We start from the raw sequence: 72,089 nt of genomic DNA, 5'->3' as shown, positions 1-72,089 counted from the left end.
CACACACACATACCTGTTTATTTTAGATTTAATGGAAGGTAGCCATTAATCCTAGGTGCTCAAGGGTGGTATCACTCACCATGGTTCACCAAGTGAAAAAAAAAATAATAAAAAAATAATAATATTTTTTTTAAATAAAAAAAATCTATATATAAATAAAATGAAAAAAATATGGTAAAAATCTAAAAGTGAGTGAACAACTAGTATAAGGACCACTTACAAGGAAACAAACATGTGAAAAAAGCCAAAATGCACCTAAAAAACAAGAAAAAAAACACCAAATGGTGAAATATGCTACGAATAGTCACACATAATGTGTGAAAGTGTGGATAAAGATATCAATTGAGCGGAAAGTGTAGAAAGAGTGAAAATAGAGTACTGAAATATGAAATATGGAGAGTGCATGGTAAGTGGAAAGACAACACAGTAGAAATCAATGTAGAAAAAGTGAAAATATACCTGGAGCAAATATATACTCTTCATATTTCACATTTCAGTACTCTATTTTTGCACAACCATCCTTTCACTCTTTCTACACTTTCCGCTCAACTGATATCTTTATCTACACTTTCACACATTATGTGTGACTATTCGTAGCATATTTCATCATTTGGTGGTTTTTTTTTCTTGGTTTTTAGGTGTGTTTTGGCTTTTTTCACATGTTTGTTTCCTTGTAAGTGGTCCTTGCACTAGTTGTTCACTCAGTTTTAGATTTTTACCATATTTTTTTCATTTTATTTATATATATATTTTTTTTTATTTAAATTATTATTATTTTTTTTTTCACTTTCTCACTGTTTCACATACCAAAACCATGGTGAGTAATACCACCCTTGAGCGCCTAGGATTAATGGCTACCTTCCCTTAAATCTAAAATAAACAGGTATGTGTGTGTGTATATATATATATATACACACACACCCAGATAGGCATGACAATATGATTATGCTTTGTAGGTATCCACTTATTGAATCTTTGAGTGGCTAATACTAACCTTATATCTGTATGGAATTTTGCTGCAGGTGCGACCTGCCCCGCCTTCCGGTCGCCAATGCCCGCACCCACTTCCTGTTTTACAGGGGGTGAGGGATAAGTGTGACCTCTTGCAAGCCACCACCACTGGGCTCTAACTTCCTCCCTCAGTACTCGGTGATACTGTGGGCCTCGGGACTCTCTGTATGTGGGGGGAATAGAGGCAGTCCTTTTAAAAGGGAACTCCACTGGGACTACTTCTTCCATCTTTTTGGATGTACATCATTGGGTAATCATATTAAGTTATTAGGTACCCATATCATAGATAAGTATTATTTGGTGTATATATTCATGATATTCTTGTTTTATAGCAGACCACTCTTCTGAAGAAGACCCCTGTAGTGGGTTGAAACGCATCAGGACTATATCTTCACTGTTGTTGTACTTGTACAGTGTTTGTAATAGTCGTGTCCGCTACTGCACATCCATTGTTTCTCACATATTCCTTGAACTATTTTGAATTGATTTTTTAATTGTTCAGTGGAGCTCATGTTTTAACTTATGTGCTACATTTCTCTACATTAATAAATATTGGAATCTTTTATACCACACTTCCATACATTTATTGTTTTGCTGCCAAAAAACCCCATTGTGGGGGAATTTGTTCTATTTTTTATGTCTGTCCGGGGTGAGCAACACTCTCCAAGCCCTTCGGGTAGTGTGTTCTTTTCTATTGTTAAAAAAAGAACCTTGAGCTTTTAGAACCACTTTAAAACTAGTTGAGGTACAGCCAAACTCTGCTACTAATAACCCCCCTGGCCGACCTATTGTATCTGGCCACGGTAGCCTCACGGATAATCTTAGCAAGTATATCGATAAACTGTTGCAGCCTTTGGTGGTAACCCTACCATCTTATGTACAGGACACTACTCATTTACTCCGGATTCTTGAGGGCCTCCATGTCGATGACTACAACATTTTGGTCACCATAGACGTGGAGGCCCTTTATAGCTCTATCCCTCATCAATTGGGCCTTATTGCTATCCATCATATTTTATCAACTTCACGGTTATACTCTGCACAGCTGTCTGACTTCATTGTTCAAGCCTTGGAGTTCATACGTACACATACACATTTTTTTCATTTAGCTGTTCCCACTACCTTCAGGTGCAGGGCGTTGCCATGGGCACCTGTTGTGCCCCGGCATACGCCAACCTGTACCTGGGGGAGTGGGAACATCTACTTTTTTGGGATCCAGATGCGGCCTGCTTTTGCCAATATGTTGCGACATGGTGTCGCTATATTGATGACATCTTGTTACTTTGGAACGGTCCAGTAGATTTATTACAACAGTGCCTTCATTTTTTGAATTCCAAAAATGCACTTAAACTTAGATTTACTATGTCATACAGTTCTTTCAGTATAACCTTTTTAGATTTAACTATCATCAAAGACAATAAGGGACAGCTTCAAAGTAAACTATTTAGGAAACCAACTGCTGGCAATACTATTCTGTCAGCAGCTAGCTTCCACCCCAAACCGTTACTTAACTCTATTCCATTTGCTCAATATTTGAGAGCCCGACGCAATTGTTCAACCAATGCCTTTTTTGATCAGGAAGCTGCTCTACTCAGAGATAGGCTCCTAGCCCATGGTTACTCTAATAAAATGCTTAAAATAGCATACAAAAAGGCCAAGGCAAGGCCAAGACGCGACCTCTTCTTTAAGAAACGTGAAATTCAACGCCCTCCTTTACGTATTATCACCACATTTTGCCAACAGCACCAGCAAATAAAAAATATATTATCTAGATATTGACATATTCTTACTACAGATAATTGCCTTGCACCGTTTGTACCCGTACAGCCACTTCTCACGTACAGAAGAGCTCCATCCATACGTGACAAATTGGTTAAAAGGGAATATTCCATAAGCACTTTCAATAGTACCTATCAGTGTGGGAGCTGCAGAAACCGTAAATATATGGATACTACTAAAAGGGTCACCTTGCCCAATGGACAATCTTTTCATCCACATCACTATGTTAATTGTCGGCGTGGTTTACCTCCTGTGATGTGAATGTGGCTGTTATTACGTGGGAAAAAACGAAGTTACCATTTTGGAAGCAGATTTACCATCATACCATCAGTATTAACACCAAAGTCCCCGATTTTCCTACTGGGCGCCATTGCCGCCTAGTTCACCTGATCACACACCAAAAATACGGTTTCTTGCTCTAGACCATATTTCACCCAGCACTAGAAGTGGTGCTTATAACAAATTATTATTGCAGAGTGAATTGAGGCGGGGTCCCGTCCCACGCCGCCGCGTCAGGGATCTTCTTAGACAGACTGGCTGCAGCCAATGGCACACCAGTCCGTCTCATTGGCTTCAGCTGGTGATGGGGCCTGTCCACAGCTTATTGCCATAACCCTTTTGGGTTATTTAAGATCTGCACTCATGGCGTTCAGCACGCTGTGGGTTGCATGCCGCTGAGGATTGCCCAAAGATACACTCCAGTTAAGGTGACGACAGTATCTGCCGCTACTCTGATACTCTCATACTGACATATTCAGGCAATTACTCCTAACCTCTGATATTTTTGTATTTTTTAACAGATACATTGTTTTTGGACATTGGCCATTGTTATACTGTTCTGGCCACTTAGGTAACCAGACAGTTGAAATCCTGCAGCTCCAGCGTTCCCAGACACTATTATTCAGTGCCTTGTTTTGCTAATGTTTGGCTTCTCAGTGGCACACAGTTATATTCCAACCCACCGCAACACTGAGATTTTTGATTCATACTACAGTACTTTTACCTCCTGCAGTTGACTATCAGTGATAGTTCCAGGCTTGTGAGCATAATTATCTTTTCTAGCATCATTTACTAAAGATGAACATGTAGAGCTATGCACCTGTTTTCCTTGTCATATTTGTACTAATTTGACTTACCGTATATTTTAGACCATGTGTACACGAGTTGTTTGTTATGCCTAGGAAAAAGGACAGATAGTCCGAAACATGTCGGTATTATTCTCAATACTACATATGTTTCAAGCCTGCTTCAAACCAGCACTGTGTAGTACTTTCGTCTCCGTTGTATACGCTTGATACTTTGTTATATACAATATACTTACCAGGTTTTTCTAATAAAAATATATATATGTTTTAACTACAGCCTGGTCCATCTTATTAAAAACATCCCTAGGGTATGTGCCATGCTCAGTGCACTAGGCCATTTTCAAACTCTGCTACTAATGTGAGGGAGGGTCTTAGCAGGTTTGGGCATTTTTAAAGTGCCTATGCTAGAGACCTTGGGTTGAGCAGACTGAGGCTCCTCTAATGCTAAACATGAGTGTTACACCTGAAATAGGGTACAAGTGGGGGTGGTTTTAATGAGATTTCAGCAGAAGGGAATGAATTCTGATCCGATTCCTCAAAAGCAATTGGAGAACCTTCCTTGTCTACCTCCTCTGGCAGTGCAGCGGCTGCAAGAGTAAAGTTAAAGACCGACTCAGGAAGAGAAACGAATGCCGCATACACATGGTCGGATGGAATCATTACATCGGATATACCGATTGTGTGTGGGCTTCAGCGGACTTTTTTTTTCTCCAAAATTCTGACGGACCTAGAAATAGAACATGTTTTAAATCTTTCCGACGGAATCAATTCCTATCAGGAAAACCGTTTGTCTGTATGCTATTCTGACGGACCAAAAACGATGCAAGGACAGCTATTGGCTACTGGCTATTGAACTTCCTTTTCTAGTCCCGTCGTATGTCATTGCGTTCTAAACTAATAGACTTTGGTGCGATCATGTGTAGGCAAGTCCGTTTCAGCGGGACTCTGTCTGAGCTCCGTTGGAAAGACCGTCAGAGTTTATTCTGAAGGAAAGTCCGGTCGTATGTACGTGCCATAAAGTGGCTGATTTGCAACTCCTGCACTCTACAACTTCTAATAGAATAGAGATCCTGCCTTGTGACCTCCACTGCTGTGTAGAGGCAAGGGTGAAGCCTTAGATGCTTCCTGGGGTCAAGTACTGTTGAAGTACTGCACTGTGCAACAAGCCACCAGGGGATTGGAGCAACAGCACACTGAGGATGAGGGAAAGGCAACTCGAAACTAACAGATATCTTCATCAGTTGGAGCAGGATGTTAGAGATAAGTCTAATCCTGGCTTCTACCTTCATGATGGACATACCCCTAAGAGGATCTTCAAAGACATGGACCATGGCCCTGGACCTGTTGAGCACTCTGCAGGCAACTCGGGGCAATGCACTACATGCCAAGGTGTGTGCCCATGCAGGATTTAGTGCCTGAAGCCCAGTCCTACATCTTCTTCCAGAGGAGGTCTGGGTACAGTCCCCGAAGGCTCAGCCGATGTCTCTTTAGATCTGGACATCTGCATAAAGGATGCTTTCAAGCAGCTAGGCTAGAAGAGTCTTGAGAAAAGAAAATTTTTTAAAAATGTAAGCTTCTCTCAGTAGAGGAGATGCACATGCCCTTAGGACACTTGGAAAAAAAAAAAAACGGCTTGCTGGGAGGGGGGGGGGGGGGGGGGGGTGCGCTTATATAGGAGATGTCACTACAGTTTTTTCTTGCCAGTGTCCAGTCACCTGAAAGTAGCTGCACATAACCAATGGTTAAGACTAAGATCCTATCTACTGTACTGTCCGATTAAAGCTGAACTCCAGGTATGATCTTAATTGAATAGTATAATAAGTTCATCCTGGGCCAATGTAAGTATTCATATCTCATACCTAAGGGATTGTTGTGGAAACTGGAGATCACAATAATAGGTGGCACTACTATGGTGATCACTGCTATCTTCCAGGTCCCGTACACCTGCCCCACTGCATACCAATGGGGGTTATTCCCTTGGCACCGCCGCCATTTTCCAGTGCACCTATTTTCTTCAAGAGAACAAGGCATTCCCTGACTTGACAAGGTGGCAGGAAGGGGCAGTAATGTCAATAATGTAACTATGCTGGGCGATTGTAACTATATGGGCCTGACCAGCACGGAAACCGGAAGTGACGTTGTGCACTCTACCACCCTCTGCCTTCTACCCGGAAGTGTAATACAGTGTCTGCAAGGAACAGCACACTTCCAGCGGACGGCTGGAGATGGTGATAGCACCCTCTATTGTATTTCTTTATGCTTGTTGATTACATTTTAAATGTAATCAGCTAGGATTAAGGAGGGTTTGGGCTGTATGGGTATGTTGCATTATAATAAACAGGATTACGCTATTTACATCTATCCTTGTGTTTAATGATACAATCAGAGTACCTATACCAGTGGGCCTTCTGGATAAGTGGAGTGTCAGCACAGAGCAGTGTTTGTACACTGATACAAGGCTTTATTTCAAACGGCGTCTGGTGAGTTTGTACCCCAGAGGGGTGTATGCTTCACGAGGTGGATAATTGCATTCTTACTCTGGTGGAAGGTGCACGCTAAGAGAAAAGTGACTGTGAATTATCTGAACTGTCCACATATCCATCTGCTACATAAAGACTGTTGGCCGTGCTGTTTGCCATTGTCCTATTTTTATTTTTGTTTTAGCGCTGTTTTAGTATTTATCTGATGCAAGGAGGACTTTAGCTCTGGTTATACTACTGTAATACTTTATTTATATTTATTTAAACAGCTGCTTAGTCTTATTTTATGTTTTGATTTCATCTCTTTTTTATATTGGTAATTTTGTATGTTTATTTATCTATAATTTTTTATTTATTTATTTATTTTTATTTTAATGTCTGAGACATCGACATATGATATCGAATAGTTCAACACATCTACCTGCTGCTGGCACTGTAGGATTGATGTGGCGCTGAGTGGGTGACCCATAGGCCATAGTTATACCTCATTTATACCTGAATGTAACTATATATTTAAGTTCATACCAGGAGTTTAGCCTTCAGAAAAATCTTTTTTCTACCTAATCGGTTTTGCAAAAATAACTCCATTAATCCTTATGCCTCATACACATGATTTTCCATCGTAAAAAGCTTAGATGGAATTCTGCTCAAGCTTGGCTTGCATACACACAGTCACACAAAAGTTCTCTGAACTTTCGACGGTACAACACTACGTCAAGCCGAAAAAAAGAAGTTCAATGATTCCGAACATGCATCGAATTGTTTATGAGCATGCGTAGGAATTTTGCGCATCGGAATTTGTACAGATGATCGGAATTTCCAACCAGAACTTTTTCCGACCGAAAAATTGAGAACATGCTCTAAATCTTTTGGTGGCTGAAATTCCACCGGCAAAAGTCTGATGGATTCATTTACACGATCGCATTTTCTGACCAAAAGCTCTCATTGGACTTTTGCTGGCGGAATTTCCGATCGTGTGTACGGCCATTAGGCTTCAACTCAAGACTCCAGAACAGTGATTGATAGCTCCGTTCTTCCCTGCAAATATTGGTACCATTTTTAGCTTTTTCAACACAATATTTAGAAATTTTGGTTTCATTTATTTAGGGCTAAGAAGGAAGCATGTATTGTAATTATTATAACAATCACCTAGTCATATGAACCCGTTTTCACATTCTATAGCATTCTATAGCATTCTCACATCAAAGAAACCTCTTTTACTACTGGAATGAAGAAATACCACCAGATCTTGTTTACTTTTCCAGACTTGAAACTGAGATAGGAGTGAAGGTGCCACATTCCCGGAAAGAAGACCTATCAGATTTAACAGGGCTGGTAAACTTAACAGATGATAAGGCATTCCATATCAACATTGTGCAGGACTGATTGAGGTTTATTTGCTGCTATTCAGACAATAGAAGAAGTTTATGAATAGCCAAAACTTTACACAAATATCAGTGGTGTAACAATAGACATAGAAACCCACAAGGCTGCTATGGGACGTGTGAGTGGAAAAGAACCTCATTAGAGGGCTTTTGAGGCTATTTAAATACAGAAAATCTGTGTTCATGTGAAGATAACACAGATGCAGTATTGTATCATTAAGGCAGAACTTTACACTAAAAGGGAGGCTTTATGCCATCCTACCCTACTATTTTTGTCACTTTTTTTGGGGGGGGGGTCGGGTATCTGATTTTGACAGGTACCCACATGTACTTTGATAAAATGCCTGCGGAGTCTTCCAGCAGAAAAACCTGTGCATGTTTAGCATTAGAATTCTCATATTGACATCTATATATAGAAACCAAAAGATTTTTATATGGATAATGCTGCATACACACGATCGGATTTTCCAATGGGAAATGTTGGATGTGAGCTTGTTGGTGGTAAGTCCGACCGTGTGTATGCTCCATCGGACGTTTGTTGGTGGGCTTTCCACCAACAAATGTTGGCTAGCATGTTCTCAAATTTTCCACCAAAAAATGTTTGTTGTCAGACTTTCTGATCGTGTGTACACAAGTCCGTCGGACAAAATTCCAAAGTACAAACACGCATGCTCAGAATCAAGGACGAGCTGGAAGCGCTCAGTCTTGTAAAACAATCATTCATAATGGAGATATCACGTACGTCTTGTACTTCATTACATTCGTAATTGTTGGCAAACTATGTGTGACCATGGGTATGCAAGACGAGTTGGAGCCTACACTCCTTGAACCAAAATCCACGGTTTTGTTGACGCAAAGTCCGATCGTGTGTACGCAGCATTACTCTTGCGCGTGGTAAACCCAATTTCTGTTGAAATCACCCTCAGGCAATCAGGATTCACATCACACAGTACAGCATAGAAAAGCTCCATGACAAAACCTTAACCCCATAACAAAATAACCAGATAAATGTATACAGACCATAATTCCAGCCCTAAACATGTTCATGGTTATAATCCAATCACTTTGGTACAGATATGCAATATACCTCCTGCGGACATCTAGAACACCTTTCAAATATACATGTCATGACATAAATACTGGGAGAAATAGATAGCTGCAAAGAAACAGATGGACATGATGATTGTAAGAAAAAACTGTCAGAGACATATATACAAAAACGTTCTTACTGATCTATTGGAAAAGCCGTTTGTCTACCTGTCCCATCCTAAATTTGTGTAGCAAAATTACTTATTAGATGTTATGTGTAACCTAACCCCAACTATTGGATGTCTCTTAGTCAGATGTTATTGGCTGACAACAAAATATTCACCGACATAGCGGCTAATATAGATTATCTGAAGCCTCCATATTTACATCTCGGTGCAATATGAGTTTGGGAAGTACACACATTATTATTTATAAAAATGGGAAACGTCCCATTCATGATTCAACCCCCCGGTTTCCTGGTGTTAAAAAAAGAAGATCCAGTACACCTCTCTTTTTACATAGTATTCTAAATTTGTCCCCTGCTCTAACTGGAAAAAACATCTTCTCGATGACCTGGATCACTAAACTTGAAGTGTTTTTCTGATGTACCAAATTCCAATCATTGGCTACATTAGTGTTACAACCTTCTAGCTGCCAATGTCCTAACAATCAATGACCTTCTCCATCAGCATTGGGGTCATATTAGAGTTAGGGAGAGAAACTGAAGGAGAATAGAAACATTGGAATACTAGTCAGTTTCAGTGTGCAAAGGTGTATTTGCTATGGAAAAATAAAGCACCTTTAATGTTGGGTGTCTTATGTCTGTGGATGTTGCCACGTTATGTAAAACTACCGTGTTTCCCCGATAGTAAGACACCCCCGATTGTAAGACGTATCGGGAGTTTCAGAGGGGTCGGCTAATATAAGCCGTACCCCGAAAGTAAGACATATGTCTTACTTTCGGGGAAACACGGGGGTATTGCCGCCTCCAGTGGCGTACTAAGAGTGGGGCGGGGGTGCGGGCCGCACCGGGTGCCACACCCTGGGGGGGTGCCACACCCTGGGGGGGTGCCAGGCCAGCGCCCTCCCCCTCCGACTGAAGAGACAGCGCCGTTCTGATCAGTCTCGGCCGCCTCTCCCTCCTCCTCCTTCTCCTCCTCCATACACAGCACTGTGTAGCCATACAAGAGGAGGGGGAGGTGGCTTCACTCTGCTCGGCTGTGAGTGACAGCCGCTGCCCGAGACTGATCAGAACGGCGCGACGCAACCACAGAGAAGGGGATTATTGCGCCAGGTCCCGGATCACTGCCGACAGGTGTCACTGGCTCTGTGTCCTCCCGGTACAGGTCAGTGCTGGTCATACAGAGAGAGACCAAGGAGGGGGAGGGGGAGGGGGGGTGTGAAGAGATTCTCTGCAGCTCTTATTATGTAACCGCAAGATGCAGCTGAGGAGGACTACAAGTCCCAACATACCGGGCTGTGTGGGCTTACAGTTCTCCTCTGCTGAGCATAGCAGCTTTGTATGCTTGGACTTGTAGTCCTCCATAGTGCAGCCTTGCATGCTAGGACTTGTAGGCCTCCTCTGTAGTACAGTGCAGCCTTGCATGCTGGGACTTGTAGTCCTCTGTAATGCAGTGCAGCCTTGCTTGCTGGGACTTGTAGTCCTCTTCTGTAGCGCAGTGCAGCTCTGCATGCTGGGATTTTTTTCCAATATAAGACATACCCCGAAAGTAAGACATAGTGGGGCTTTTGGGGATAAAAAGAAAGTAAGACACTGTCTTACTTTCGGGGAAACACGGTATTAGTCCAGTTTTTACATGTTAGAATGGGGTGCCTCGAGACTGTGATACATTTTAAAGGGGCGCCCGACTGAAAAAAGGTTTCCCCAGATGTAAACAGTGCCATTTTTAAGTAGTGAAAGCATCTGATCACACCAAACTTAGTAATCAGAAAGGGGCAAAGAAAGGAAGGGGGAAAGAAAAAGAGGGGGAAGAAAGAAAGGAGAGAAACAAAGAAAGGGGGGAAGAAATAAAGGGGGAGAAAGAAAGTGGGGAAAAAATAAAGTGGAGGAAGAATTAAAGGGGAGGACGAAAGAAAGGGGGGAAAAAAGAAATGTGAGAAAAAAAGGGGAGAAAGAAATGAAGGGGGGAAGAAAGAAAGGGGAGAAAGAACAGGGGGAAAGAAAGAAAGGGGCTGAAGAAATAAAGGGGGTGAGAAAGAAAAGGGGGAGAAAGAAAAGGGAGGAAGAAAGAAAAGGGAGAAAAGGGAGGAAGAAAGAAAGGGGAGAAGGAAAGAAAGGAAGAAAGAAATAAATAAAGAAAGAAAGAAAGAAAGAAAGAAAGAAAGCGGGAGAAAGAAGGAAAGGGGGAAGAAAGAAAGGGGGAAAGAAAGAAAGGAAGGGGGAGAAGGAAAGAAAGGAAGGAAGGAAGAAAGAAAGAAAGAAAGGAAGGGGGGAAGAAAGAAAGAAAGGAAGGGGGGAAGAAAGAAAGAAAGGGGGAAGAAAGACAAGAATAGAAAGGGGGAAAGAAGGTGGGAACAAAAGAAATGGGGAAAAAAGAAAGAAAGAGGGAAAGAAAGAAGGCGGAAGACAGGAAAGAAAGAAAAAGAATGAAGGGAAAGGAAAGGAAAGGGGGGAGGAGGAAAGAAAGAAAGAAGGAGAAAGAAGGAAAGGGGGGAAGAAAGAAAAGGGGGAGAAAGAAAGAAAGAAGGAAGGAAAGAAAGAAAGAAAGAAAGAAAGAAAGAAAGAAAGAAAAGGGGGAAGAAAGAAAGAGGGGGGGGCGTGGCCTGGTGCGCTGAAGAAATGGTCGCTTAGAGAGGAGCTCCTGGAGACTCACGACCTGTTTGCAGCTTTCCTGGCCGAATAAGTAGCTGACAATGAGCAAACAGGCTCGGCATAACCTGGGGACCAGATCGCGGCGACAATCCGCTTCGTCCCAGACCCGCAACATACAAGAATTGTTCCTAATGCAAGCCCGCTCCAACCGCTCCACTCCGCGCAAGATGACGCAGCCACGAGGAGACGAGGAGGAGATGAGCGACGGCTCCCAATGCACCGCGGACGATTTGGTAAGCGGGAACGGCAACCCTGACCACCCCCTTACACTGGGCGACATGACTGCTATAGCCTCAGACATTAAGAATACTCTCTTCACTGCTATTACCGACCTTAAAGATGACCTCCTTTCACTGAATGAAAAAATGGTCACCATGGAGAGAGCAGAGGATAGGAGAGACAAGGCGGTGCATAGATTGGAAGCTACAACAGCCTCACACACTGCGCATTTGATTTCTATTAACAGGCACTTAGAAGACCTCGACAATAGGGGTCGGCGGTGCAACATCAGAGTGAGAGGGGTACCAGAGACAATTGCCCCTGATCAAATACCCTCCGCCCTGCGCTCCATATTTAACAACTTACTGGAGAACCCGGCCGACACCCCTATTGAGTTTGTGCGAGCGCACAGGGCCCTCCGAGCAAGGCCAGCAGAAGCCGCCCCACCGAGGGACATCATATGCTGCATCCAGAACTTCCCTCTGAAGGAGGAGATTCTCAGTCAAGCACGGAAGAATGACCGAATCCAGTTAAATGATAGTGAGCTGTCACTTTTTCAAGACTTGTCCCCCATCACCCTGCAGAACAGGAGGGCCCTACGTCCTCTCTTGGAGGTGTTAAGGGAGAGAGGCATTATTTACAAATGGCGTTTCCCTTTTGCTCTGCAGGTTACTTTTAATGGGAGACAACTTCTACTAAGGCTTCCGGAGGAACTTCCAGATTTCTGCACAGCACTGAACATCCCCTGCATTAACCTCCCCGACTGGTACGCGGAATTCAGGTCCCCCCCGCAGGTCGTCAGCCCCGGACAGCTCTCCCCACTCTTCACCTGCCAAACTCCCAACGAAGAAGAGCAGAGGCGGCAGGCTGAGCGCTGGCGCAGGGGGTCGTCTTCAATTTCCTGCCTGGCAGTCCAGGAGCCGGGATCTTACTTGAGAGACTGATGGGTCGCGATCCACTTCGGTATAGTTCAAATTACTTAGACGTTTATGCTTACCATTGCCCGGGTGCTTTTTTTTTTTTATGGGCACATTTTTGCCATTGAGGACATTATTACAGTGATCATTTGGCACCCTTATGCTGGACTTTCCCCCTCCCCCCCCCCCCTTTTTTTTCCCTTTTTTTTTTCCCCAAAAGTCAGGTGTCAGTGTACTACCCCTTTCAGTATGGCACCCGGTTCTTTTTCTTTTTCTTTTTGTTGGTTGATGATTCGAGTCAACAGTTTTAGGTTGTCTGCAAAGCCACTCAGTGGCTGATATTTCCCGGCCAGGGAATACACATTTGCCATGTTATACTTTAGGTTAGGGTCTGTGAGTCTCCCTTATGATGATTCTGTGTTTTTGTATTAATGTTGGTTTTTTTTTTTGGTTAAGGGTTTATCTTCTAGGATTATTTGTGTTTACTGTTACATTTATGACCATCTTCACGGCAATACTGTGAACACTTACCCCTTCAGTGGTGTTCCTCCCACGTACCCCACAAAAGGGCAAAGCAGTACCGCTGGGATTTTGCTGCGTGTACCGCTCACTGCTCTTTTATCAGCTTGCAGCTCGGAGATCTGCAGGCGGAAGCCAATCCCAATTGATACGCCCTGAGTTTAGGACGTTCCCCTACCCCACCCTACCCCCACCCTTGCCCTTGTACCTCTCTTCTTTCCTCCTGATTTCTCCCTACTTCCCCTCTTTCTTTTTTTTTTTTCTCTGCTCTCTCACTCTCACACTTTATTTCCACAGAGCGAAACACCTTCAGAGGGTGCCGATATCTCAACCATGGCATATTCATTGTTAGGCCACTGCCCGACTTTGATATCCCATAATGTCCGAGGTTTGAATACACCTGAAAAACGCATCTCCATTCTCCGGGAGTTGAATAAGGTAAAACCTATGTTTGTATATCTGCAAGAGACACCCTTCCGATCCAGTCAAGTTCCCAGGTTATTTAACAAAAATTTCCCACGGGTGTTCCATGCGACGAACCCACAGGCTAAAATGAAAGGAGTCTCGATACTCCTCCACAGGTCAGCGGGTTTTGAAGTAACTCAGCAGCTGTCAGACCCTGACGGCAGATATTTGTTCCTGAAGGGCATGTGGGGCTCTACGCCCTTAACGTTAGCCAACGTTTATTTTCCCAATAGTGCCCACGTATCCTTTTGTAAGCGAGTAGTAGAGGAGTTAAAGAGCTTTGCTACGGGCTGCATCTTACTGGGGGGGGATTTTAATGTTCCGCTTAACCCAATCCAGGACACCTCCACAGGTAAATCGAGCCTAACTTATCGTACTCTGAAACAAATAAAACAGCTGCTGAACTCTCTGACTTTGATAGACACTTGGCGCACTTTAAACCCAAATGGTAGGGATTTTACCTGCTATTCGGCACCTCATGATAAGTACACTCGCATTGACTACACTTTCATCACGCAGCGGGACCTGTTGGAGGTTAAGGGATCTCATATTGGACTCCAGACCCTCTCAGACCATGCAACGGTCTCGGTTTCTTTGACACGCCTAGACCTGAGGCCTAAGTCCTGCATGTGGAGACTGAACCCCTCTCTATTGACTGATATTGAACTTCTCCCGACACTAACGGAGGCCCTTCGTAACTACTTCCGAGAAAATGTCTCGGATGAGCTCTCACCCCTGACCATTTGGGAAGCCCACAAGTGTGTAATGAGGGGGGAGTTTATCAGAGCAGGGGCGTCTCGTAAACAGAAGGCGGAATCTCAGATTGCTACCCTGACCTCGAGAATTGCCCTGCTTGAATCCCTACATAAGCAGTCCCTAGTTGCCTCAGCCTCCCAGGAATTGCTTGAGGCGAGGTCAGAGCTGAAAAGTATTATGGAGACCAAAAGTAAATGCACCCTTTTTTTTAAAACAAAAAATGTATTATGAACACGGTGATAAGGGGGGTAGGTTATTGGCCAGGGCAGTAAAAGATGCTGCCCTCGCAAATAACATTCTGGCGATCAAGACGGACGATGGTTCCCTGACGAACCGTGTAGATCAAATAGCCTACAGGTTTCACCGGTTTTATAGCAATCTCTACAACATTCCACCTCAACATAAACCAGGGGGGTTGCTCGGTGAGAGAGGCCATATTATACGGGATTACCTTTCCCAGAGTGGTATGCCTACGCTCTCCCCTAATGATGCAGATTCCTTGGAGGGTCTGGTCACCTCGGAGGAATTATTGGGGACGATAAAGAGCCTTAAACCAGGTAAGAGCCCTGGTCCCGACGGGCTGACAGCGCACTACTACAAGGCTTTTTCAGATCTGTTGGAAAAACCACTTTTGAGAACTCTTAATTCACTTAGAGAGCCCCATCAACTCCCTGCTTCCTTTCTGGGGGCTTACATAACAGTGCTCCCCAAGCCGGGGAAGGACCCCATGGCTTGTGCTAGCTACCGTCCCATTTCCTTACTCAATTTAGACTTAAAAATCCTGTCTAAAATTATTGCAAACCGATTGAGACACTTCTTGCCTCAATTAATTGGCCCAGATCAGGCAGGGTTTATGCCAGGGAGGGAATTCAGGGACAATGTAACAAAGGCTTTGAATCTAATCCACCACTGCCAGAGTGCTCAGTTCGGGGGCCTTCTCCTGTCCACGGACGTGGAGAAGGCCTTTGATAGAGTTGCCTGGGATTTTTTATTTGCCACATGTACTCATGTAGGCTTGCGCCCCCACATGCTTTCCTGGATTTCCTCCCTATATCAAAACCCGACTGCTCAATTGAAGATTAATAGGACCCTGTCTGCACCAGTGCGGATTAGGAACGGGACGAGGCAGGGGTGCCCTCTCTCCCCACTCCTGTTTATCCTCACCTTAGAACCATTCATCCGCACGATTAACAAGACGCCCTCTATCACAGGTTTCTCCGTGGGGGCAGAGAATTTGCAAAATCGCTGCGTATGCGGATGATTTGTTATTTTTTCTGACCCACCCACACACCTCGATTCCAAATTTGTTGCAGGCTTTCTCGTTATACGGTTACATCTCAAACCTCAAGATTAATTATTCTAAGTCGGAAGCATTGAACTTAACGCTCCCCCCAGACGCGTTGACGCAGGCGCAATAGAATAACTCATTTAAATGGGTGACGGACTCCTTGACATATCTGGGCATCAAACTTACCCCGCAGTTAAGCAATATCTTCCCTTTTAATTTTAAGCCTATGTTGAGACAGATTGAACTGGACCTGACGAAGTGGTCCTGGGGCCTCTTTTCATGGTTTAGAAGGGCAGCCCTCATTAAAATGATAACACTTCCACGACTTCTTTATCTTTTTCACACCTTACCTATTGAGCTCCCAGTCACCTTTTTTAAACAATTACAATCCTCACTTTGGAAATTTCTATGGGCTCAAAAACGACCGCGCATTAGTTTACATCTGTTGACAAAACCAAAGGCAGCGGGAGGGATGGGGTTCCCGAATTTCAAACTGTATTACTATGCCACCCACCTAGCCAGAATAGTTGACTGGAACTGCCATGCAGATAGAAAAGACTGGGTTTCAATAGAAGAATGTGTGTCAAAGACACCATTGCAATTCTCCCCTTGGATCCCTTGGACCAGCTGTCCTAAGGAACTATCACAACACCCTCTCATTGGGGCTTCGCTGAGGATTTTTAATAAGCTGACCTCACACCACAACTTTACTTCCTCCCCTGGCCCTCTTACACCTCTCAGGGATAATCCGGATTTTCCGCCGGGAATGCCCACAAATAACTCACGAACCGTAAACTCCCCGCTATTGGCCTCACACCTGGTACGACATGGAAAGATTCTCCCCTTTGACGACCTTATAGATGCCCTCTCTCCTGCAACATTGTCATTTTGGAATTATAGGCAGGCGTGTCATTATCTCCTGGCGCCTATGAGGAAAGAGGCGGTGCTTAGGGACCCTACACCCTTCGAGACGATCTGCCTCCAAGGTGCCCCCTTAGAAAAAACGACCTCCTTTATGTACGCATATCTCCAGCAGTTGACCCACACGGAGTCGGACAGATTTAGGGACAGATATGTGGGAGAAGGCCCTCCATACCCGCTTTACGGACGCACAATGGCATAATGCATGCATCCTTGCCCACAAAGGTACTATAAGCACCAGGCTACAAGAAAATGCATACAAATTACTCTCACATTGGTACGCTACCCCGACCAAAGTTAAGAGGTGGTACCCGACGTCCTCGGACATCTGCTGGTGCTGCGGGGAGGCAGCAGGAGATATGCTGCATATTTGGTGGAGTTGCTCCCGGATAGCTAGTTTCTGGGGCGAGATCTGCAAATTAATTTTAAATATTACCAACACCACACTAAATCTTTCACCGGAGTGTTGTCTCTTGCATATATCGGACATGCCGCTGGGCAGATATAATAGATCTTTGTCTAATTACCTGCTGATAGCGGCCAAATCCCTGATTCCCAGATACTGGAAACTCACTACGGTACCCTCGGTCAGGGAATGGGTACACTCAGTTAACCATATTTTCTCCTTGGAAGAGATGCTTGCTACTGCTAAAGACACGGCTGATAAATTCCACAAGACATGGTCCCCATGGGTCCAGTTTAAGTATTCTGATGCTTTTCAGGGTCTGTACATAGATGAATGCTTGGCGGTTGAGATTGAGACATGTCCTACGACTTGGGACTTGGTCCCTGGCAGGCCTAGCTTGGAGGTGGCTTGTGGTGCCGCAGGGTGGAGTAAACTCTGTCCACTTTTACTACGCCTCTTTCTGCTCACCCACCTTTTACTTTTCCCTTCTCTATCTCCTTTCGTTTCTTCTTGGTTTTTCTCCCACCAATTCCCTCCCCCCCAACCCCCACCTATCCCCCCAATTTTTTCTTTTTGAAAAAAAAAAAATAATAATAAAAAAAAAAAGTCTATACAAGGTATGTGATACTATTGCATCAGCTCAGTTGTGCAGGTCTTAGCAGTGTACCACGCACTAGGCCCGTTTATTGAGCTTTAGTTTGTCTTAGCCTTTGAGTTCTGTTACTGATAACTCCGTGCACTGTCTTGGCTAATTATTGCTCTGTATACTGAATTCACCCTTGTATTTTCTGAACAATAAAATTCTATTGTAAAAAAAATAAAAAATAAAAAAAAATAAGAAAGAGGGAAGAAGGAAAGAAAGAAAGAAAGGAAGGGGGAAGAAAGAAAGAAAGGGGGGGAGAAAGGGGAGGACGAAAGAAAGGGGGGGAAGAAAGAAATGGGAGAAAGAAAGGGAGAAGAAAGAAATTGGAGAAAAAAAAGGGGAGAAAGAAAGGAAGGGGGGAAGAAAGAAAAGGGAGAAAGAACATGGGGAAAGAAAGAAAGGAGAGGAAGAAAGAAAGAAAGGGGGAAGAAATAAAGGGGGTGAGAAAGAAAAGGGTGAGAAAGAAAAGGAAGGAAGAAAGAAAGGGGGGAAGAAAGAAAAGGAAAGAAAGAAAGAAAGAAAGAAAGAAAGAAAAGGAAGGAAAAAAAGAAAGAAAGAAAGAAAGAAAGAAAGAAAGAAAGAAAGAAAGAAAGCGGGAGAAAGAAGGAAAGGGGGGAAGAAAGAAAAGGGGGAAGAAAGAAAGGGGGGGAGAAAGAAAGGGGGAAAGGAAGAAAGGAAGGGGGGAAGAAAGAAAGGGGGAAGAAGGAAAGAAAGAAAGAAAGAAAGAAAGAAAGGGGGGGAAAGGGGGAAGAAATAAAAAGGGGGAAGAAAGACAAGAAAAGAAAGGGGGAAAGAAGGGGGAACAAAAGAAATGGGGGGGGGGACAAATATGGAAAGAAAGAAGGGGGAAGACAGGAAAGAAAGAAAGAGAAAGAATGGAAAAAAGATAGGAGAAGAAAGAATGTAAGAAAGGGAAGGTTGAGTTGCTTTCTCCATGAAAACATGAGATAAATATACCATAGCAGGTCACATTTTCAGATTTTACTATTTATAAACAACTGGGAAATGAGCAGCAAATTTGAAGTTTCCTACAGTTAGTGCCCAGTGAGGTTTCCCAAAAAAAAAAAAAAAAAACAAGCTAAAAGCTGATTGGCCAGCCAACAGCTCTACTTCTGTTCTAATTCTGCCAGGTTTTCCTTTTCATAAACAGCCCTTTATAGGTCGGAGGGGGAGCTGGTAGGTGTGGTGCCTGGCTGTATTCGAGAGTGTAGCGCTAGAGGGCGCTGCACCAAGCGGTTGATAGGCTGCGGAGGCTGAGTACAGGAGAGTACGGCACACCCTGTACGGAGTTATTTGCTGTCTGTCCAACAAGTTCTTCACTCTTCTTCACTCTTCTCCGCCGCCTGAGCTCTGTCACCATGCCTGTCAAAGGAGGGACCAAGTGCATCAAGTATCTGCTCTTCGGCTTCAACTTCATCTTCTGGGTGAGTGTGCGACCCCGGGGACGGAGGAGGTGTGAGCACAGGCATGAGGGGGACACCGGACTACAGGACTGAGCGGGGGCTGGGGGGGAGTACTCTCACCATAGAGGAGAGTGGAGACTCCGTGCTGGTCACATGGAGGAGAGGAGGACTCAGTGTTGTGTGTCCCCCCCCCCCCCCATGGAGGAAAGGGAAGGGGGACTCGGTGTTGTGTCGTCGTCCCCCAATGGAGGAAAGGGGGACTCAGTGTTTTGTTCCCCCCCCCCCATGGAGGAAAGGGGGACTCAGTGTTGTTCCCCCCCCCCCCCCATGGAGGAAAACGGGACTCAGTGTTGTGTCCCCCCCCCACATGGAGGAAAGGGGGACTCAGTGTCGTGTCCCCCCCCCCCCCCCACATGGAGGAAAGGGGGACTCAGTGTTGTTCCCCCCCCCCATGGAGGAAAGGGGGACTCAGTGTTGTTCCCCCCCCATGGAAGAAAGGGGGACTCAGTGTTGTTCCCCCCCCCCATGGAGGAAAACGGGACTCAGTGTTGTGTCCCCCCCCCATGGAGGAAAGGGGGACTCAGTGTCGTGTCCCCCCCCCCCCCCCCCCACATGGAGGAAAGGGGGACTCAGTGTTGTGCCCCCCCCCCATGGAGGAAAGGGGGACTCAGTGTTGTTCCCCCCCCATGGAAGAAAGGGGGACTCAGTGTTGTTCCCCCCCCCCCCCCCATGGAGAAAGGGGGACTCAGTGTTGTGCCCCCCCCCCATGGAGGAAAGGGGGACTCAGTGTTGTGCCCCCCCCCATGGAGGAAAGGGGGACTCAGTGTTGTGTCCCCCCCCCCCATGGAGGAAAGGGGGACTCAGTGTTGTGTCCCCCCCCCCCATGGAGGAAAGGGGGACTCAGTGTTGTGTCCCCCCCCCCCATGGAGGAAAGGGGGACTCAGTGTTGTGTCCCCCCCCCCCCCATGGAGGAAAGGGGGACTCAGTGTTGTGTCCCCCCCCCCCCCCCATGGAGGAAAGGGGGACTCAGTGTTGTGTCCCCCCCCCCCCCCCATGGAGGAAAGGGGGACTCAGTGTTGTGTCCCCCCCCCCCCTAATGGAGGAAAGGGGGACTCAGTGTTGTGTCCCCCCCCCCCCCCCCATGGAGGAAAGGGGGACTCAGTGTTGTGTCCCCCCCCCCCCATGGAGGAAAGGGGGACTCAGTGTTGTGTCCCCCCCCCCATGGAGGAAAGGGGGACTCAGTGTTGTGTCCCCCCCCCCCTGGAGGAAAGGGGGACTCAGTGTTGTGTCCCCCCCCCATGGAGGAAAGGGGGACTCAGTGTTGCGCCCCCCCCCCCATAGTGGAGAGGGGGTACTCAGTGCTGCGCGTCCCCCCCCCCCATAGTGGAGAGGGGGGTACTCAGTGCTGCGCCCCCCATAGAAGGGGGGGCTCAGTGCTACCCCCCTAGAGGAGAGGTGGGGGGTGCCCCCATAGATCTGATCTTTATCATATTGGATTTTGGTAGCAGTTTGATTTCTGTTGGTAAATAAAACCCAATTGTGTAAGCTGTAGGTTTAGGGTCATGACAAGTTGGGGTTCAGTGAGAGCAATTAATTTCTCTGTGTAGAGGGAAGAGCCCTGTACTACAGATGAGAAGAGGGTGGGAGTTACTGCAGTGTGGTAGATGGTTGGAAGTATGTGGACATTACTGGTGGAAAAGATTGGACCGTATGATGGTAATAAAGGCTGGTCCTACCATTGGGGAAAGTTGGCTGTGTTTCCTGTTTCAATGGCGATTGCTAAGAACCCCAAACCTGACTCTCGACATACCAGCAACATTGAGTCCTGTGTGTCATCTGGGGACTCCAAAGATTTAATTCCAGCTTGTCACTTTGTTTCATATTCCTTCTAGTGTTTGTGAGGAAGGGGGCCATTTGCGTTCCCCAAGTTGCCCTGGGTCAGAGATGGGTGAGAGGACTCTGATTTTGTTGTGTGTGTGTGTGTGTGTGTGTGTGTGTCTCTTCTTAGGTCTCCCATTGATGAGTGATATTTTCCTTGTACACTTTGCACGGGGTTGCTTTGAGATTTTGCATATTTTTAAAGGGTGTGGCCACTGAAGAATTGAGACATGCTGGTCTACTGTATATACATTATCTATTATTACTGTTTACTTTGTTTGTGTGTGGGTGTTTTTTTGTTTTGTTTTGTTTTTCTCTTTCAGCCTATCATTAGAAAACTAAAAATATAAGACCTTACCATTTAATAACATGGACCTGTACTACAGTTGAAACATTTTTGAAAGTAGAAGTCTTAGCTAAGTTCGGACACCATGAGTATGATTGGCTTTATTACTGGGGCCTCATTTTCACTGACTTTAGGGCCAAGAACCACCCTACCACTTTAAGTTTAGGGGGAAAAGACTTGTCCCTTTCACCGTTAAGGCTCCGTTCACACTTGTGTGACTTTTGACACCTAAAGTCGCATGACTAGTTACAGCCCATTGTTTTCAATGGCACCTGTTTGAATCTTTGTGACTTTGAAAAGGTTCCTGCACTACTTTGCTGCCTTACAGGTATCAGTGTTTGGTGATTTTAATTTTTTTTTTCTCCTTCATTGATGTTGCAGTGATGGGCAGCACTGCTGGGTGGTACTGATTGGCACCACTGGTGGGTATTGATAGGTGGCACTGGCAAGAGGTACTAAATGGCACAGAGGAGGCAGATGTGCCTCCTTCCTCTTCGGGACTGGTGTTCGTCTTATTTTTATTTTATTTATTTTTTTCCTTGCGCTGTTAGCGTGAGGAGGAAAAAAAAACTATCACCAATTTTATTTTTATTTTTTTAACATCATGTGATCAGCTGTCATTGGCTGACAGCTGATCACATGGTAAGGGACCGGCGACTTACTAGGATTGGTGATCAGCCGAGACTCGGTGATCACAGCGCCCTCGCCATGTGAACAGGGGAGGACGTCCTTTGATGGCCTCCCGGAAATTGAGGTCCGCGCTGTAGCCATCAGTTGGCTATGGCCCAGGCCTCAAGTGGTTAAAACTATTTTGTTGATCCAACCATATCAGTAGGACTGATTCACACTGCTGTGGTGTGAATTACATCTGTCTTTGGGTGCAATTTTGTTGCAAATTTACAGTGCGATATATGTGTTAAGTGCAATTTTGATGTGAATTTGTGAGGGGATTGGTCACAGCTGCGATTTATTTTTTATTTTATTTTTTATTTTTTGTCTGACAAATCGAACCGAAAAAAAAGCTAGATTTGTGGTGTATGTAGCAATTGAGGATGATCGTTTCAGCAGTCCCATTTGACAGAAGTCAGTTGTTAGAATGCATTTTGTCAAGCAGGAGCGGCTGAATTGGGCTGATCTGCGATCCATCTATGGACTGTGCAGTTTGAGGTTCTGCACATGTGTGACTAGAGCCAGAATTTTCTGGCTAGAGGTGGACACTACTGTCAGATGGGTAAGTACACACCTGGGTTCGGTGGTTTCTGGTTGGATTAGGTTGGTTGGAATTTTTTTTTTTTTTTCTATGTACATTTACTTAAACTTTCTTGTTTTTTTCCTTGGTTGAGGGTTTTTATTTATTTTTCCATTGCAGCGTTGCCAAATTGCGTAACAGCAAGTTTAAAAAAAATAAAAATCTAAAATAGCATTGGGGTTTTTTTTGTTTATGTGCCCAGGTTAGACGCAGATGGTCGTTGGCGTAGTGCAGTAATGTGATAGTGGGATATTTGGGGAAAATCCTGTTCGCTGGAACACAGAATCCTCACACTGAGAGCTAAGAGCTGAATCAAAACACGTCTGTTGTGCTGGGAAGAAGCAGTGTATCGCACACAACTGCAGAGAAATCCCCGGTGTCTGTGCTCAGCCATGGGATTGGCTCTATTTCTGTCTATTTCACATAATTAGGAGCATTGGTGCTTGGCAGTAATTTGCCAGGGCGTGTTGCTGTTTTGCAGGCCCTCCCACAGGTCTGTTCATTGTTTCGCAAACATTGGCACAAGCGTAACCTCATAAAGGCTGGATTGTGCAGGCAGAACCGGCTGCCTTTTGTGTCTTAAAGGGCAAGGGCGGCTGTAAAGAAACCGTCCTAATGGTGGGGAGGTTACCCCTAGTAACCCGATTGCTCCTTTTTTAAGCAGAGCCAGGATTCTGTGGGAGGAATCGAAGACCACTAAAGCTTCTGCGTACATGTGTTTTTCATGCCTTGTTTATGCATTTGTGCTCCTATTTAGGTATATGGGGCAGGAAATGCACCAAAGTTGTGTGTTGCGTGGGTGTGAATGGACCTCGTAGATCATAATGGGGATTTCCCTTGTGTGACACAGCGCACATGTATGAACAGGTACTTGGTGATCATTTGCTTTTTCAGCAAACGTGAACAAACACCCTCCCTGTTCTCTCTGCACTTCTGTGAGTGGTACAGTTCACTGTCTAAGCAGTTCTGCAGTCTCCCCAAAAGAAAGCTGTGTGGGGTGTCCCGCCCCTCCTCCCCCTTTTAGGACTGTTGGGAAGGATCAGATCAGGGCTGGCACATGATCCCACTGGCCAATCATAACTGCTCTTATCTGTCCCAGTGTCCAAAAGGAAGACGTGCAGTTTTCAAATGACAGGACCGCTGCAATGGGCTATGGCAGTGATGGTGAACCTTGGCACCCCAGATGTTTTGGAACTACATTTCCCATGATGCTCATGTACTCTACAGTGCTGATGAGCATCATGGGAAATGTAGTTCCAAAACATCTGGAGTGCCAAGGTTCGCTATGGCTTGGTGAAGCTGCATCACCCATGGAGGTAAGTGCAGCAGGGCTGGGAGGTGTAAGATGGGTGTTCACCAACTATCAATTTAAGTTGGTGACAAACAAATAGATTTTTCGAATGACCATTTGTATGAATAGTCACAGAAAATTCTCTGTATATACAGTTACTCGACCAATGTTGTTCAAAAGTACTTCAAAATTTATTTGAAGGAGGTTGAAGCTCCCCTAACCGTATCCTTTGTGTACATGGACAGAAAAGTCTCTATCCTGCTCTTTCAAATTTTCTTGTCCCAGTGATTAGATGAGAAACATACGTTTGTTTTTTTTTTTTTCTGGCACATGTGCAGCGTGCGGATTGGATTGGCATCATGGATGAGAGGGGGGCTTGTGATAATGGGGGCACACTCAGTGTTCTATCTATCCTAGTTTACTTTAAGGATGGTCCACATCATTCAATACGTGTGGGTTTTTTTTTTTTTTTTTCCAACCAACTCCCTTAAAGTAGAACTCTAGTCAACTTTAGAATAAACCAATTCAATAACACATCCTGAAAGTGTGTATGTGTTATTTTTTTTTATTTTTTTATTTTTTTCACTGCTTCTAATGGAAGTGCCTAAGGCCTCATGCACACGAGACGCAGTTAAACGCGCGTTCAGATGCAGTTGGACAGTTTTTTCAACTGCACCTGAACTCATTCAATGTTATCCTATGTGTCCATGCACACAGTCTCGTTTTTTTCCGTTTATATGCAGTTGCGTTTAATCTCGTTTTTCCAGAAGCAAAAAAATGCGTTCAGAAACAAAAATTTCTGCGTTTCAGACGCAAAACGCGGCTAAACGCGGCACCCGCGTTTAGCCGCGTTTGCATTTATATGCGTTTTTAAAGGTGACCTTTTTTTTTACATTAAAAATCTCAAAAATGATTGCAAATGATGAAAAACCATTAGAAAAATATTTTAAACAATTGCAATGGCAAGTGGACAATCCACAACTTGTGGCAAGTGTCGTGGCAAGTGGACAATCCACAACTTGTGGCAAGTGACATGGCAGGTGGCAAGTGATGTGGCAAGTGGACAATCCACAACTTGTGGCAAGTGACGTGGCAGGTGAAGTGGCAAGTGACGTGGAAAGTGAACAATCCACAACTTGTGGCAGGTGACGTGGCAAGTGACCTGGCAGGTGACGCAGCAAGTGACTTGGCAGGTGACGTGGCAAGTGGAAAATCAACAACTTGTGGCAGGTGACTGGCATGTGACGTGGCAAGTGGACAATCCATAACTTGTGGCAGGGGACGTGGCAAGTGACGTGGCAAGTGGACAATCCACTTGTGGCAGGGGACGTGGCAAGTGACGTGGCAAGTGGACAATCCACTTGTGGCAGGTGATGTGGCAAGTGACGTGGCGAGTGGACAATCCAGAACTTGTGGCAGGTGACGTGGCAAGTGGACAATCCACAACTTGTGGCAGGTGATGGGGCAAGTGATGTGGCAAGTGGACAATCCACTTGTGGCAGGGGATGTGGCAACTTGTGTCAGGTGACGTGGCAAGTGGACAATCCACAACTTGTGGCAGGTGATGTGGCTGGTGACGTGGCAAGTGGACAATCCACAACTTGTGGCTGGTGATGTGGCAAGTGGACAATCCACAGCTTGTGGCAGGTGGCATGGCAGATGACGTGGCAGCTGACGTGGCAAGTGACGTGGCAAGTGGACAATCCAAAACTTGTGGCAGGTGACGTGGCAAGTGATGTGGCAAGTGGACAATCCACAGCTTGTGGCAAGTGACGTGGCAAGTGGACAATCCACAACTTGCGGCAGGTGACGTGGCAGGTGACATGGCAAGTGAACAATCCACAACTTGTGGCAGGTGACGTGGCAAGTGATGTGGCAAGTGGACAATCCACAACTTGTGGCAAGTGACGTGGCAAGTGAACAATCCATAACTTGTGGCAGGTGACGTGGCAGGTGATGTGGCAAGTGACGCGGCAAGTAGACAATCCACAACTTGTGGCAGGTGATGTGGCAAGTGACGTGGCAGGTGATGTGGCAAGTCACGTGGCAAGTGGACAATCCACAACTTGTGGCAGGTGATGTGGCTGGTGACGTGGCAAGTGGACAATCCACAGCTTGTGGCAGGTGGCATGGCAGATGACATGGAAAGTGGACAATCCACATCTTATGGCAGGTGACGTGGCAGGTGATGTGGCAAGTGACGTGGCAAGTGGACAATCCACAATTTGTGGCAGGTGATGTGGCAAGTGGACAATCCCCAACTTGTGGCAAGTGACGTGGCAAGTGGACAATCCACAACTTGTGGCAGGTGCCGTGGCAAGTGACACGGCAAATGCAAGTGTACAACTGCTCTCTATGCTGCTGCTGCTCACTCTGATCAAAATAGCAGAAATAGTTAAAAAAAATGCTTTGAGAGCTTGGGGAGGGTCTACATGATGTTATCTTTATAAACGCGTCTAAACGCGGCATGCAAACGCGGCAAAACGCGCGTTTCAGCTTTTTTTAACAGAGGTTTCATCTGCGTCTCGTGTGCATGAGGCCTAAATCTGTCTGCATATGAGCCTCTTGTAACCGCCTGTACAGCAGACTGGCTCCCATTGCTGCCCTTCCCTCTACTAATCAGCATTTCTACATGACGGGAGAAAGCCGAAGAAATTACTTTTCCTCATCTGTCTGCTTCTCACTTCACTGTCCACTTATAGGGGAAGCAGGGAGGGGTGACCAGGCTGTAGAGAAAATCTGAGTCACCAATCTGGCTTCAGTCTGTTGGGGCTACAAGCAGGAATTCTTGTATTCTGACAGCGGGAGGTTTCCCAACCATCAGAACACAATGGCTCAGCAGGAAGGATTCCCCCCATCAACACTCGCTGTGATTTGGGGGGGGGGGGTGTTGGAAGAATCAAGACCCCCTTTCTTTCTTTTTTTTTTAAACTGTGGCTGAAGGACCGTACATCCGATCAGAAAAAAATCTGCTTTTGAAGCGATCGTACAATAATCTGATTGTTTGTTCTCTGCTTTTGAGAGCCGATTATGACAATTCATGCAAAATCATTCAATGGGATAAGCATGAAAATGTTTCTTGTACGATGCCAGATTGGCTGATATCCACCGGTTCACAAAAAAATGGCCGACAGAAGTCAGCTTCTGTCGGATGTGCATGCTGGAAAACCAGCACCCCGACTCCCATTTGGCCCTCTCAGCCAATGGCAGCAAGCACTGATCAGTGTTCTGGAGGTGGTGTTCCCCTATCGGAAAACACAACAGCTCAGTAGGGGAGATCGCTGAACTAACCTTGTGTGGCTAGGGCTAGTACAGCAAGCCCCCCCTTTTTATTTATTGAATGAAAAAAAAAAAAAAATCTGCGGGGTTGAACGTTAAAAAATCGTGTCGTGTGCATCCGGCTTTAGTCGGCACTGGCCCTCTTACAGACAACTTCTCAGATAAAGGTGTGAACTCCCAGCTAAGGTTTACTTTAAAAGTAAATATTGGTATAGTCTGACTTTTCGTGGTCGCTGCCCTTCCTTCAGAATACGTGCATGCTTCTTCTTTTTTTTTTTTTTTTTTTTTCTTCAAAAGACCATTGTAGTTCAGTAATTACTGGGAGAGGAGACGTCACAGGATTACCGCACCTTAAACAGCCCGAGTGCGTTTATGCAGTTTACACATTTTCTCGAGGAATGGAGTTAGCACATGATTTAAGTTGGCCATAGATGAATTGAAACTTGACCAGACAAATTTTACATCTGTGTGGCTGTCCCTGTTCAAAAGAACTTTGTCAGGAAAATGTTTCTCGATCGGCGGCTGCTGATCTGTATTGTGACAGCAGAGTCCCAGTGTCCGAATACGATGTCCCAGTGAGGAAGATGCATTCCTCCACATTATTTTAGTGGATGAAGGAATCTGTCATTTTTTTTTATTTATTTTCTTCGTTCAGCCCATTGGCTGACTTGGAGATAACTTTACATTTTAGGCAAATTGTCATTTGTATATACACAAGCAGATGTTTTACATACAGTACAGAAGAATCCATTGATGGGACCTGGTCTGTGAGCAGTCACACTTATCTTGGATCTTTAATAGGAATCTGTCCCTTCCTTTTTTTTTTTTTTTAATCATTCAGGGCAAAGTGACCATATATACCCTTTAGACTTGTGTATATTTACCAACAACCCAATCTCCCTGCCTTCCTGCACTATTGAACCCCCCACCCCCACTCCAGAGTGGCCATTTGTTCTCCTAACCATTAGGAAATGAACCATTTTGAACAACCAAGACAGCCCCAAACACTAATATGGGTGGGGGGAGGTGTAATGGCATTATCCCCCAGGCAAAGCTCTGTCAATGGAGTTTATACAGGTGGCTATGCAGTGACGAGGGGTTGTCATTGGGTAAAGCTGGCCATACACTGAGATTTCTCGAATTCATCTGTTGATTTCCTCCATTGATATCTCCTCCGCTGGTTATTGAATTGGCAGACAGATGACTACTCCGGCTATCACAATACTTAAACAGTAACTGCATCTGGATGCAGTCGCTGCTTGGCTGACAATTTTCCACTCTTCCTTTTGATTTGTAGACAAAAGTATGTTGGCCGACAAGACTGCCCACGGCTTGACTTTCAACCAGTCCTGATGAAACAGCCAAAAATTACAAATAAATCTCCTACTCCTTATTTAAAAAAAAAAAAAAAAGTGATTTTTTTTTTTTTTTTTGTTTGGCCAATTGCTAATCTTGCCATTTGTTCTCAGAAATTTAAGCAAGCTCTTTGTATGTTCTAAGATGTCTTCGGCCCCAAGTAATATAAACAGGCAGTGGTACATGCTGCACATGTCCTTTTAGGCACCTACCTCACCACCAGCAATGCACATTTTATTGGTATTCTGTTTAGGAGAACTTGCAGGGTTCATAGCAACTGTATGGGCTCATATTGGAGCTTGTGGTTGCATCTACTTGCATTGAGTCTGCCATCTACAGCCTCCCATGAGACATTCCTTTGCTTTGACAATGGCTAAAGAGAGGACTAGTGCTAGCGTACTGTCAGTCTTTTAGCACTTTTTGTGTGCGTATGGTTTTATCATGGTCAGATCTTCCACTGATTGGCCCACTTCTATGCTCATCTCTATGCCTCTCTTAACCCCCCACCTTGTTGTGGCTGCAACTAGGGTTTCTGGTTTTCACCAATTAGCCGCCATACTTTCCATTGTAACTAATTAGGTTAATGGGCCAGTCATCGGCTCTCTTAACAGGTCATGGGCCTCCAGGAAGCGATTCAGTGTGTGATCTCGGCTTGGATCACACAGGTTTGTTTTAACAAACTGTTCATAAGAAAAAAAATGTGGGTAGCTTTTGCTGACCTAACTATTTCAGATGGAGAGGTTAGCAGCCTACATGGTTTTTCTCATAATGTGTGTACCCTGAGGGAATTTAAAGTAAACTCATCTGCTGAGTGGCTCTTATTTTTATCCAAGCATCTCATCTCCCCAACCACTAAGTCCCAGCGGCTGCTGGTGTTCATTTCTGAAAGGGAAAAGTTCTGCATCCATAGCTGCTGAAATGTATACTCTGGTTCCTGCAGGGACCTCTGCTTCATACTGGGGGAGGCTGCTCCAATGGGTGCCCCCCCCCCCCCTTACTGTCCTACTGACATTCTTTATCAGACAGGAGGTGAGTGGAACTCCAACGACAACACAGAACAAAACGTGTTTGGTTAGTACTGGGGTAGGCAGAGGTTGAGATCTACCAGGACAACCTGGTGGAAATATAATCGCAGCATGAAGAAGACCTAGTGTCACGGGTAGCGTCCTGTGCCCCCCAACGAAGTGTGTCCTCTCTTCCCTTCACATATTTTCTTCCCCGCCCCCACATACACAGCGCTGTGTGGGTAGCACTCCCCTACAAGACTGCCTGTGTACTGGAGGGTGGGAGCAGCACGGTGCTGGATGGAGAGCAGGAGCCGATGGAATTAACTTTTCATGATTTAAAAGTAAGCTGTGTTGTAAAAAATTATGTCATATGATCTAACTCTGTTAATGGAGACTATAGGGCCCCCAATGCACTATACAATACTTGCTGTACCATTTTACTATAACAGGATGACATTGTAACCATACGTCCAAACCATAAGAGCATGAATCGGTTATTAGGATGATGAAAACCCCTATTGAAAAAGTCCACACTAAAGTGCTTAGAATGAATAAAAGTTCAACAATTAAGCAACACTTCTGGCATAAATTCATAAAAGAACTAATCCTCAGTTCACTGATCATAGGTGGCTTAAAATGATATACACCCAAGGAATGGTGATGGATTAGGATAGAAAGATTCCTCCACCTGAGAAACAACTGCCGCTTACCAGCTCAATTGATCTCTTTTTTTAGGGAGATCAAGTTCGCCTATGGCTTAGAACCCAGCCAGGGTCTCTCTGCTTGCCAGCAAGATATCCCCGCTCCTCCGTTCGTAATGCCCTTGGAGTTACTCGCGGTCAGTGGTTCCCCATGTTAAGAATGAAAGAAGGCTTCCATAGTTTAATTCAGCAAATTTTAATAAAATGTAAACAGCAGAGTTGCACTTGCATATATTCAAGAATAAAATCGCATGTGTCATGAATCCAGTCGAGCTGGGCGGCTCTCGATTAACGGGCTGTTTAAAAAACAAAACAAAAAAAAGAAGCCTCATCTGCAATCCCAATGTGAAAGCCCAAGTGCTTTAAGGGCCCTTTCACACTGCCAGCGCCTGAAAAACGCTCGTAGCCAGCGTTTTTTGAGCGCTTTTAACCCTTACTAGTGGCCAAATAAAGGGTTAAAATCACCCACAAAGCGCTGCTGCCAAAAGCGCTTTGCAGGCATTTTGCAGGCGCTTCCCATTGATTTCAATGGGAAGGGGCGCTTTAGGAGCGGTGTATTCTCTGCTCCAAAAGCACTGCAAAGAAGCTGCTTGCAGGACTTTTTTTTTTTATTTTTATTTTTTTACACCCTGCCAGAGTAGTGCCTCAGTGTGAAAGCACTCGGGCTTTCACATTGGGATTGCAGTTGCGGCTTCTTTCAGGTGCTTTACAGGCTCTTATTTTAACGCTAAAGCACCTGAAAAACACCATACACGAGCTGCAGCAAGAGTTATACGCCCTGTCACCATGTATGCAGTTGTTGGGACTCTTGCAGAGCATCCCCAGCGCCTCCAGCAAGTAAAGGGGGTAGGGATTGGGGGCACAGGGTTTTACTAATCACTCCCCCCCCCCCCCCCAAATTTACGTCTGAACATTCCCTAAGAGTGCTGCTGCGGAATGCAACTAAAGGTTCATTCACATGTGCAGCAGACACTCCTGCTCTGCTGCAAAAAGCAATCTGTGTTTCACAGGTGGTGAGGAGGTGATCTGTTGCTGCCTCACCACCTGATGTAAACCCATAATTGCCATGCAACGCATGCTATTGCGAGGTAGTACAGCAATTAGAGGCTTAAATCAGGTGTGAGGAGGCAACTCTGTGCCCGGTGATCTTTGATTTCTCCCTTTAAGGTTGCTTACCCCTGCTATAGACGGAGTACTACATTCTCCCTCCCCTCTTATGCAGCAACCCTAAAGGAAGGGGTGGAGGCTGGACCTTGAAATGTGTTTTTTATTAAAAAAAAAAAAAAAAACTTTTTGGATTCTAGACTTTGGTGTGACGCCTCCTTTACCCTCTTTTTCCTAAATGTCATCTGAGCAGGCCATTGGAGTTTGAAGGGATGCAATGATTGTAACCCCATTTTGGAGATAGCACAGATCAGCACCCCACATCATTTATTGCTGTCTCTTATCTCTATTAAAACACTTTTACACTTCCTGTACTGGTGACAATGGTGTGGCAAGGACACATTGGGTGAAATCTGTCTGATGGGGCAGACACGGTAGCAAGGTCAAATTTAAAAAAATTTTTTTTATTTTTTTTTTTTTATTTTTTATTTTTTTCCCTCTGTGAGAACGAGATTAAAAACTCAAAAGTCCTGTTTCATGCATAGCTAAGGCTTCATGTAAACGGGATGTTTTTACAACCTCTCCTGAATGATTTAACTTGACAGATAGTAAAATGTCCGTTTTGCCACGTTTGTGTTTAGAAACGTTAACGCTAGAAACGGCATGCTCAGTGTGCCTGCGCACAGTTGTCTACGACGCATGCGCCATAAACAACATCGGTGCCTGTCTTTTGCAAATATCTCTTGATATTTCTTGTACCTACAGGTAAGCCTTAAGGCGGTAGTAAACCCGCTGAAATGTGTTTTTTACCTGCAAGGGAAAAGGCATAATGAGCTAGTATGTAGCTCATACTAGCTCGTTATGAAATACCTTCGAACGAGGCCCCGATATCTCTGATCCATGCCGAGGGAGCTGACATGTTCCCTCTGCGTGTCTTCCGGGTATCGCGGCTCTGGCACTGTGAGCGGCTGGAGCCGTGATAGCGTCACTCCCACGCATGCGCGCGGGAGACTTCTTTCTGGCAAAGTCCGGCGTCTACCGTACTTTAGCCCAGAATCCCTTGTGTGTATGTGCCACTGCAATCAGAGGTGCATTGCGAGGGGAAGCAATGGGATGCTTACCTGTAGGTAAAAGTGGAAAAAAATAATAATTGTAAACCCTTACAAACCACTTTGATCTACAGGTAAGCCTAGATTAAGGCTTACCTGTAGGTCCAAGAAATATCTCCTAAACCTACACACTACCTACACTGATAGCGATATGCTGTTAGTGGCGGCTCCCATGTGCATGCACGGGAGTGACGTCATCGCTGCTCTGGCGCTGTGAGCGGCAGGAGCAGCGATACCCGGAAGAAGATGGATGCTCCGTGCTACAGGGGACAGTGGTGACATCGCTGGCTCCTGTGTCAGGTAAGGTCTGCATAATGGGCTACCATGCGATGCATAGTAGCCCATTGTGCTTTACCTTTGCAGGGAGACAGAGGAAGTAAACCCATCAGGGTTTACTTCCTCTTTAATCTAGGGTTACCTGTAGGTAAAAGTGGTCTGTAATCCTACCTCTCCCTTGCTCTCGGCAATATGTTCAATATGTGCTCCCCTTTTCCTCCCTCCCCTTTATGTATCCCACTTCTATGTTGTATGACATGTCCATGCCCATGTTGGGCATTGTTTGAAAATTAATAAAATTTATATTTGAAAAGTGGTCTGTAAGGGTTTACAACCACTTTAAGGGGAAGCTGCTATAAATCCATCTGGTGTGGAGGCGGGCTTAAGTGAAAATGCAAAACTGAAACTAGAATGTATGCGATGACTTTGTAAACAAACCTTGAACCAACCAGGTTATGTACACAGTGAAAGCCATATCTAGGTCAGTGGTGTGTTTTTTTGTGTCCAAAGTTCCGATTTGTATCTTTGTTCCTGTTTAGATATAAAACGTGTATTACTTTTACAGTGGTCTTTAGGGTGTTGTAATGCAGGTGCATCTCCAAACTAGAATATCATCAAAAAGTTAATCTCATATTCAAAAAGTGAAACTCGTAGCGTATATAGATACATTGCGCACAGTGATATATTTCGAGCATTTCTTTATTTTAATTTTGGATTATGGCTTACAATGCTGGCATGTATACAGTCTTTCAGCTGCTTGTGACGTTTTAGGAGAGTGGGGGGGTTAAAGCTGCAGCACCCTGTTTTTACTGCCCTGGCCACCTGTGTGAAAGAGGCCTAGCTGTTTTTACTATACAGTTAGACATTTCCCCTTTGCTTGCTAGGGGTTCGCTGACACTATTCATTGGCCTCTTTATTAAATGACACCTATCTAGAATCGGGTAAAACCCCGCTGTTGTCTAAGGGATCTCCAAACGATGGCCCTCCAGCTGTTGTGGAACTACACCTCCCATTAGGCACATTCACAGACATGATGGGAATTGTAGTTCCTGAACAACTGGAGGGCCATAGTTTGGAGACTGTTTTGTGGCATGCTTTCGGCAAGGTGTTGGAAACCAACTTGGAGTTTTAGGCCTGGTTCACACCTATTCATTTTGCTATTTATTTTTTATTTATTTTTTTTTTTTTTTCAATGCACATTTTTGAATCATTGAAGTCGATGGAACCAGAAAGTCCCTGGCCCTTTCCATATAATGCACATATGTTAACATTTACCATAGGAAACCATGGTAAATGGACTGTAGTGTTTTTCTTCAAAACTGAAAATGCTCTTAGAAAATGCATAGGTGTGAACCAGGCTTTAAGCTTGTTCTAGCTGGATAACGTAACTGGGTATACGCTGTGTATACAGATTCTGATCATCCATCTTGTCTTCCAGCAGAGCCTCACCTTCTTTCTCTAAGCTGGCAGGAGAGAAACCCAGTGTGGTCTTCTGCTACTGTAGATGGTCCTTGTCAAGGTTCATTGCTTCCAGAGAAGGCCTTCTACATACTTCCTCTAAGGCCTCATGCGCACTGAGTCTCTGGAGGCCTTTTTTTTCCTGGTAGGGGAAAAAAGAAACTTAGTCGCATATTGCACACACATATGCTGCATTCTACTGGCCAGTTTTAACTTATTCTGGTCATTAGAATGCACTAAGGCACATTCATTTTTTACACTCTAAATGCTCCTCTTCCAGTACAACTATAAGTGTGTGTCCCCGCATAGGCTAACCTACAGGTCTGCTTACAGGCTGAAAAGTGTGTGTGTGTGTGTGTGTGTGTGTGTGTGTGTGTGTGTTGTTTTTGTTTTGTTTTTTCTTCTTTTCCCCCCACAACCTGTTTTGTATGAAACCTACAGAACAGCTGTAGATGTCTGTTAACTTAAAATAGTCTGGTGACTCTTCTCTAACCAGATGTTTTGGTCTTTGTCTGTAAGCTCTTGAGATGGCAGGAGGGTAATGCTCTGAGCTTCTGGTCCCATCAATCCATTCTATTGTCAAGGTTTCTTAGATGGGACATCTTTACCCATTCTGAGTGTTGAATAACAACTGAACCAGTTAGACATATTGCATGCTTTATGCAATGTTTTGCAGCCTCAGAATTTTTTGTTTCCTGTTTTTTAGTGAGCAGTCATGCAGAACAAATGCAGCCTCTGAGTATATATGCAACCTTTGAAAGTTACACTTCTGGGGTATCGAATGCCACTATCGGTGTACTTCCATGCATGTTCCCATTCTAATGTGTTGTAAATCTTGAAGGACAATTGTACTTTTCCCAGGAGTTACTTTACCAGTAGGGAGGAGCCCGAACGTAAGTGTGACTCAAACATCAGGTGTTCACAGAATAACGAACAATATGCGGCATTCGCGGCAAATTCGAAAAGCCGCGGAGCGCCATTAAAGTCTATGACACACTAACGTGAAAAAACAAAGTGTTAATTTTAAAGGCTTATGCAAGTTATTGCCATAAAAAGTGTGTGGCGACCCGGGTCCAGCCCCAGAGTACATGTATTGATGCAAAAAAAAATTTTTTGCCAATGGGGTTGTCCTTTTTGGTATGCCTGTAAAGTAGTGCATCTTTCCCGTGTTTAGAACAGTACCACAGCAAACTGACATTTCTAAAAGAGAAAATTTCATTTTTAAAACTGCTTGTGGCTCTAAAAAAAAAAACAAAAAAAAAAAACCCTATAGTATGGCCTTATGTCTGTGGTAGCAATAGGGGTTAAAGCTATTTGTTTTAACCCCTATTGTAGTACCTATATAACTAAAGCAAAGTTTGTGTTTGGAGAGATTTCCCTTTTTAATTCCTGTTCTATACAGACAGCAGAAAGTGAGGAAAGTCCCATCTTAGACTGGATCAATGGAACGGGTGTCCTTATTGGAAGATTTCCACTTTTTTTTTTTTTTTTTTTTTTTCTATGTTGTTGGCTCATAATTCTGGTTTTTCTCAACTTTATTCCTAGTGATGGGCGTCTCCAAGAAAAATAGAATGAAATCCTCTAAAAACGTGACAGGCATTAACCCTTCTGTCTAATGCACACTAGAAAGTTGCTTCCTGGATACAAATTCTCAGTTGTCCTTGGAGTGAACTGGTTTCCTATGTGTCATGGTTGCCATAATCGATCTGCTGTGTTTATAAATGGCACTTAGAGACCGTGCAAATCATTTCTACAGCAAACAGGTGTGGCTGTGAAACCTCCACACCCTAAATAGACTATTCTCCATAGCAGGCCATTTTTATGAGTTCCTTCAGTTGTCTGGGGCCAGAAAGTGATTTATGGAGACTCTTTAAGGAGAATTGATGTGTTTTCAAGGCCAGCCAACAGCTGTCTTGTGTTTGTGAGCAGATAGTGTTGCAGAGGGGCAGACAAGTAGGATGGAGTGACTTGGAGCAATCCTACCTCAAGAGCTGTTCAGGTGCCTTGTCCTTCTGTGGAGGAACAAAAGGGCTATTGAGAATTAAGCTTCCTATACACTAGCAGAGTTTTGAATGTTTGTATGAAAATTCTCAGTACTTTTGATGACTGGACAAATGTTGAAAGTACTCTAAAGCCTTGTTTTTAAAAATTTAGATTTTGGGATGATCTGGCTTTCCAAAGGCTGCATTCAAACTTGAGCATTTTCAGCTCGTAAAACGCCTGAAAATCGCCCAACAAGCAAAATCCCATTCATTTCAATGGCACCTGTTTGCATCTGAGTGTTTCATCACCTGAGGCTCAAAGTACATGAGCTTCTTTTCGTGCAGATTACAGGCGTGTGTGTTTTTTTTTTTTTTTTTTTCTGCTTTTTACATTTTGTGACCTTTTTGACCTGTACAAAATTGTGGTAAAAAAATGAAACATTCAGGTGTGACTGCAGCTTAAGGTCCGGTTTAAAGCGCGACTGCCTCAGGCGACCTGGATACGACCACTGCGGCAACTTGCAAAACGACTTCTGTATAGAAGTCAATGCAAGTCGCCCCCAAAGTTGTACAGGAACCTTTTTTTTTCTAAGTCGGCGCGACTTGTGTCACTCCGATTAGAACGGTTCCATTGTACAGAACAGGACGCTACTTGTCAGGCAGCTGAGTCACCTGACAAGTCGGCCCAGTGTCAACCAACCATAAGGGCCGGTTCACACAGCGATGCGCGGCGAGGCGTCTCCGACTTGCCTCGCCGCGACCTGCACGGACCTCAGCGGCGACTTGCAGAGGACTTCTGCATAGAAGTCAATGCAAGTCGCCCCCGAAGTCGCCCCGAAGTAGTACAGGAACCTTTTTTCTGAGTCGGAGCGACTCGAGTCGCTCCTCTCAGAACGGTTCCATAGCACTGAATGGGGGCGACTTGCGGGAGCGAGGCGAGGCGAGCCGTGTCGCCTCGCCTCGCGTCGCAGTGTGAACCGGCCCTTAGTGAAAAACAGACCCTGTTAGAAATTCATTCATTTGAAAATTTTAATTTTATCATCACTGTGGTTGAAAACAAACATCTGTATGCTGTGCTGGGACAAACGAAACTACCTTTCGCAATATTGGTCACATGCACAATACCTGCTTTTATCTGTCGGGAGATGAAGCTGCACAGAAAAGCAGCGGAGGGGGTCATTAAAGATGGCACTACATTCAGGAACTGATGACTTAGCATATCTAAAGTGTTTGTTTTTTGGGGTTTTTTAATGCTAATTTGAACTAAATCCAGAGATTGTTTTATAGGTTGCTTAATAAAATAGGTTGGCTAATAAGTTTATAGTGCTAAGCAATATGAAAAAATAAAAAACAAAGACACTACGCACCAAAATGAGTAAACTGCAAATTTATTGAGCACTGGGCTCAAGATCAACAGCATAAATACCCTAATATTCCTCATAATATCCTATTTCTGATGTTGATAAATTTGCAGTTTACTAATTTTGGTCTGTAGTGTCAATTTTTTTTATTTATTTTTCATATTCCTTTAGACAACACCACCCTCATTTATAGGGTGAGTACTACCTTCTATTAGTGGGATTCTTTCTTAAAAAAAAAAGAGGCGGGGGGGGGGTTTAACTCTGCAAAACTCATTCTACAGCTAGGAGAGAAGGCAGAAACCAGAGGAAGGCAGGTGCAGCTGACGGGAGTGGAGCCCAGTGCTAAAAGTTGGCAGTGTGACCACTGCCACCCTGGAAGTTCTGCCACTGGTTGGTGCTGAATTGCTGCCCTGCACCTGCATGTCCGGGCGCTGAGTGGTGGGAGTTGCTCGCGCCTGGTGCCAGCAGTGGATGGGCAGGCAGGACCCTGGGTACTGGGATGTGATTTTGCTGCTGTGACCTGGAGCCTGGGACTTGACGAGCCCTGGCACCAGCATACAGTATGGGGGGCAGGATCTAGGAGTACAAGATGGAGAGAATCCTAGAGTTCATGGCTAAAGTGGAGCCTACTTTAAACCCTACGATACTTGCCTCCCCTTTAGTCATGCAACATCTTATTCCTGGCTTCTTTGGGATCTACGGCTATCTTTATTGGCCAGTCCGGAATGAAGTAACTACATTGTAAAGCATCCTATGGTGAGAAAGGCGAGAATCCATTATTGCAGAGGATACATACTGGGGAATTTATAAAGTATTTCTACAGCAGATGTTGGCATTCCTGAGCTGGTAGCTTTCCAGCACATACATGCTCCACTCTGATGGGCTTTAGATTCAGAGCTGAGTTCTGTTTTAACATCAAGCTTTGCTATAGATGCACTGCACAGAAGTATACATACAAACCTCTAATGCCGCGTACACATGGTCGAACTGTATGACGTACTTAGTCTGGCGTACTTTCCGCCAGACTGTCCGTCGGACTTTCCGAACGGGCTACTTGCCCACACACAGCACTTTTTCAGCGGACTAATACGGCGTACTAAGTCCGCCGTACTATCCGCCCTACTTTTGAAATGAACGGACTCGCCCACACACGCGGAGGAAAGTCCGCTCATTTTGAGCGCATCTCCAGGTAGGCGGGGCCAGCGAAGGAGACGTTGCTGGCCCCGCCGCCTGGTATGGACTTAAAGGGGAACCCCAACGCCGAAAAAAATCGGCGTGGGGGTCCCCCCCCCCCAAGTCCACAACAGACCCTTGTCCGAGCACGCTACCCGGCCGGCCAGGAAAGGGGGGCGAGCGAGCGCCCCCCCTCCTGAGCCGTACCAGGCCGCGTGCCCTCAACATGGGGGGTGCCTTGGGGAAGGGGGGGGCCGCGCGGCCCCCCCACCCCAAAGCACCTTGTCCCCATGTTGATGAGGATAAGGGCCTCTTCCCGACAACCCTGGCCGTTGGTTGTCGGTCTGCGGGCGGGGGGCTTATCGGAATCCGGGAGCCCCCTTTCATAAGGGGGCCCCCGGATACCGGCCCCCCACCCTATGTGAATGAGTATGGGGTACAATGTACCCCTACCCATTCACCTGTAAAATAAAAGTACGAGATAAAATACTTTATTGCACAGCTCCGGGGGTCTTCTCGCCGGACTCCTCCGCTATCTTCTTGTAGCTCTTTTGCTAGCGGAGGAGTCCGGCTTTCTTCCTCGCCGCCGGCCTCTTCTCCCGACTTCGGGGGTCTTGTCCCCCTCTTTGGTTCTTCTGCCGGGCCACCGCGCCTTCTTATAGCTCTTTTTACAGGCGGTGGCCCGGTCTCCTCCTTCCTCCTTCCTCCTCCTCTTTTTTTTTTTTTTTTTTTTTTTTCGGCGTTGGGGTTCCCCTTTAAGTCCATACCAGGCGGCGGGGCCAGTGACGTCTCCTTCGCGGGCCCCGCCTACCTGGATACCCGCTCGAAATGAGCGGACTTTTCTCCGGGCTGGAAAAGTCCGCTCATTTCAAAAGTACGGCGGACTGGCACACACACGGCCGGATTGTCCGCCGAAATGCGAGTACGACGGACTGCACGCTGAAAAAGTCCGCTGAAGCCCACACACGAGCGGACTGTCCGCTGAAATGTGTTTCGGCGGACTAAGTACGCCATACAGTCCGCTCGTGTGTACGCGGCATAACAAAAAATACACACCACTCTGTTAACTCGGTGATAAAAATGAATCGGACGAAAAAAAATGGTTTCTCAAACTCCGTTTTTTAATAGCCTTTTGTGATCAGTATAGAAGGGCCCCCTTACGCTGGATGTCAAGTCTAAAATCAATTCATTGCTCACAGCTAGGAAACCTTTAGCAACCTGCGTTAGAACCCTTGCACAGCCCTGCTGCAGGCTTCAGCTGGTGGGAGCTGAACGCTGTTCTGCATGGTACCTTTTTTTTGGTAGGGCCCTTTTTGTTAGGTCTTCTGTGTTCCAGAAGCTCATCCCTGAAAGGACAGGGCCCTAAAAGTCAGTACTGTGTGGTACAGCGTTCAGCCACAGTCTACCATAGGTGTTGACGGGCTGCCTGCAGCAGGTCTGAAAGTTGCACCTGGGCGCACTGAAGCTGGACAGTCCCATGTGCAACTGATCTTTGGCAACTCCATGCGTGAATAATGCTGGTTGAACGAAAAAAATAAATGAACTGAATTGCCTATTCAATGTGGATGAGGAAATCCTTGCCGTTGAGTTATTGCATTCTGACAACGTGGAGACTTCCCTGCTGTCAGAATACACTGATTAGTGCTGCCAGCCTATAGCTGGTGGGACTGATCGATTGGGAAAAACCCAATAGGGTGGTTGTACAGAAGTCAGTTGCTTTTTCTGTGCAACCAGCCTGCCCACACATGCATTTGAGTGTGAGAGGTCCATGATCCAGTTGAATTTTGATCCATGTATGGCCAACTGAAAAAAAAAAAATAGCTGTGATGACAATGGATTTAATAGTGTTTCACTGAAACCTGGGTGAGAGGCCAAACTAGAAGTGGAACACCCCTTTAAGTTATGAAATTTGGAGTTCTGCCCATTGCAATCAGATAAAAGCACGCATGTTCTAATATTCTCTGCAATCTGTGATTAGAAGTGCGTGCAGAAAGATGTGAAGTTTCCAAACTGCCTTTTTTGTGAGTTTCGGCTCCCTATTAAACATTTTCCCATAAACAGATCAGATGTGTGTTTTTATCCAATTTACGAGCTTGGCAATAATAAAAGGCTGTGCTGATGGTAATAATACAGCTGCTCTTGTATACTCTAATGGGCCTTGCGTAAACTGTGGCAGAATGTTCCAAGGCTTGTTCAGGCTAGATGGTGCTGATCTAAAGTCTCTTTTCAAACCCTTTTCCCAACTCTAGTACAGGTCATGTATTTTGTAGTATTCCCTCATTGGTAGGACAAAATTTTTACTTTGATTTAAAAAAAAAAAAAAAAAAAATATAGCGGCGGTGGGTCACCTGACCTTTATATCACATTGTTGTGTGGCCTTTTGTGTGTTGGCTGCCATTTTAGGCACAATGAGGGGATTTTCTAGAACTGGAGAAGTTGCAGTCTGGAGCAGCTATGCAAGGTAACTAATCAGCTTTTAGCTTCAGCTTGTTCGAGCTTTAAAAATGAATTGTAGAAGCTGACTGGTTGTCGTGCACAGCTGCACCAGATTCCAGCCATATGACCTTGGGCTATAAAGTGATTCCATGATCCCAGGAGGGGATAAAGGAGTGGAACCAGGAAAAGAGGGGGGGGTGGACAAGATGCAATGGAAACCATAGGGGATTATGGAAGTAGACACCTAAAACAACCAGTTGAGTCCCAGATCAAATACCCCAGGTGTCTGTCTATGCCAACCAAATTTTACATTTCCTGGAGCAATTGTGACTTTCATAGGCAAGTTTATATAGTTGCAGTTAAGTTGAATAAAGACACCAGTCCATCCAGTTCAACCTGAGTGAGTGTGGGTGCATGTCTACAATTTATCCCAATTTATTTAAGGTACCCTTATAGCGCCTTCAATTTATGTAGCGCGCCATGTATACATCACACACTCACACATTGGTCCCTACCCTCAAGGAGCCCACAGTCCAAGTTCCCCAACTCACATTCATATACTAGGGCCAATTTTGGACAGAAGCCAATTAACCTACCAGCGTGTCTTTGGAGTGTGGGAGGAAGCCGGAGTACCCAGAGGAAATCCACGCAGGCACAGGGAGAACATGCAAACTCCAGGCAAGTAGTGTAGTGGTTGGGATTCGAACCAGCGACCCTTTTTACTGCTAGGCGAGAGTGCTACTACACCACTGTGCTGCCCCAAATGGTAACCCTGCATCAATGGCTGTACACCAAAGTTATGATAGGGGATATCAGTGATTTTTCACTTAAGGAAGATCTCCCTCCAAGCATAGGAGGAAAAAGAGCTTGACATAACAGCCTAGCTCTGCACCATCCAACACCCCAAGTAACAACATCCTGCGGTCTTGACCAAGGGGACCGGTCGCATGTATGACTACTTCTACAGCAGAGCCCCAAAACTCCTGGATTTGAGGGCAAGCCCACACCATGTGATAGGTGCCTGCAGTTGACTGACATCTATTACATAGGGGACTTATTAGGTTATATGCCAGCCAGACGAGCAGGAGTGTAATAAGCCCTATGCAAAAAAACATTTTTGGGGTCAACCTGTCTTTGGCTGAGATCATAGTGGCTGACGCAATTTTCCCAGTCCTCTTCAGTGAGGTTTGACAGGTCTACCTGCCATTTTTTAGCCTGTCCAATTTAGCAGATTGAGCAATGGCAAGTCGCAGTTGAATTGAGGACAGAGGTCTCACCAGCTCCCTGGAGGTAAAAAAAAAAAAAAAAAACACTCCAGAGGGTCATATTTGAGGGTGACATGGTGTAGAGAATTGTGAGAGCACTGCATGCCGAAGCTGTAGATGCCTAACAGCAGCCTCTAGGGTGACCACAGGGTAGTCTTTCGAGTGGGAAAACCCCAAAGCACCCTACACATGTTGAGGGCATGTGGCCTGGTCCGTTTCAGGAGGGGGGGGCGGGTGCGCTCTCTTGGGGGGGGGCCCTTTTGTCCTGCAGCCTGCCAGGTTGAATGCTCGGATAACGGTCTGGTATGGATTTTGAGGGGGGGGGGGGGGGGCCTACACTTTTTTTTTTTGCGCAGGGTTCCCCTTAATTTTCACACCAGATCCAAAGAGCCTCCTAATGGACTGGTGCGGGGGGAACCCGTGTGTGTGTGTGTGTGTGTGTGTGTGTGTGTGTGTGTTTCTCCCCCCCCCCTTTTATTTATTTTATTTATTTATTTATTTTTTAAATGTAATTTTTGCTGTGGTACTGTTCTAAACATGGGGAAAAAAATGTGCCACTTAGGCATACTATAGACACCCCCCCTCCCCCCCCCCCCCCCGACACAATATTTAAAGGAATATTTCATTTTTATTTCTGCATTAAAAAAAAAATTGCATTGATACATGTCCCCTGGGGCAGGACCCGGGTCCCCAAACACTTTTTTTTTTTTATGACAATTGCAATTTGCATATAAGCCTTTAAAATTAGCACTTTTGGTTTATTCATGTTCGTGTGCTCTGAATTTTTGGCCTGTTTTTTTGCATTTTCTGCTGCGAACTGAACCGGAGGGTGTTCGGCTCATTCCTAGTCCTGATGTTCATGTTGGCTGGTTGGGTGCTGCTACCACCATTGCTAGTAAGGGAACACTGCAGTGTAGCCTTTTCGGCTTCATGGCTAGGTCCCTGCTGCGCTCACTGGTCCGGCAGAAGGAGGAGGGGGGCCGAGCTGCTGACCTACTTTGCTGTGACTCCCAGAAGTGGTAAAGGGGACCTGTCAAACTGGGTATTAGTAACAGGTGGAGAGGACCAAGTTCCAAGTGAAGAGTGACAGTCTTGCATATGTCCCCTTGTACAAGTGTCCCATTATCACTGTGCTCTTTTATATTGTCAAATATTCAGATTAATCTATAAAGATTCAGTAAATTATGCTATCCATTAACCATATCATTCAGTGAGAGACACTCGCTGACATGTTTCGCACAGTTATGCTTCCTCCGGAGATATGTACTAAGGCTGCTTTCACACTGGGGCGGTATTCAAAATAGCGCCTGAAAAAAACCGGCCCCTTTCACTCCAGTGTGAAAGCCGGAGGGCTTTCACACTGGGGCGGTGCGCTGGCAGGACAGTGAAAAAAGTCCTGCTAGCCGCATCTTTGGAGCGGTGTATTCACCGCTCCTAAACCGCTCCTACCCATTGAAATCAATGGGACAGCGCGGCAATACCGGGGTGGTTTTAACCCCCGCTAGCGGGCGAAAAAGGGTTAAAACCGCCCGCAGCGGCGCTTTGCGGGCGATTTTAACCCTTTTTCGGCCGCTAGCGGGGGTTAAAACCACCCCGCTAGCGCCCGCAGACCGCCGCTAAAACGACGGTAAAGCGCCGCTAAAAATAGCGGCGCTTTACCGCCGACGCCCGCACCGCCCCAGTGTGAAAGCAGCCTAAATGTCAGGCGTAGGGCTACTTTCACACTGAGGCACCACTTCAGTGTGTAAGTAGCCTAATGGAGCAGATGTTTGAGAGAAAAAAGCTGCATCACATTCTATTCATTCAGGTGAAAAACCCTTAAAGTGGTTGTAAACCCTTACAAACCACTTTGACCTACAGGTAAGCCTAGATTAAGGCTTACCTGTAGGTCCAAGAAATATCTCCTAAACCTATATGGTTTAGGAGATATTTGCCCGAAGACAGGCGCCGTAGACAGCTGCGCGCAGGCGCACTGAGTGCGGCATTTCCAACAATGGAGCTGCCGCGCGTGTCGGCTCCAGTGCGCATGCGCGGGAGTGACGTCATCGCGGCTCCGCCGAATGACAGCGGCGGAGCTGCGAGACCCCACCGAAAAGATGGATGCGCCGGACTACAGGGGACAGCGGTGACATCGCTGGCTCCTGTGTCAGGTAAGTGACACATAATGGGCTACTATGTGATGCATAGTAGTCCATTATGCTTTGCCTTTGCAGGGAATGAAAGAGGAAGTAAACCCATTAGGGTTTACTTCCTCTTTAAGGCTTTACAACCACTTTAAGGTTTGCTGCTGGTTAATTTATTATTATTTATTTATTTTATGTCCAGTGACTGGGTGGGGAGGAGACTTGTAGTTCACTATAGCAGAGACGGTGCAGGTCCCCTTCCCCTAGAAGACTGGACCGTGCTGTATGGCAGAGTTGTGTAATTCTCAAGACTGAGCAGGAATATAAATCCTTTGGCAGGTAAAACTGGCATATGAAACGCGTTTCGACCGGAGCTCAGCTGTAATGCTTGTTTTACCCCACTGACTCTAATGAGCTTAGTGTGGGATCATTGGTAAGCATAGTCAGAGGGGCCCCCTGTTTAGATATGAATACTTCTATATCTATATATTCAGAGGTTGCTGCAATTAAAAATCGTTCTTTTATTTATCAAATTCTCCAAGAAAGGCTACATCACAAAAGTCATTTCCAAGCATGACAAAAATATTTCAAGTGTTGTTCAGTTTCATGGTTTGATTACCTTCGGCTTCAATTAAGTTAATTGAAACTGAAAGTAATCAAACCATGTAATTGATTCCATATGTGATGACGTGTAAAGGGTGTGTGGGTGTTTGTTTGTTTTTTTTTCTCTCTTCTTTTTCTAGGAAAAGGGTAGACACATGGGCTGCACTTTTTCAGCTATTGGATTAACATGACATTCACGCAATCCTAAACTTTCAGAATTGAAGGTTGGCAGAGGGCAGATTATTTCCTCGGAATGGGTCGCTTTAAGCCAGTGGTCATCAACCCTGTCCTCGGGGCCCACTAACAGGCCAAGTTTTATGTATTACCTTGGGGAGATGCAGACTAGAATACTGCAATCACTGAGCAGAAAGTTATATCACCTGTGATGTATTTCAGTTATCTTGTAAACCTGGCCTGTTACTGGGCCCTGAGGACAGGGTTAATGACCACTGCTTTACGCCCACGGGGTGTATTGGAATCTGTCAGGCATTGGTGGTATGTTTAGTAACAATTGTAAAGGAGATCTGTTTCCCACAGGCTCAGTATGAACCTGTTGAATGAAAGCGAGTAGAACCAGTTTGTACAGTGATCTGTCCTTCCTCGTAAGAGGAATACGAGAGAGACATGGCTCCCTTTGTTAAACTGGAGAGTGATGAGTCATCTGGATGGAAAATCTGGGTGGAGAACAGCGATTTGACTCATTAGAAGCTCTCAAGCTGGCTCTCTAGTCCTCCCATCCAGTAATCTGAATCATTTCAGTTCACTAGTTGGGTGAATGCAGCAAGATTCCTCCAGAGCCCAACATAAAAATATTCCAAAAGCCAGTAGTATGACTATGAGAGCATGTTTGTATTTAAACCCTAATCGCATATACTTTTACCAGCCTTCCTTGGCACTCTTCTTCCTATCGTAGGGGGTTGTGTCTGCATAGTGGGCAGGCAGAGTATAACCTTGCACAAGGTGGGGAATTACATTCCCGTTCTGCGTCCGCTGCAGTTTTGAAAATTATGCTCTTGCCGGGAGCTGCTGTCAATCAACACAGAAGGGCTGGACAAACTGCAAAACTGACTATGGGAGATACTGGTGCCCTGTAACGTTTAGGCTTCATGCACGCTGGACGTTTTTACAGTAGCTGTAGATGTGGTGGGGTGTGTTTTTTTTTTTTTTTTTTTTTTTTTTTTATTTTTTTTTTTTTTTTTTTTTTTTTTTCCCCCCCTCTCTCCCCCCTACAGTCATTACTCTCCGTCCATGCACACATAGGCTGTTAAGCAGTTTTAGGCAGTGGCGTTTTTTGAGCAGTAAAAAAAAAATCCCCAAACTAGTGGGTCTGTTTTTCAGCTGTAAACTCTTTAATGCTGATAAATGTCACTCACCAGCATTTTAATGTTTTTGATCCATTAAAAAAAATTTTTTGCAGGCGTGGCAATGTATGATGGTCCGTATCAATATACGGTAGCCTATTATGTTTTATTCGTGTGACCAATTGGCTCCTTTTTGAGATTTTACTTTCTATTCTTACTATTCTTACTTACGGCCACAGATTGTTTGCATAAAAGTTTAGATGGCGTTTAGGAAATTCACACTGAAATTCAGGCTGAAAATAATGGGAACTTTTATTCATTTATTTTTTTTTTTTTTTTTTTTTTTTTTTTCTGGTTTGTCTTAGTAAAGTACAGGTTTAGTGGCCTTCCTTTTTTGTTTGTCATTGTGTGTTTTTGTATTTATTTTGGCAATGAAGTATCAAATCTGATCAAATTTTGTCTTCTCTTTTTTTTTATTTTATTTTTTTCCCCCCACAGCTGGCAGGCACAGCAGTCCTGGCAATAGGACTATGGCTCCGATTCGATAAGCAGACCAGGCCCATTTTTGAAACAGATTCCAGCGCCAGTTCATTTTATACTGGTAAGACTAAATCCTGGATTTTCTAGCGCACATTACTTGGCTCAACACTTTCTAGTCTTATCTAAGAAAGCATGACCTGGAGCTTTTAGTCCATAGCAAACTCATAATGTCAATACCTGTATAGTGCATGCATCCTGTTCTTGAGATTTAAGCTTTTCTGATACTTGAACTAACTGAAAGATTCTGAAAGCTGACCACATTCGCTAAGTCGGCTTGTACAGTCTCCTTTGATCTACCAACAACCATGTAGTAAAGGTGTAGCAAAGGGTCTGGCCAAATGTATAGCCAGTCAGGCTGGCTCTCCACCACATAATTATTGGTGGCTCTAAGGCTCCATTCACACTTGTACGACTCAAATTTTGTTAACTTTGGCTTTGACCAGTGATAATGGACAATTGTTGCATTTGTATAACAGTCAGGTACGACTTTCATGCAACTTTTGAGGGCTCACATTGACATCTATGGCCCTCGGGTTACATGAAAGTCAGACCAAAGTAATGCATGAACTACTTTGACATTGCTGCAACTTTAAGTCGCACATATATAAATGGTTATCATTGGTAAACATGGAACAACTTGTCATGCAACTTTGATGTCCAAAGTGACAAATCGCACAAGTGTGAATGGAGCCTAAAGGAGATTATACAGTCAGATTAAATTCTACATTGCCAGAACTAGGGGTGGTATAAATAGGTAGGCAGCTGTAGATGGATGGAAATAGACTTGACTGGGGAGATTTACCTAAACTGGTGCACAGAATCTGCTGCATATGTGCATAGTAACCAATAAGTTTATTCAATTAAGCTTTGACAAAATCTAGAAACTGGTTATTAGGCACAGCTTCACTAGTTTTAGTAACCCCCATAGTGTTCTCACCTCCACTGTGTTCTATCTAGCTCGGTTATCATTAAAATGTTGGCATGCGATCCACGTCCGGCCCGAGCTGCTGCTCTTTTTGGACCACTGTGATCGCGCCATTTAGTCGCCGCTTTTGTCCCCAGCCACCTTTGCTATCATTAGAGTAGAGAGGAGCAGGAGGTGGGACAATTCTAGACTGGGGGTGGGACCAGCACTGCGTGGAGAGAGGTAGCTGCCTGTCGCATTAATTGGGAGGTGATTGGCTGCTAGGAGGCAGTCTTAGCAGCTAATTGCCAGTTTGCTGAAAAGTCAACCCGGCGGCTCCTGAGCCCCGCCCATTGCTGTTGTGCCTTCAGTTTAGGATTGTCCCGCCTCCTGCTCTCCACTCTGTGAAAGGTAGGAGAGTGAAGGGAGGAAAATATATGGAACTGTAGAATGGGGAAGGGGGAGGCAGTGCTGTGTGGCGGGGATATGTGAAGGGGGCAATACTGTGTGGGGGGAGATGTGAAGGCAACACAAAATGAGGTGCTGCACAGAAAACGTGTAGGAGTACCATTGACTCTTAACCCTTTCCCGCCGAGTGTACGCAGATATGCGTACTCGGCTTCCGGGGGTTATACCGGGATGATGCCCGCACCTGCAGGCATCATCCCGGTACCGTTTTTTGCAGCAGGCGATTGGCTATCCAGGCATAACAACCGATGCGGCTAAAAGCCGCTCGGCTGTTATGCCGGAGGAGCGGGAGGGGACGTCCCCCCCCTCCCGCCGCCTCTCGCCGCTGTTACCGGTGCTCCCGCTCGATCGGGAGCACCGATCAGAGATCCGACGCCTCTGGCTGTTGCGGAGGAACTGGAACGAAGCTGTAATCGGCTTCGTTCCAGTCTCCTCATCGTAAACACGGAAGCGACGTCATGACTTCCCATTTACTCGGCTGCCAATGGCGCCGGTTTTAAAAAAATATCCGGTATTCAGAATCGCCGTTTTCAGCGATCTGAATACATTGAAGTGTAAAGGAGGGGTGGGGGGTCTTTTAGACCCCCGATCCCTCCATAAAGAGGACCTGTCACCACCTATTACTGTCACAAGGGATGTTTACATTCCTTGTGACAGCAATAAAAGTGATCAATTTTTTTTTTTTTTTAAACAATTTAGTCATTTTAAAATAAATAAAATAAATAAAAAAAAATAAAAAATTTTTAAAGCGCCCGCCGTCCCCGCGAGCTCGCGAAGCAAAGAAAACGCATACGGAAGTCGCGCCCGCGTATGTAAACGGTGTTCAAATTACACATGTGAGGTATCGCCGCGATCGTCAGGGCGAGAGCAATAATTCTAGCACTAGACCTCCTCTGTAACACTAACCTGGTAACCGTAAAAAAAAATTAAAGCGTCGCCTATTGAGATTTTTAGGTACGGTACCGTACTTTGTCGTCAATCTACAAGTGCGCGCAATTATAAAGTGTGACATGTTTGGTATCTATTTACTTGGCGTAAAACATTATCTTTCACATTACGCAAAAAATTGGGCTAATTTTACTGTTGTTTTTTTTTTTATTCATGAAAGTGTCCCTTTTCCCAAAAGTTGCGTTTAAAACACCACTGCGCAAATACCGCATGACATAAAATATTGCAACAATCGCCGTTTTTATTCTCTAGAGTCTCTGCTAAAAAAATATATATAATGTTTGGGGGTTCCAAGTAATTTTCTAGCAAAAAATATGGATTTTAACTTGTAAACACCAAATTCCAAAAATAGGCTTAGTCATGAAAGGGTTAAAGAGGAAGTAAACCCTGATGGGTTTACTTCCTCTTTGAATCCCTGCAAAGGTAAAGCATAATGGATTACTATGCATCGCATAGTAGTCCATTATGTGTCACTTACCTGACACAGGAGTCAGCGAAGTCACAGCTGTCCCCTGTAGTTCCGAGTGTCCATCTTCTTGGTGGGTCTCACTGCTCCGGCGCTGTGATTCGCTGGAGCAGCGATGACGTCACTCATGCGCACAGGAGCCGACACTCTTGGCTTACCCAGTGCGCCTGCGTGCTGCTGTCTACGGTGCATGCGCGGGTAGACAGCGGTGCCTGTCTTCAGGTAAATATCTCCTAAAACTATAGGTTTAGGAGATATTTCTTGGACCTACAGGTAAGCCTTAATCTAGGCTTACCTGTAGGTCAAAGTGGTTTGTAAGGGTTTACAACCACTTTAAACACACTGAAATGCAAGGTGCAATTTCCTGCACATGGAAATGGCATGGTACAAACTTGCCGTGCAGTTTCCATGCGGCTGAATTGTTAAAAAGTTGGCAGGACCTTTTCCCAGCAGAAAAAGCAGGCACAGCAGCCCATTCAAATGGACTGTCGTGCCTGCACACCTGGTCTGTGATGTAAAGATTCTGAGACCTTGCACAAAACTGCTGTTCGGACCTCGGCTGGAAGAAAATTTTACTAACCGGACCTCCCATGAATTTTAATTCGATACCCCTGATCTAACTGTTTGGCCTACATTGCTTCAGGGCACTAGGTGAGAAGGCAAGGGTGTCGCAGTTTGACGTTTAACAACAATTTGAAAAATCTGTGCCATGGTTGGAAGTGCTTGTCATTTACTTGGGTGGCCCTATACAGTATATAGCTCTCGCCTTTAGTTTCTTGACCCATCATATCAGAAGGGGAGGTGAATCGGCCCATGAATAGACTAGAATCTTGGACGTATTGGGTCTCGTTCTGTAGTGGAATCCTCTGCTGCTTGCAGTCTGCCTTAATAATTTCACAGTAAATTGGGGCTTTTATCCCCAGTAGGACACAATCCATGTTGTATGCTCGTGGTAACTTTTTATTTATTTATTTTTTCTTGCAGGGGTCTACATCCTAATTGGTGCTGGGGCTCTCATGATGTTGGTTGGTTTTCTCGGTTGCTGTGGTGCAATTCAGGAGTCTGAGTGCATGCTGGGATTGGTAATATTTTTGTTATAAGCAGTGTTATTATGGCTTTACAGATTCCTTATATAAATAACCTTAAAGTGTTACTAAATTCACTCTAAAATCAGTTTATGTGCAGTAAAGCCTAAGGGGCTAATCCTCTGCATTGTATAAAAAGGCTGTTTGATCCTGTCTCTGATCCTCCCCTTCTTACACAGTCCCCCAATCCATCTGCTGATAGTACAGAGCCTTGGGGGCACTGTACATAGGCTCAGTTTGGTGCATGTTGCTAGAGTTTTTTTTTTTTTTTTTTTTTTTTTTTTTTTTTTCTCTCCCGGAGGATGCATGTGATCATCACAGGTAGGGGTCATGCAGCCTCATGGGACAGTCAGAGGAGAATGAAAACTCCTACAAGCTTTAACCAGTGCTCAGCCGGACACTGATAGAAGTTAAAACTGCTATATACTGCTGATGAGAGGAGGTATTTAGCAGTTTGTATTTGCTAAAATAATTCAATTTCCATGTTCTGTGTACTGTGGTAGACCAGATATAGTAAATGCACGGGACTGGGACACTTCTTCTTCCCCTTTTTTTTTTTTTTTTTTTTTAAAGATGGTTACCAGCAAATGTTCGTGTAATGCCTACCAAAAGTGGTGTGTGTGTGTGGAGTTTTTTATTTTATTTTTTCCTGCTTTTATGTCACAGAGGCAGGAAATGCTTAGCAGGCATGTACAGTATGTCTTTTTCAGTTTCTCAAGATCCCCTGATGCCAGGCTAGAAGGAACTTTTGTGTCAGAGCTGATTGTAAAGCAGATTTACCTGCCCAATACAAGAAAAGCTGCCTCTTAAGGAGGACTTTAGGTTACCATGAAAAAAAACATCTATGTCAGAACTTTAGAGAGCTCATGTCCGACTTCTAATAATACCCAAACAATGAAAAAGCTGTCATATTTTTCCTTCCACAGTTCTTTACTTTCCTCCTGGTTATTTTCGCGATTGAGATTGCTGCTGGAATTTGGGGGTTTTGCCAATAAGGACAAGGTATGTGGTTGCAATTTTAATTAATATTTGTAATTACGTGGAATGTTTAAAAATTGCTCATTAACGTTGCCTTTCATTGCTGTAATAAAAGGGTAGCTATAGAGGTAGGCAATATGACCTGCATATGCCTCCCTTAGTTTCTCCTAGATATAACACTGAGGTAGAACTGCCATTTAAAATTGACGTAAATAAGGGCACAAATTATTATTAAATAAAAACCTGAGACTGTTTCTTCCTCATGTGATCTAAAGCCTAGGCAAAGATCACAATGTTATTGTCATCCAGGAGCAGTGTGGCTGTTTCAAATGATAAGATACTTCAGAGTCTTTTTGTCTTTAAATCAGACAGACCCTTTCTGCTAAAATAGGTAGGATTTGCTTCCCAATTGTGGCCTATTCCTCCCATGTATGTAACAAGCAGATATGACTGCCTCATGATGAAATTGTTTTACATAACGGCGAAACAGCGCTTTGGATAGGGAAATGCTAGAACCTTTGTCTATGGCGAGAGATTTTCCTCCCTGTCTAGTGAAATTGCAGGAAACCGAAAATCTCCAATAAGCACAGGCAGCAGTAAATATGAGGTTGTAACATTAGCCAAACTGTCCAAATCGAAAAATTTTTGCAGGAGTTCACATTTATACATGTATGAATCTAATAAAATAAAAAATAACCTAATGCAGTCTTTTTTTATTAACATACATTGAGGGCATTCTCATTTGATTACTAGGGGCTCGTTCAGATTACGCTGATATGTTGTTACAATATCGTGTAGTATTTTGCACTTTATTTTCCCAGTGCAGCGCACCAGATGTGCATTATGTGAATGTGTTTTTAATAGTGCATTGTGTAGCCACCCTGGGGTGTCATTCAAATGGACCCCACAATGCATGATACACTAAAACACATGGTAAATGCACATTTTACAGTGCATCAATACGAATAGTTCATGAAGAATTACCCCATATCAGATATTCCAGTGTTAATGGCTGTTGAAAGTGGGGGATGATCTTGACCATGTTTTTATTTTATTTTTTCCACAATGCTTGTTCACTTTTTTTGTCTTGGTTTTTTATCTCCAGATTGTACAAGAAATGAAGACTTTTTATACAGATACTTATATGAAGTACAAAGCAAATCCAGAGCCAGCTTTAAAGGAGACTATGAGGGCCATCCAGCATGGTGTAAGAATTTAGTTTTTTGATTTTCTAGAGAACACAAATGATAGAACACACACTCTTCATACAGCAATACAATGCATACATTTTAACTAGTGTGTCTGATCTGGGCACGAATAATGGCCAACTAGGCCTGGAAAAGTGCTTACAAGAATTACAAAGGAGTTTGGGACATAGCACCTAGTCACAATTTGTATGTATGTGGGTTTTTATCCCTGTTTTGTAACCTTCCACTTGGGGATGTATTCCTTCACTTCTGGACCCCCAAAAATGGGGAGAGGGGCAGATGGAGACTTATTGCTGTGTGTAATTTCCTGTTCAAGTGACAGGCTTTTAAATTTTCTTTCTTTCCTTCCTTCCTTCCTTCCTTCCGTGTGTGGTCTGTATAAAATCAATTACTTTTTTCCTTATTTTTTTTTTACAGTTGGACTGTTGTGGACTCACTGGGGCGTTGGAAGCTCTTCTTTCAGAAACATGCCCTTCTGCCAGCTTGACAATCCAGGTAATATACGCTCATTGCCAGCAAGCAGTAACTTGTATCTGGATGCCAGCTCCAGTATTTGTACATTTAAAAAAAAAAAAAAAAAAAAAAAACTCCAGGGAGTCTTATTTAATGTAAAATAAACCTGTCCCAAATCAAATCAGTTTAAATGTAGTATAAGCAAAGGATCAGTGAGTTTATTCAGTTATTTTGAGCATTTTTCATGCACTGGCCAGAGACAGGAAACCCCACTCAGGCATTACCCCTCGTAGCTCAGCTAAGTCTTATATATATTTATTTTTTGATAGCTTCCTTAGGTGATTAATATGCCTACTGCTGTGTCTCTCAAGACTTCCTGGGCACTCTTGTTTAAGTAGAGGGGCTCATCCGGATCACTATGGCCTGTAGAGGCTGTACCCACTTGTCAAGCAAGAGCGGGGTCAACCTGTAATGTTGCCAGTCAGTTTTGGTTCCTGCAGGCAGCGATGTTCTGGGTACATTGTATCTGGTAACCGTGCTAGCGATGTGCTATACAGGCCCAGGGAGGTGATCCTGTAGGGTCTCTGAAGGTGCTCTGGGATGTGCACACCTTGATTGGTGAAGATTGGGCCTTCTAGTTCTACAGCTATCGAATGGGGAGTGACTGATATTGGTGGAATATGTAGCAATCCTCTCTGGCAGTATTCCCTTTGTGGGGGGGGGGGGGGGGGGGCAGTTGCAAAGCTTGAAAGGGACAAGTCCAGCACAGCACACTTGCGCAATGTCAGTACAAACACAATTTTTACAGGTCTCAGGCTCACTAATGAGTGCATTCAGAGCTCCTGGTATTTTTGCACTGCATAGCAGAACAACTTGCCAATCCAGTGAAGAAAAAGCACAGGCGCCAAACTAAATATAGTGTGTAAGGTAATTTTTATTACAAATGTGGATACTACAGGTATTTACAAGGATAAAAGGTCACAGGGCATGAAGCACAAAAGTGCAATAGTGTCCATGAAGCTTGTATGTCAGGATGGCTTCTGCGGTGTGGCACTCAGGACCTCGCCGGTGGTTGCAAACCCATCCTGGAATGCACAGGAAGCTGATGTCCTTTCCAGAATGCAGTGAGGGAACAGGTGATGCATGTGCTTCTTCAGGCCTAGCTAATGCCATTTTGGATGAGGGCTTGTAATCTTCATAGCTGCTGCTGCTTAAAGTTCTGTGGCCTTAGAAACGCATCAATTGCTATGGAGGTGGAACTTATCTATATCGTGGTAGATATTATCTGGCACTGTATAAACAGATTCTAAACTGTATAGTTATCTGGCAAAATATGCATTAAGGGGGATAAAATACAACAAATCCAGTGGCATACTATAATTTTTTATATATAAGGTATATTTGCAAATAAAAGTCCATTTAACAAGCGATTGCAAAATGAAGTGACTTCAAAAGAAATGCTTGGTATAGACATTTTGCCAGTAGATAATCCACCACCGATGGGTAAAAGGCTTACCGGAAAAGTTTAACCCAAATAGGCATACACCAGTGAGTCAGTAAAGCTTGTGGTGTAACACCCAGGGGAACCATACATCGGCACACACATCTTCCAGTTAGGGATATAGACACCAAGGATCTGTCACAGTACTATTTCCAATGGATGTCCACCAGAAAAGTGGTGACCAGAGGAGGGATCAGAAAACTTTCTCCCAATGATGCATTTTATAAGGGGAAGAAGAAATGGGCCACAGTGCAAGTCCATTTCGATGCAAGACGTTTATTTGTATACAAAAAATGAACACTCACATTTTAGGAAGATAAAAGGTGCTTATGATAAAATATGGATAGTGATGCAGTGGGATCAGCAGAGCCTGTGTATTTGTAAAGTATAATGTCCCCGTTAATGAGCATCAGCTCCTCGTGGCCGAGATGCAATTTACCTCACTTGCGGTCATGGAAAATGGTGCTGTGGCGTGCAGTGCACGCCTTGCTTTGAACTGCATTGCCATTACCAATGTTATGCGATCCACACCTCATTTTGAAAAGGGGCATGGAGGTTTGTGAAAAATGCAAATCTAGCCTTACCAAAAGATCAGGCTGTATAATCACATGTGGAGCAGCAATAAGACTTTTCCACATAGCTGGATAATATGCAGCGATTGTCATATGCACTTATGAATGCACATATACCCCTTTTTATATAATTTAAAAAAAAAACCGGAGTTAGACTTACCGGTAACTCTTTTTCTAGGAGTCTTCCAGGACAGCCTTTGAGATATAGGGCTCCTCCCTCCGGGACAGGAAACACGTCAAGCCAATTAAATAAAAGGTGTGGTCCTCCAGGCCCTCCTCAGTTTTACTCCAAGAACCGCCGGGAGGCTCTGAAAGACATAACACACTAACAATCATGTTAATACACATCCTCACCACTTAGTCCAATTTAAACAACTTTGGGTGGGAAGCCAGGCTGTCCTGGAAGACTCCTAGAAAAAGAGTTACCGGTAAGTCTAACTCCGGTTTTCTCATATCGTCTTCCAGGACAGCCTTTGAGATGATAAGCAAGGAGCTCACCTTGTCAGGGCGGGACCACTGCCTGGAGGACCTTACGTCCAAAAGTCTGCTCTTTATCAGACCATAAATCCAGACGGTAATGTCTTGCGAACGTTGAGTAGCTGGACCATGTTGCTGCTTTGCAGATCTCCTCCGGAGAGGCTCCAGCCCTCTCTGCCCATGATGCGGAAACCGCCCTTGTAGAGTGTGCCTTAACTAAGGGTGCCTGCTTCCCCTCTAACTCGTAGGCTTTAACTATCGCCATTCGTATCCACCTGGCGATAGACGCTTTGGACGCCTTGCAGCCCTTGCGGGCGCCCGAAAAATTAACAAAAAGTGAGTCTGACTTCCTGAAGACCTTAGTGGCTTCTAAAAAAATCAATAGACTTCTCCTGACGTCTAACAAACTTAAAGATCTCGCCTCATCCTTGTCTGAGGTTGAGAAAAAAGTTGGCAAAATAATATCCTGTGTCCTATGAAAAGTGGACACGACTTTAGGAAGAAAACTAGGATCAGTCTTAAGTACTACCCTGTCCTCTAAGATTAACAGAAATGGCTCTCTGACCGAGAGCGCTTGTAGATCACTGACCCTTCTAGCTGACGTGATCGCTATCAAAAATACAGTCTTTAGTACAACCCACTTAAGTGAAGCTCCCTCTAATGGTTCAAATGGATCTTGGGTCAGAGCTCTAAGAACCAAGGCCAAATCCCAAGTAGGACAGGACTTCATTCTCACAGGCCTGGATCTAGATAGAGCCTTGAAGAAGTTCCTGACAAATGGATTCTGCTGAAGGGAGGACTGAAGGAAAACACTTAAGGCCGCCACCTGTACCTTTAGAGTGCTGATAGATAGGCCCAGTTCTACCCCTGCTTGTAGAAAATCTAGGACTGCCTGGACCCCGGGACTTGCAATCCCCTGTTCTCGCAACCAGGAATTAAACCTCTTTCCTACCTTGGCGTAAATTGCCCTAGTAACAGGTTTACGGCATTCTAACAAGGTCTTAATCACTCTCTCTGAGAAACCCTGTGACCTTAAGATTTGTTCCTCAGATACCAGGCCGCAAGCTTGAGCCTCTCTATCTGAGGGCACAGGATCGGCCCCTGGGAAAGTAAGTCCTCCCTGACTGGTAGAAACAGCGGAGGATGTACGGCCAATCTCTTTATGCTGGCAAACCAGGGTCTCCTTGGCCAAAAAGGAGCTACTAAAATGAGGTCCGTAGTTTCCGAACGGAACTTCTGCAGAACCTCCGCCACCATCCTTACGGGAGGAAAGGCGTAACACAGGCCAAACATCCATGGATTGGCAAGGGCGTCTATCCCCCTGGCCCGATCCTGTGGGTAAACCGAAAAAAATTGTGTCACCTTCCTGTTGCCTTCTGTTGCAAATAGGTCTATTTCTGGCCTTCCCCAGCATGACACTATCTCCTCGAACACTTCCTTGTTGAGGGCCCACTCGTCCTGACCTATTTTCTGGCGACTGAGAAAGTCGGCCAGGAAATTCTGGGTTCCCTTTAGGTGAATGGCTGATATTGAGGACAAATTCTTCTCTGCCCAGCAGAAGATTTTGTCCGCAATTACCTGCAGTGCAGGGCTTCTGGTTCCCCCTTGCTTGTTCAGGTAGGCTACTGCTGTCACATTGTCTGAGCGAACTTGTAGATCCCTGCCATGTAACCGGGACTGGAATGTTTCTATAGCTTTCCAGACTGCCAGAAGTTCCTTCTGGTTTGAGGAACGACCTGTCTCTAGGTTCGACCAGGAACCCTGGGCTAAGGTTCCCTCTAGGTGGGCACCCCAACCCAGCGCACTGGCATCGGTCGTGACCACCACCGTAGCTTGTGGGGACCAGGGAAGACCCCTGTCTAGGTTGACCTTGGCCCGCCACCACCAAAAAGACCTCCTGACTGCCGAGGATAGGGGCATAACCTGATCCAGGCTCTCCTGCCTGCCATCCCAATAATGGAGCATGAGTCTTTGTAAAGGACGCTGATGATGTCTTGCCCAGGCCACCGCTGGAAAGCATGATGTCATCAACCCTAGGACTCTCATCACCTCCCTGATCTGGGCTTCCCGACCAGATTGAAGCTGGGCTACCGCCTGCTCTAGCTTGCCGATCTTCTCCTCCGGAAGAAATACTCTCATTTCCACTGAAGAAATCCTGTATCCTAGATACAGGACCTCCTGTGAGGGGGTCAGCTGGGATTTTTCCTGGTTTATCAGCCACCCCAGTGAGCGCAGGAAAACCAAGGCCTCCTGTATGTCCCTCTGCAGCTGTTGGGCCGACTGGGCTATGAACAGTAGATCGTCCAGATATGGGATCACTGTTATAGCCTTGAGCCTTAATGGGGCCAGTGCCTCTGCCAGAACTTTTGTAAAGACTCTTGGTGAGGCTGAAAGCCCGAAGGGGAGAGCTCGAAACTGGAGGTGTAACACCCCCGTGTTCAACCTCACCGCCAACCTGAGAAATCTCTGAGATTCCGGATGAATCGGGATATGTAAATATGCATCCCTGAGATCCACTGTGGCCATGTGGCAGCCCTGAAACAGGAATTTGGTTACCGAGAAGATTGACTCCATCCGGAACCGCTTGTATTTTATAAATCTGTTCAGGGGACGGAGATTCAGTATTAACCTGAACTTCCCCGAAGGTTTCTTTACCACAAATACGTGGGAGTAAACCCCCAAGCCTCGCTCCTCCTGAGGTACCTGCACCATTACTTCTTGGTCCACCAGATCCCCCAGAAGAAGAGCCAAAGCCTCTGCTTTCTCTTGGTCCCTTGGTAACCTTGTTACTTGAAAGTTCGGGAGGGGAACTGAACCAAACTCCAACCTGTAGCCGTTCCTTACAAGATCTCGAATGAACGGACTTTCGGTTGAAGCTTCCCACTGTGGGAGGAACTTCCCCAGTCTTCCTCCCACCGGGACGCAGGAGTCACTGGGTTTTAGGGGAGGGTTGAGGAGGATTGAATAAGATACCTCCTCTGCCTCTTCCCTTGTGACCCGTCCAATGCTTTTTGGGGCGAACCTCCCTTTCCTGCAGGTTTTGCTGCCTGGGGCTTCGAAAAAGGCGTTTCCCTTCAGGTCTCTTTTTCCTTTCTGGGAAAGCTTTCTTCTTATCCTGCGTGCGCTCTAACGCCTCTTGTAGGCCGGGCCCAAACAAATGGTCCCCTGAAAAGGGTAATCCACACAACTTTAGTTTTGAAGCTGTGTCTCCTGACCAGGTTTTAAGCCAAACGGCCCTTCTGGCAGCGTTCACTAGTGCTGCTGATCTAGCAGCCAGTTTGACTGATTCTGCAGAGGCATCCGCTAAAAAGCCCACCGCTTTAAACAGTAGCGGAAAGGACTTCAACAGCTGTTGCCTAGAAGTACCTGCAGAAATATGTGATTGTAACTGTGTAAGCCAACACTCCAAGTTTCTGGCCACACAGGTAGCTGCTAGGGCCGGTTTAAGCCCAATGGAAGAGGCATCCCAGGCTCTCTTGAGCAGCAGATCTCCCCTCTTATCCATAGGGTCCCTGAGTGAACCCATATCATCAAAGGCCAAATCTGTCTTCTTAGAGACCTTAGCCAAGGGAGCGTCTAATTTGGGAACCTTGTTCCAGGGATGCACCGCATCCGATTCAAAAGGGAACCTCCTTCTAAGGCTACCTGAAAAAAATGGCCTTTTTTCCGGTTGTTCCCACTCCAGCAGAATCGCCTCCACTAGCGACTTATGGACGGGGAATACCCTGTCTTTCATTACACTCGACCCTTGATACATCATGTCGTGTTTTGAAAGCTGGACCTGTTCTTCTCTGATCTCTAAGGTGTCATATATAGCCTTGAGGAGGTCACCCACATCATCCAAAGACAGCTTGTATCTGGCTGATCTAATGGCCTCTTCCTCCCCCTCAGATTCTGAAGTAGACTCTGTCCTAGAGGAGGCTAATGACCTGGATAACCTCTCCCTATCCACCTCCTCCTCCTGACTTGGTTCGGATAAGGAAGGCATACTCACGGCTCTGGGTAAAGAGACAGAAGGACCCTGCATCCTATCCATCATGTTTTTAAAAGATTGGAAGGTGGATGCAATCTCATCCTTTACGGATGTTAAAACATTGTGACAAGCTGTCACCGAGTCCTCTTTTACCAGGCTACTGACACAATCTGGGCAAAGCGGCTTCTCCCAACCGGTGCCTAACTTAGCCCCACACACGGCACATTTCCTTCTGGGTAAAGGTATCTGGGCTCTGTCCTGTTTAACCTAAAAACAAAGAAAAACAGGGTCCCATTAAAATACCACCCCTGACCACACCACTGTGCTTCTAGGGTCTGTTTAGGAAGTGCCCCCCTTCACCAGCAGGTTCTCCACCCCGGGAAGGTGCTACGGGTCAGAGTGACCCCCCACCCCCCAGTGTAAGTCCTGGTCTGCCCTCACCAAGCTTACCTGAGAGGTACTGGAGCCTGTTGAACCGGAGTCCACCTGCACAACCGCACTCTCCATGGTTCCTGTGTATCACTCAGTCTCTCTGAGCCTTCACACTGCTCCAGGCAACCCTGTAGTCACACCGCCGCGCCCAAAGGACTGGAACGGGTCCTGCGGCGCCCCCTGATGACGCGAATCCGGCGGAAGTGCGTCTCTCGCACTTCCGTACGCCAGAGCGCAAAAACTCCGCCCCGACGCCGTGCGTTCTTACGAACGTACCGCTCACAGTACCCGAACGCCGGTCGGTAGAGCGAACGTCTCCCGCCGCCTCCGACCGACAGGTACGAGCGGTTAGCGCTCCGAGGGGGAGATTGCCGCGTATCGGGGTCCCGTTCTCTCCGAACGTTTAAATGGCAGCGGGGACTGAAAGCTACCCTCTCCTCCCTTCGTTTGGACCGAGGGGTGCTAAGGGCCAGGTCCATCAGGCGCTCTCCCCAGGTAAAAACCCCTGAGAAGGAGCTCCCCTTACCAGTTCCAAGACGTGCTCCTTCCCGTCCGGCAGGAAACACAAAAACTGAGGAGGGCCTGGAGGACCACACCTTTTATTTAATTGGCTTGACGTGTTTCCTGTCCCGGAGGGAGGAGCCCTATATCTCAAAGGCTGTCCAGGAAGACGGTATGAGAAAAAAAATTTTACTCATTTTTGTCCAGGTAATTGTCCTTTTTTATATTAAGTTAGCAGCTGCAGTACTCTTTGGGGAGAGGGCGAGGTGCTCCTCTTTTCAGACCGGCCATACACCGTTCGAATCTCGGCCGATTCTCAAGTGTTAATGGGCAGGCATAATGTACCAAGTTGATCAACTTGGGCACAACCAGCCTGCTAGATTCTCTTACAATTATTGCTAGCAGCTGCTATAGCCACTAGTGGTGATCACTGTCTTCTCCCAGCAAGGATGGCTTCCCCACCCACTGGGAGCAGACAGTAGCTTAACAGGAGGGATTCCCCTGTCAACACTGATGGGGTGGGGAGAAGGGGTTGGTTGGTAGGCTGTGTATGGCCAGCCTAAGTGGGATGAATTATCTAGGCTGAAATTTTGTTTGCTTTGAGATTAAATTTTGCACATTTACTTTGGTATTGGGTGTTGAACACATGGTTTTAACTAGCACAATTAACAGAGCATTATTAATATGCTATTTGATATAGATCACAGGGGGAAAACGCCTTCTATGACATCTGCCTCATTGGGAAAATCGCTCACCATTCATCTGAGAAGAGTGACCTATTTGCAGAATCACCCTTCAAGTGATGGGAGTAATTATCACCCATCTATTGCTTATTCACCTGAGAGGAGTGACTCTCCGTAGAGTATCACTCTTCAGGTGATGGGCAGCGCCACCCACCCCTACATATACACAATTTTATTTATCCTTTTAACTGTCCAGGTCCTTTAGTGATATTCCCACAGCAGGCACTTGGCAAGGATGCTGCCTATGGTAAGATGTGATGACAAACATGTAAAATTATCATGAAAAATTTGGCACACTGTTTGCATAAAGAAATACTGTATGCAGGAAATAGGTTTTTAAATTCATTCTCTGTTTTTGTACCAGTCTTGTCCAAGTGCAATCGAAACGGTCTTCAACAGCAAACTCCACATCATTGGAGCTGTTGGAATTGGAATTGCTGCGATCATGGTAAGTAATAAAGTTGACCAAGCTTTTTAAAAGAGAGGGGGGGGGGAGGAGGGAGTTACATTCTAAGTGTATAAGTCAGGCATTTTATCTTTGTAAAGTAACTGAAGTGTAGTAAAATGTTACCTGTGTTATGTCTTGGGGCAATGCATCATATTTCATCTGATGCGTGTGATGTTGGGCATCTACTTTTTTTCCACAGCTGGGCTGCAGGCGAAAAATGGGAGAATTCCTAGTGTAATAAACCCAAATCATAGAACATAAAGAATTGTACTCACAAAATTGGTGTGAAAGATGCCCATCATGATGAGAAATCATTCATCAGGGACCATGTCTAGGGCCAGTTCCATATGGTCACATTCACCTGGTTGCCATGGAAAACATCTTTGTTGCTCACGAATTGGAACACTTGGAGTTGCTTCTGCATACCCTGGCCGAATTTATGATTTCTTGGGCATTTTTCAGATTATACGAATAATAACACAAACTTTTTACTCACGCTTGGTGTTTGGCTGAATCTGTTTATTATCAATCCACTGTGTTTACTCTTTTTAAATCATAATGGCAACAAACTATCCAAATGACCCTGAAAGTTTACATATCCTGGTGTAAACTTTTGACCAGGGTTATTTGGGTAGTTTCTGTTGTCATTATGATTTAAAGAGTAAACAGTTGTTTGTTAATAAATGGTTTCAGCTTAACACGAAGCATGAGTGAAAAGTGTGTGTGTGTGTGTGTGTGTGTGTGTGTGTGTGTGTGTATGTTAGAGAGAGAGAGACACTAGTGGTGGACTTTTAAGGCATGTACAGTAAATATCAGATTTTAAGGATACAAAAGTTTTTTTCACAAAAAATATTAACAGAATGCATAAATATACTGGTTACTTGAAATGCCCTATGCGTTTCGGAGAGACTCGATCTCCTTCAGGGGTATGTACAAGTGTAAAAGATAATCTATTAAAACAGAAAATGAAATGCACATTAGAAAAAATTCTTATCTATCTTCAAAAAGACATGCATACGTAATATATTGTATATACTTCACTATTGTGATGATCACTTACATATTCAGAATAGTGTGTTGAATAGACATTCCATCACTTTGGAATTAAAAACACGACAGAGAACGAGGGTGGATGTTGCCGATGGTTATTTTACCCCCTTGAAGTCTTCCAATGTGGTCGCCCCGTCGGGAAGGGCCGAAAGACCAGCAAGATGTACAGGAGAGACCAACACCCTAATACTGATGGGCAGTTGGAGCTAAAGGCTCCCAACCCGGGAGAAACACTGGGGCAAAGCAAACGGTCCTAAGTGAAAAAATGTAAATAGGATAAGGTATATTTTCAAACCCATCATGGGGAGAACAGGGAAAGTCCCCTCCTTCCCCGTGATGTAGAGAGAAAATCCTTCATTATATAAGAGTAACTAAATGTATAGGTATATACGTAGAAAAAAGTATATCGTACCTGAGATGCAATAGATAATTTACAGATGATGTTGGCAAGCAAGACAGCTCCTAAAAAGATTTATATTTATAACAGTGTTTGAGTGTATATTCATTCATAGCTAATATATAGCAAGTAGGTCAGGAACTTTCTGGCCAGACAGCCCGCTATGGCCGTCAGGTTAAATATTATATAAATATATGGACCTAATCCTATAATAGGACATTTGTTAAAATATTAGAGGTCAAGCTAGTATATTGATTTTACTAATTATAATGTCTAGTAAAATCAATATACTAGCTTGACATCTATAATAATATTTAAACAAACCTGCACCTAATGGTCCATTCCTATATCTCGAAGGATCACTACGAATGCGACTTGCTGAGGTGGGCCCCCCATCCCCAGGAACGCAGTAGCACAAGGAGAGTGGTCCTCAAGGGAAGCAAGGGCTTCATCCAATCAAAGAGAGCTGCTAGCAGTTCAGAGAGCCTTGCAGTCATTTCAGACAGAGATCAAGGGTCACAATCTCCAAATCCTATCAGACAATATTGCGACAGTTGCGTACCTCAACAAACGGAGGCACAAGGAGCCAGATACTTCAATCAATTGCCCAAGGGATTTTATCATGGGCAGAAGGGAATCTAGCTTAAATTTCAGCTGTGCACCTGAAGGGGACACAAAATTTGTGTGTGTATAAATATGTATGCACATCATACACACATAGAGATAGAGTGTATATATATTACTATCTCAGCACTACACAAAAATGCAGGTTCAGAAAAATAACAATGTAGATTATACCTCCTTGATGCAATTCCATGTAAATTGCCTGCACCTCACTAATATATGATTGAAGAGGCTGATTCCAACATGCCAGGACTGTCCTACAAGATTCTGGACTTTATTCACTGTAATGCGCAGCATAGAACCTGCGGTGTGGGTAAACCACAGTGCATCAATGTGAAAGCAGCCATATAATAATATGCCCAGTGTATTGCTTCACACTGACCTGAACAGGCGCTTGGCTGTTATTACACGCAGTGGGAGGGGGACAGACATCCTATTGCCTGGGCTCTCCCATCCCACTGGGTGGCCCAATTTCCGGCTTGCCAAAAGACCCGAACAAAGCCGAGGCTTCTATATTCAAAGTATTCAAAAACACAGATCCTGACGTTTTTGAATACTTTCAAGTGCAGAGGAGGGGTTTTTGGGGCCTTATAGACCCCCGAACCCTCCATAAAGGGTACCTGTCACTGCCTACAAGGGATGCTTACGTTCCTTGTGACAGCAATAACAGTAATAAAGTGTAAAAACAATTTTTTAATGTACAGAATATTGGCCTGAGAGGTGGCCAAAATATCGGTATCATATCGGCCCCGAAAAAACAAGATCGGTCGATCCCTACTAGGATGGCTGGTCAGCAAGCCTAGACCGAGATCTACCAGTCACCTGTATGTGATCTACTGGTAGATTGCAATTTACAGGTTGCTGACCTCCGCTTAAATGTGTATTATTCAGACACTGGTTCACTTTAAGTTGGGCTCAGCACCTAGGTCAGTAAAGGCAAGTCTTGGCACCCCAGATGTTTGCTAGTCATTTCCCATGATGCTCATGCACTCTGCTGTGTAGGTGAGCATCATGGGAAATGTAGTTCAAAAACATCTGGGGTGCCAAGGTTCACCATCACTGACCTAGATGATGACCTACAGCCACGAAATGGTAACCTTTTTAGATTTTGGACAACACATTTGGGACCAAATGATACTTGAATGTGAGGTAGAAATGAGTTTCCCTGATGGACTGTATTAACTTGTTCTATTGAATAGAGTGAGATATAAACAGAATGGTAGATGTTTACTTTGATATATTTTTTTTTTTTTTTTCTTTCTTGCAGATTTTTGGAATGATCTTTAGCATGGTCCTTTGTTGCGCAATCCGAAACAACAGGGAGATGGTATAATATTGGACTTGGTCCATGAAGGGTGGGGCAGGGGATCGATGTCAAAAACAATTTTAGTGTTCAAACGGCCTTTTCTAAAATAAAGTTGTGCTATATTTTCTGTATTTTTTTTATTTGTTTTTTTTTTTGTTTTGTTTTTGTCAAGCAGTTTTTAAAGGTTACTGTCTGTTTTGAAATGTAAAACCAATGATACAAGGTACACAATTTTGTTGATTGGTTAAATTCATATATATATATATATTGTAATATCAAATGGTAATACTATGAAGGGCTTTGTTCAGTGTATTCTGTTTGTCTTTCGCTTTCTTAAAATATTAATCGAAGTATAACTTATGTTGAACATAATTTGGTACTTAATTAAAAAAAAAAAAAATACACCCAGACGAATTATGGTCTCCTTCCTTTTTTATTTTTATTTTTTTTAATTTCTCTATATCCTTTTAATATTCCTAAGGCCGCGTACACACGGGCAGACTGTTCGCCCAACTAAGTTCGTCAAACAATCCGACAAACAGTCCGCTCAAAATTTGCATGAACGGACTTGACCACACACGATGAACGAACAGTCCGCTGAAAGCGTGCGCGATGACGTGAACGGCACGTACGACGGGACGAGAAATTCGACGTCCAATACACTGCAATGCAACCTTCGCCGTGTAAATCCTTTCTGAGCATGCGCGAAACTTAGTTTGTCGAACAAGCCTACACACGGGCGGACTGTCCGCTCAAACCAAGTTTGGACGGACTGTCTTACGGAAATTTCCGAAAAACTTTGTTCGTCAGACTGTCCGCTGAAACAGTCCGCTGAAGCCCACACACGAGCGGACTGTCCGCTGAAACACTGTTCAGCGGACTAAGTTGGGCGAACAGTCCGCCCGTGTGTACGTGGCCTTAGTGTTAAACTGGCTTTTCTTGAACATTAAAAGATATGGGCTCTTTTAAATCTTGACCATGGGTTAAATGCTGCCACCTTCATGTGAGGAAATGATCAAACAAAGCTGTTAGGACAGCCCAAATAAGCCTGTCCTGTATTGTATTCCAAGAAATTAGATTTTTACTTTTTTGTTAATAGAACCCTAATTTTTAAGGCAAGCTTGCAAGCGCTGCGTAAATTGACAGCGCTATATAAGTACCTGAAATAAATAAATAAATAAATGTTAAGGGCCCATTAAGACCTGTTACAGGCATTATAATGCAGCGCTCTACAAATGTTGTGACCTGTCCAATATTATTATTATTATTATTATTATATTTTTTTTTTTTTTTTTTTTTTTTTTTTTTTTTTTTTGGGACAACTTGGTGCATTTTTCAATCCATTTTTTTTTTTTTTTTTTTTTTTTTTTTTTTTTTTTTTTTCAGTGGGCTGCCTTGACTTATTTCAAGACATTAGTGCACTGTAAAACATGGAACTGGGCCCTGATTTACTAAACCTGGAGAGTGCAAAATCTGGTGCAGCTCTGCACAGAAAACAATTTTTTTTTTTTTTGTCTTTTTAATGCAAAAGCTAATTACTCCTGCACAATAATTGAGGGCACCGAGCATGGTATTTACATAATTCTTTGAAGTTTGCTATCTATGTAATACACTGGGCGGAGCCTAAGTCACTAATCACTGATAGCCCTATCAAGTGGCTACGGCAGCAGTAAGGCTACTTTCACACTACAGCGCCCGGCCGTTAGTGCTAAAGAAGGGGTTAAAAGTGCCTGTGGTGTGTGGCCTGCCCCATTGCGCTTCTGAATTGCTTTTCAGGTGCTTTGGAAGCACTGCCCTGCTAGCAGCCAATGGGGTTAAAAAGCGCCCGTGTTGTGGCGCTTTGGGAGTGCCATATACAGCACTCCCAAACTGCCCCAAAGATGCTGCTTGCAGGACTTTTCCTAACATCCCGCAAGTGCACTGCCCCAGTGTGAAAAGTCAGTGTAAAAGGGGTTTAAGGGTGACAAGGCTGCAGTAATTTTACTGATACAATGGCTATCTGTCAAATGTGCCCATCCCATGGTTCTACTGGCAGGATCAACAGATATTTATAAAATATTTCAGTGAGTGCGTTTGGCCGCTAGCGGGGGGGTTAAAAGCACCCCACCAGCGCCTGTAAAGCGATGCCAAAATGAGCAGCATGCAAATGCTTGGGGGCCCCAGTGTGCAAGTAGCCTAATTAGTTGAATTCCCGGGAATTTTTTGGAGCATGTTTGCAAGCTAAGTGGACCAGACCATGTACATTGATAGAAGGTCCACTTCAAATTGTTGGTGTCCATACCTTTTTTTTTTTTTTTTTTTTTTTTTTTTTTTTTTTTAAATCACCTTTAGAATACATCTGCAATACATCACACAGAACCGTCGGGTAGTGTATGTCAGTGCTCACTGGCAGCTATAAGGTGGACCATAAGAGCCCTTTCACTCTGGGGAGAACAGAAGTCGGCGGTAAAGCGGCACTATTTTTAGCGAGGTGGTTTTAACCCCCATCCACTAGCGGCCGAAAAAGGGTTAAAACTGCCCACAAAGCGCTGCTGCCCCATTGTTTTCAATGGACGGTGGCGCTTTAGGAGTGGTGTAAACACCGCTCCTACAGCGCTTTAAAGATGCGGCTTGCAGGACTTTTTTTTTTTTTTTGCCTAAAGGAGGTGGCGTCTCGGAAACGTGTTGTGGCCCACCCCCGTCCTGATTTGGTCTCTTGCGAGCTGTGTGAGAACTGTAGAGACTGCTTATGGCAGGTCTGAGCTTATCCCCACAGTGGTCTTCTCATCCCTTGTGATAGGTGGTTGCTTGATTGGTGATTGACATAAAAGTATCTGAATAAAGTTACTTGCTTTTTACTATCACACTGACCCAGGCACCCTCTTTCTGCTGTTTTTTGTTTAAAATGTAAACCCCAAAACAATTTACTGCAGTTTACCAATTCTTGGATCTCATTTGCTTTTAACATTCATGATTTTGGTTCAGTACTATACAGCCAAATGCACATATCTATTCAAATCGCATGCAATTCTGCAGCACTGCATTCACACAAATTTCGCATGGACTTTTTTATTTTTATTTATTTCTCCGAACCAGAATCAGCTCGCATAAAAGGTTCCTGTGCTACTTTAATGCGACTCGAGTGACAGACTGCATGTGAACTCTCAAAAGTTAAAAAGTTGCATGAAAGTCATCTTAATGTTATTACGATAGCTGTGCAACAGTCAAAGCCAAAGTCACACCCATCAAAAGTTGCATCAAAGTCGTACAAGGGTGAATACAGCCTAAGGGCTCATTCACATGGGTATCTAAAATAATCTGATTCTGCAAATCGCAGTGTGTTTTGCAAAGCGATTTCATGGTGTCATTAACACACACCCGCAGTGGTTCACGTGAAGGGGGTACAATTTTAATTTGGTGTGGGAACCGTACAAAATTCACTGCAAACTCCACACTGCATGTGTGAACAGGGCCTAAATCCTTTAATGATGCAGAGCTGCGTTAATTTGTCTTTTCTAGCAACCTGGGGTTCAGCCAGACTTCTGAAATGGTAATCCGAATAATAAAAAAAAAGTACATATCTGAAATGTTAGGCCCCTTTCACACGGGGCTGTCCATATTTAGCATCCGCTTGCTCAGCGGGGATCGCTCTGTTGATCCCCGCTTAGCTGGTGGATGACAAGGCCATCTCTGCACTCTGTGCAGGGACAGACCTGTCAGAGACACCGCTCTCCCCTATGGGGGTTCTGATGATTACGAACTGCCCGCCTGGGATTTTGCGGATCGGATGTCAGCGGACTTGTCACCGCTGACATCCGTCGCTCCATAGAGCTGTATGTAGGGACCATTCAGAGCTGCCTAAAAAAACTGAGAGGCGGATCTGAACGGTCCACACATGTCCTAAGGGGAAATTAAAGGAATTTTCACTTTAAACTTTTGCATCTACAAGTGAGACTTCCAGTGGTGGTTGGAAAATGCCTTTTTTTTTTTTTTTTTTTTTTTTTTTTTTTTTTTTTCCCTCCACAACATTCAACAACTCTTCTTTAGAAGAATGGAAATGATGACTAAACGCTAGGAGTAACCTACTAAACAGATTGGAAACACATGTCCCCTGCTTCCCTCCAGGAAGCCTCCTATGCCACACATGTCCAAGTCGGAGACACCTGTTTCTGGTTAAAATGTTAGGTCCAACGAAGTTTAATGTTTGGAGGTTTCTTTTGGTTTTCTAGATTAATACACTGTTGCATGCAAATGTAAGCTTTAAAATAATGAACTATGGATGTAGGTGATTTAAAAAAAAAAAAAAAAAAAGTTACTGTGCTTTTATAAAAATACTTGTACACTATTGCATTACTCACATGCATGTGTGTTTTCTCCATGGAATGCAGGGTCTTGTTGGCAGAGCCAGTCGAAGTTCCTGTGTAAAATATGCACTAAGAATGCTCATGTTTGGATGCATACAGCATTTATAGATACACAATTCTTCTATAATACTTGCATACAATCTTCAGATGTGTACAGCCCCAGATGCAGCTTTTTTATTTTATTATTTTTTTTGTTTCGTTTTGTTACGCTGCTAAACCAGAAGCATATTTTTGTTTTTAGACACAACTCTGTATGACCCTACTGATTCCTATAGTGCTACATTTAGATGCGTGCAAAATAAAACGCTGTACACACTTAAATGCAGCATTTTCGATGCCCATGTGAATGAGCCCTTAGGCTGCATTCACACTTGGGACTTTGGCTTTGACTGTTGCACAGCTATCGTATTTATAACATTAAGATGACTTTCATGCAACTTTTGAGAGTTTACATGCAGTCTATGGCACTCAAGTTGCATTAAAGTTGCTACAACATTAGGTTGCATAGATTTGAACAGCTTCCATTGAAATACATGTAAAATTATGGAAATGTGGAACTCGCAAATATTATCAAACATGTGTAAATAAGTGCAGATGTGAATATACAACGCAAAAAAACAAAAAAACAAAGTCCAAATAAATGTGCTGAATGTTCTGATCCACAATTGGGGAAAAAACTTTTGAAGTGCAATGGACCACCGATGCTCCAGGACTTTTCAGGTACAGACACTCCACCCCCACATGTGTCCCCACTCACCAAGTGGTGATGACCCAGGGTCTTTGATAAGGCCCTGTAGGTTGGCGAAACATGTCAACGTATTTCCGGTGGCACTGGCGTCGTTTTCTGCTCCTTGGAACTCACGCTGTGAGCAGCGTCCGGACCCATCTCTAATCCCTTTACATGCCTGTTTTTTTATCAACTATTTTGTAAGTACCCATCTGTATATGGAATAAATCCCTTTTCAAATGATACTTTTCACTATTCATTGCATTTTTTTATTTATTTATTTATTTATTTTTTGGTTATTCCGCTGAGAAATTCCAACAAGAAATCCTTTTCTCTGATGTGCACAACATCACTCCTGTGCTTCTGTGGATACCATCACATAAGCCTGAAGTGACCCCCAGACTGCAAAGCATCACCATTTGGTGAGTGGGGACACATGTGGGGGTGGCGTTTCTGGATCGTTTTTTTTTTTTTTGCTTTGTATATTCACATCTGCATTTATTTACACACGTTTGATAATATTTGCTAGCGCCACATTTCCATAATTTTACATTTCTTGTGAGTAGCACTTTGTGTGTGGTAAGGAAATTTGGAGAGCTGCGCCACTGGCCCTATATATTAATAAGCTAAGTGCACAAATGGGATGTCGATGAGGGGTTAAATAGCATACATACAAAATGAATGTTTGTTGCCAATAGCATTCACATAATGCACATTAAACCATCCAAAAAATGACATAAAACAAAAAGAAAGCTGTGTAACTGAGACTGGGAAGTAAAGTCCAAAATATCAGTCCAATAAATCAGTAATTATCGAGTCACCACAGTGAGTCCACACAAAGCTGCAAATCAGTGCCCGTCACCAGGTTTTTGATGCGCTTACCAGATGCGGATAAATTAACAGCCTCAATAATAATTTTCCAAAGCAGGTTACGGTTTAAGTAGTGAGACATCCGATCAAGGTTCCTGCATCCAGACTGCACTTAACATGGGTATATAGCAGTACCACAGCCTTTAAAAGGGCTGCCGCTCTGTCTCCATGCCTATCTGACCTGTCTCCACATGACAATGGCCACATCTCCCAGCAGGGGTCCCGTGTGTCCTGGTTCACCATTTCGGGCTGAAATGGACCAAAAGACGCACAGGTCTCCTGTGCAGATTTGCTCCAGAGCTGCATCGGTTATCTGTGAACCTGCTCCATAGAGCCGGTCATATTCTCCTGCTATTGCGAATTGGATGCAGAGATCTCCGCATCCAATTTGCAATAGTGTTAACCTGGCCTTAATGTCAAAGTTTGAACATCTGACCATCACACCTGCAGTGTATGGCTAAAGGTATTTGGTTGCCCCTCCAAATGACTGAGTCCAGGTGTTTCCAATGACGTGGCCTGGTAATTCTACAGTATACAAAGACATTTCAGGCCGGGTTCACCGCATCCAATTCACATGATATGCGAGAGTGCCTGGCTTGCAATGGAGACTGTTCACATATGAACGGGGTGGCCACGGT

General features: G+C 44.6%; 1 protein-coding gene across 1 annotated transcript; it reads left to right on the top strand.

Moving 5' to 3' along the window:
* Window positions 1-18,904: 18,904 nt before the first annotated feature.
* On the top strand, window positions 18,905-65,925 carry CD9 (CD9 molecule). The gene is given in 9 exon segments (XM_077468545.1): window positions 18,905-19,160; window positions 46,936-47,038; window positions 50,748-50,845; window positions 51,775-51,828; window positions 51,830-51,850; window positions 52,932-53,033; window positions 53,452-53,529; window positions 62,051-62,134; window positions 65,473-65,925. Coding segments are annotated over 9 exon segments (672 nt in total). The 5' UTR covers window positions 18,905-19,094; the 3' UTR covers window positions 65,539-65,925.
* The last annotated feature ends 6,164 nt before the right edge of the window (window positions 65,926-72,089 follow it).

This window comes from Lithobates pipiens, unplaced genomic scaffold (assembly GCF_037356315.1).
Source record: "Lithobates pipiens isolate NorthernLeopardFrog02 unplaced genomic scaffold, aLitPip1_a1.2 Scaffold_8, whole genome shotgun sequence".
Taxonomy (NCBI): Eukaryota; Metazoa; Chordata; class Amphibia; order Anura; family Ranidae; genus Lithobates; species Lithobates pipiens.
The sequence above is the reverse complement of the archived record's forward strand: the minus strand, read 5'-3'. Positions and strand labels throughout refer to the sequence as shown.